Source organism: Cynocephalus volans, chromosome 8, assembly GCF_027409185.1.
Source record: "Cynocephalus volans isolate mCynVol1 chromosome 8, mCynVol1.pri, whole genome shotgun sequence".
Classification (NCBI taxonomy): Eukaryota; Metazoa; Chordata; class Mammalia; order Dermoptera; family Cynocephalidae; genus Cynocephalus; species Cynocephalus volans.
In genome coordinates, this window is record NC_084467.1 from 145,164,597 (window position 1) to 145,236,685 (window position 72,089).

Here is a 72,089-nt window from a genome sequence, read left to right on the forward strand (position 1 = left end):
CAGGTTTGGAAGAATCAGTGGAGGGACAAGAGCTCTGGAAAGTCTGAAGGCACCCTCCTGAGAGGGTTTTCAGTCTTAAATATCTTTTTCTGCAGGTCTGGAATTATATCATTAGAAATTCATACAGGGTTCTTGAAGCCTTTCTTTTGTTGTCAACAATCTCATGATAAGATGAGAACGTACCAGATCATCAGGGTGCTGCGGATTGACGGTGGATCTGGGATGCGAATCCTGTGGAAGGATCCAGGGAAGGGGCAGTGAAAGGAGAGATGGTACAGATCATCAGGTCCTCATCCTCCCAGCTTCGCCCAGGACCAGCCTTGAAGAGCTTCCGATGAGGCTTACGGGCAGAAGGGTGGGGTTCTGTTCTTTCTCGGGGGTCCCTTGTCCCCTGAATGGGAGGCTCTCTGGGCCGGGAGCACAGGGCTCTGGTATTTGCTTCGTTGTTTGATGCTTGCACCTTTGAGACTCTTCCTTTGACCTTTTAGATTCTGCAATATTTTGATCAGAAATTTCTGCTTTAAGTGTCAGGAATGTGGTGCAATTGGGGAAGGAAGTGTGGAGAAGAAACAAAACAAAACACGCTGGCCATAGTTCAGTACAGCAGCACAGCCCCCTGCCCCCTACCAAACAGTTTAACTTCCTTCCTTTTTCTCCTACTATGGACTCTAGTGTGGTATAGTTTGCAACTGTGGTATTTTTATTTGTCATCATTCTGGCTTAAACATGAACATAAAGGAGACCTCAACAACAGTAAAATAAACTGAGTCGCTTGTAAAAATGCTTTTGCATTTGAAGTCAGATTACATTTGCCCTCCAGTGAGATTTCTGCCCCTGACCTCTCTCCCTCATCATTATTCTGCTGGAATCCTTCCCCTAACATTGCAGTCTGTCTCCATACTCTCAGGGTGCTAGAAGTTTCTAGAATTTATTCTTCTTCTTATGAGATTGTTGGAGAATGAAGAAAAGCCTTTAAGACCCTGAAATGAATTTCTAAGGATCTAATTTCTGATCCCTGGGGCAGATACTGTGAGGCAGAGGACCCTCCCAAAGTTTCCAACAGGTTAGTCTCTATAATTGGTGAGAATTCTGCATGCAAATGAAATAGAGGATGCTGAGAGGGCCAAGAACCATGATCGTATTTGGACAAACAGAAACAAAGGCAGTCCCCTAGAAAAATGAGAAATACGCATCACTCTTTATTCTGGGTCAAATAGAATGTTAAATATTACAGGAAAGAAATGACTTAGGCAATTATTTTTAAGCCATTTTATTTAAAAACCTCAATTTTCTTTCAATGACACACATATTTTTCTCTTTCTAGGTGCAGAGGCAAAATAACCGCCTGTCAATGTATGGCCCCTGGATGGGGAGTGGTCACGTGCAAGGGAGTGAAAAATGCCTATCCCAGCCTCAGCGTGTGGGCTCCTGGGTGGGAAAGAAATAGCCATTAACAATGTGGAGTGAAGGAAGACAAATACCTTGACTGAATTTTGTGTCATTCCTTGTGATGTTGCAATTGTTTTAAAATAAATAACCTCAATGCTTTCCCCAAAGAACCTGAAATATATAAATATATATATATAAAATCTGTGTAGGACAATTAAGAACGTGGAACAAACACAAAAATAACACTTTTGAAGAAAATCCTTTTAGAATCTACTACACCATACTCCTTTCAGTCTCTGGCTCAAATGACAAAGATGAACTTTGTCAATGCGTTTATGTGGGCCTATGTATTGGCAGTCACCCTGTTGGAGAGGCTGCCTGAACTGGACACATATAAGAGAATTACAAATAGTGCCCTTACGAGGGAGTACAAAGCCATGTCTATCTTCAGGGGGATTCTGGCCAAGGAATGTCTATTGCATCTTTTTATTTAGATAATTTCCTCTGTAGTACATCTTGGACATTATCATAAAGTAAAAACAGAGTAGGTTTGGGGCCGGCCTGTGGTTCACTCGGGAGAGTGCGGTGCTGATAACACCAAGGCCACGGGTTCGGATCCCATATAGGGATGACCGGTTGGCTCATTGGGTGAGCGTGGTGCTGACAACATCAAGTCAAGGGTTAAGATCCCCTTACCGGTCATCTTTTTTAAAAAAAAAAAAACAGAGTAGGTTATATTTTCTCTAGAGAAACAACATTAGAATTGAACTTTGAAACAAATAAATCATTGATATGGTCACTAATATGGTGTAAAAGCAAATGCAGAGCATCCAAATAAGTAAATGTATTTTCTAAATCTTAATAAAATGTACATAAATATATCATACATATTGATGGTTGAAAAGGGTGTGGATCTAAAGACATACATCTGTTACATCTGACCAAAAATTTATTTGCTAACTAGAATTAATCATTTTATGAAGAACTGAATTTGTCATCCAGAGATTTAGGAACTCCCTTTTGGATGCCTTGGGTCTTTTAAAAAATAACTCTAAGCAATTTTCTGCAGAAAATGACTTTTCCCCCCTGCTTAGTATATTTCCCTGTATCAAGCAAAAGCATTTAAATCATTTCACCGACCTTAGCACTACCCTCCAGTGATGCTCAAAACATGCTAGTTGTTAGGAAGGTTTTATTTTAAAGGTATGTTATAAAATGAGTACGTTTTCATACATACAAACTAAAATATGCAAATAAGCAGAAAGAGGAAAAGTAATTCTTCTAATAATTCTGTATCTCAGAGACAGTCACTTTTTCCTAACATGTATGTTCCCATTTAACCACAGAGCCACACACTTGTTCATTGCATTGAGTATTCACAGCATCATTAAAAAATGGGTGTATGTTATTTCTGTATACCATACTTCATTTAATCAATTCCCATTTCTGGACTTCTCAGTTGCTTCCGTTGTTTTTGCCCTTATGCTTGTAGCAGCCACACCTGTGGCTTCATGGGGAGTTTGCTTGGTTTAGGTACAGGGTTACAGATGGCTCTGCTGCCACCAGTTGGACATGAACTGCTGAGTGCCAGCACAGCCATCTGCCCTCAAGATTAGAGAAGAAGAGAAATCCTTCCAGCACCTTGAGAAGTGCACTGTGTGGTCCATTTTTTCTGGAAGTTGAGAAGGCCTGAGGATTGATGGCAAGGAGGTTTGGGACATCAAGTGGATACTCTTAGAATAGACCCCGGGGTGCGCCCCGCATGTGTGCAGATGAAAGAGAATCTACTGCAGAGAAGACTCTCGGGGAAATGGTGGGAACATCGAACTGCACTGTGGCTGTCACTCAGGCTCCTCTCCAGGCACCCCAGTGCTTTCCCATTGTTTTGTGCAGAGTAGGAGTCAGGACTGGAGGCTATACATGTATTAACAAAATTTCCCCCTGCAAAGGCTGACCTGGTCATTGGCCATGCTGAGTGCCAAATTTGCTAAGCAATGTCCAATCTTGAATATTTCTTATGTTGCCATGTGCCAAGTGAGGGACCCCTTCTGACCCAGACCACACCAACTGTAGAATACTGAACTTCTAGGACCCGTACCACTTGTTGGAAACAACAGGAGGGCTCAGTGAATGAGGGAGCGTAGCTGTCTAGGAGGTGTTATCAGTTGCCCTGATTGATTCTACTCCAGGGGGCCATTCACAAAGCACTAGAGCACTGAAGAATCTATGGTGGGTCCCAACACCGTTCTGCAGGTCTTTTGCACTAAGTCAACTGGAGAAAAACCTTGACTGGTAGAACTAAGAGTATTCACCATCATCTCCAATGGGTCTCTAGTCATTCCTGTCCAGGCCCACCTGTGTAGGGACAACCATGTCTTGGTGTAGACCCTGGGTGACCAATTGTAGTGGTTTCTCAGGCTCTGCATATGTTTGCCTCAAAGAACAGGCTTAGAGGCAGAGACCCAGCTGGTTTCTGCAGAAGTCTGCTATTTTCCAGTCACCCTGCACAATGTTGGCTTCCTTGTACAATATTAACGTGTTAATCCAGGGGGTGGTTACAGATTTTATGACTTGAAATTTTTTTAAAAAATTGCAGTAAAAAATATAGAACATAAAATTTACTATTTTAACCACTTTGGAGTGTACTGTTCTGTGGCATTAAGTCTGTGACTTTTTGCCTCTAAACTTGAGCCCATGTCTGTTCTCTACCATAGCTTCATTCTCTCCAGTGACCATATTTCCTCCATGTGAAGATGCCATTAATTATAATCAAGCCACTATATTAATAGCAACATTTTATTAAAAAGGACATTCTTGGCAAATTTCCTTGGATGTCAGTTATAAGCAACATTTCTATTTCAAAAGTGAAAAATACGCATCATAGATGGAGGAAATAAGTCACTTCTCTGTGTCCTGTGGCAATTGCAGGAGTTTTGAAAATGTTTCTGAGGAGAGAATCACTTTCCTTTTTTTTAATTTTTATTTCCTAATTTTTATTGATTATACACATGTATGGAGCAAGAGCTGACAGCACCGGTGTCCAAGTTGTGGTGAGCAAATCAATGCTATCAGCATGCCCACAACCTCAAGTTGCAATTATTCCCCATGTCCCCCTGTCCCCCACCCAAACTCTCCCCAATGTCCTTCTTACACCCCCACCCCCCTGACACCCCCCATCCTGGCTTCTCTAGGTCTGTTCTCTCCCTCTGCAAGTTCAACACATCACTGTGGTCTTTCTTTCCTTTGAGAGTCACTTTCTGTGTGGTGTCCATGATGACCAAGCTGGAAACCCATGCTACACTGGCCAGTCACAGGAGCACCATGGTACTGCCTGGGCACACAATAAGCCATCTTCTGGTCAAGGTCAAGTGCTCTGCTAACTAATCTTCATGGCCATGGTGGCTTCTCATGTCTTATTCCCATAAGACAAGGACAGATACTGCAGAATGACTAGACAAAGGGTATCAGAATTGAGGCATAGGTGCTAGTGTGCGTGAAATCAATGTCAATATTTTCAAACGAGAAAGACGGGCTTTTCCCATTAGGTGAAATCCATACTGAAAAGAGCAAAGGCAAGCTTGGGACCGAAGGGGAAAAGAAGTTACAACGTCAGCTTGAGGAAGTGGGCAAGAGTGAAGAGCGGGGGGCCAGTTCTGTTACTGGCGTGGTCACGGTGCAAAAGACTCCACATCGGCAGAATACGTAATCACTTTTAGAATACATAAAACCTTGCATGTTTATTTAAACTTTGGCTTATAGAGAACTATTTCCTTCTACTTCCTCAGTGCTTTTCAGCTCTGAGTCTCTGTCCAGCTCTCAGCCTCTGCCCAGCTCTCAGCAGGGAGGGAGTCCCCAAACAAATGGCTGGTATTGTTGATAGATTTGCGTTCATTGTATACATAGTGTCCCGCCCAGTCTCTAGTGATATGGGCAAGAAACTCTAAGACAGATGGCTAGCTTTAACCATATGCTGTGTGACAATGGGAATGAGCAAGGCTCATGAACCAACAGGAGGCCTAAGAGGGGGCCATGGTCTTGTTAACACTCAGTGCTGTCCGATTGGGTCAATGTGGCAGAAGGTAATTAGTGTATCAGAGCAAACACGTGGCAAGACCAGTGCCTTTGAGAATGAAATTAGATTTTTAAAAGAATGAAACATGAAAGAGATATTTTTTTAAGTGGATAGAAGTCAGGACAAACTTTAGGTCCCCTGAACTAGGAGTAGCACTTGGTGGCTTTGCTGTCAGTTTGAGTGCATGGGTAAATTTAAACAGAACTCTCCATGTTTTGTGGAACCTAACAATCACAATGAAAAAATGAACAGAATATTTACAGAGAATTAATGCTTCTGGAGACCTTTGAAATAAAGTACATGTTTGGGTTTGTGGAAAATAACAGTGTGTCATGACAATCTCAGAAAAAAATTTATTGAAGACTAAATAACCACAGAAAGGAAAGATAGTCATATTTATTGAGCAACTACTATCTGCTGAGAAGTTTATATGCATTGCTTACTTTAATCTCAGTGCAAGATTGGGAGGTAGGTCTGATCCACATCTTATAGAGGCCGATAATAAGGCTCAGATTATAATTGCCAGTAATTGCCAAGGTCTAATGCCTGGCGAGTAGTGCAGCTGGGGCTTGATACTTCCCATCACAGCAGTTACCCACTGCACTTTAGCTGTGCTCTGACAAAATAGAAATGAAGGAATGCTCTCTCCTTCTAGACTTGCAACTGTAGCGTAAACCTCCTCCTTTCCTGAACTCCCACAGCAGCGTTGCCTCTAAAATCATATGTTGACTGACTACATACTGCTTTGTAATGGGTTTCTACTTTTTTAACCTGTATTTGAAACTTTATTATTTAATGTTTGACATGTTTATGTTTTTTCTCTTTAGTGGATTATAAGTCCTGAGTGGGCACTCACTTTATTATATCTCCCACAGCATTTGTAACAGTTTGTGCTCAATTACTACCCATTGCTTTGGTTTTAATAAATGGGAAGGAGATAATTTCTGATATAGTGGATCTAAAATAAAAGTCACAGTCAAAAGCATTTTAAGGCATTTAAGGTACGGTTCTTGGGACTTCTGACAATTCTTACACCCACGATGTTAGAGATTCAGGGAGATTGATGAGGGAATAAATTAAATTTTTAATTTTGAGTATGGCTAATCATTGTATTAGTCCATTTCTGTTGTTTATAACAAAATATTTGAAACTTTGTGATTTATAAAGAAAATGAAATTTATTGCTTACAGTTTCTGAGGCTGGGAAGTCCAAAGTCCTGCAGGACCATGTATTTTCTCATTTAATCGTTACAACATCAAAGGAAGTAGTTATTCTCCCCATCTTACGGATGAGAAAACAGTCACAAAGCTACTAAGTGGCAGACCCAGGAAACTAAAAGTGAATTTTCAAAAGCAATGGTTAAGGAGATTTCCTTGTGATAAGGTCTCAAGGGCAGTAATAACAAAATGCTTGGGAAGAATAACAGCATGTTTGCTGATGGGACTGACCCAGTGTATTAGTCTGTTTACATTGCTTACAACAAAGTACTTGGAACTGTGTAATTTATAAAGAAAAATGAAATTCATCGCTTACAGTTTCTGAGGCTGAGAAGTTCAAAGTCCATCTGATGATGGTAACAGCGACCTGGGGGTCTCACATTGCAAGATGGTGGGAGCAGAGAGAGCAGAGGAAGAGAGACAGACTCTCCTCGTCTTTTCAAGCCCTCAGAACCACACCCCTGACCACCATTTTTAATCCATTCACTACTGCACGGTCCTACAATCCAATCACCTCTTCAAGGCTCCACCTTTCAATTACCATAATAGGATTTCCCACCCTCTGAACAGTCACAGTGGGGCCAAGTTTCTAATATGTAAAACTTGGGGGACACAATTCAAGCTTCAATGAGTTTTGGGTGACATAATTAAATCTATTACAATCATTAAGTATTTCAATAAAATATTTTCATTAGTTTAAATCTTTACTGTTAAAGTCACTTTCGATTTCCTTCAGCTTTCTCATTATGTTTATGTTTTACCCTCAATCAGATTGCAGTCCATCTGCACCAGGGAAACTTCCTAACTATGAAGACAATCTTCTTGTTTGTGCCTCTGAGTTTTACCTTTTCAAATATTTCAGACAGTGACAACTAAACAATTTTCATGCAGAAATATCCAGTAAGGTCCAAAGGGGGCAGGAAAACAAAAGCTAATTTCACTTAGAAGATTTTGTTTTCTCTTGGCCTTGGTGGTGGTTTTCTACTTGAGTCACTTCCCCTGAGAGGGTAACACGGGACAGCAGACCCCAGAGCTGGTGAGAATCATGTCAATGAACAACAGACATAAACAAACTTTCTTTCAGTTGGTGGTAGTGCTTATTTTGCATTGGAAAGTATGCGTAACTCACACTACTATAACTCCCATTCTTATGCCAAATGTAATCCTGGAGGAGGCAATTGCTGGCATAAGGTCTGGAGTTTGTACTGCACCAAAGCCAGTAGCTTGTTTTTCCATCTGGGCCAGGCATAGAGTTTGCAAACTTTTTTTCTAAGTAACTCATTCCTTGGTAAGTTCCAGCCTTGGGCTATTGTAGGGCATATGCAAGGCTTTGCCCTGAGAATTGTGAATGTAATATGGCCCTTGTTTAAAAGTGTTGTGCTAGTGGAAGCACAACTGGTTCTACTGAGGTTTGCATTGGCTGCCACAGGCTTGTGGGTTCAGTTCCAAGTTTTGGTTTAGTTCTGCAAGGTTTATGGCTTGGCTACCTAAGGGACTGGCCCTCACCCTGTTTCTTCCTCTCAGCTGGGAAGATCTGCTGGAACACTTGACAAAAGATTTCCAGATATTTCTTTGGAATAGTAATGATGGTGGTTCAAGTGTTCTTGGAGGGTGTTCACATTTGGAACTTCCCTATGTGGTCCGACATGGCTCCCGCTGTTGGCTTTTCTTGATAGGGAATGTGTTCAAGTACAGTTGGTCCTCTGTTATCTGTGAGTTCCGCATCTGTGGGTTCCACATCTGTGGATTCAACCAACCACAGATGGAAAATATTTGAAAAAAAATTGCGTATGTATTAAATATGTACAGACTTTGCCCCTTGTCATTGTTCCCTAATAATGCAGTGTAACATACATAGCATTTACACTGTATTGTATTATAAGTAATCTAGAGATAATTTAAGGTATATGGGAGGATTTGCATAGGTTATATGCTCAGGGGCTTGAGCATCTGTTGATTTTGGTATCTGCAGGAGGTCCTAGAACCAATCCCCCACAGATACTGAGGGATGACTGTACAATGTCTTGTTTGTTGCACCAAATTAATTAATCTTTTCCCCTAAGTTTGGAGCTCATATTTGTTTCCTGTTGCTGCTGCAAAAAATTCCACACACTTAAAACAATGCAAATTAATTTTCTTTTTGTTCTGGAGGTCAGAAGTCCAAAATGAGTCTTAAGAGCCTAAAGTCAAGGTGTCAGCAGAGGTGGTTCTTTCTGGAGGCTACTGGAAAGAATCCATTCCTTGCCTTTTGCACTTCTAAAGGCCATTGCCTGTCCTTGGCTCCTGGCTGCATCATTTCAATCCCTGCTTTCATGGTCACAGTGCCTTCACCTTTACTGTAATCTAATTCCCTCTGCATCTCTCTTGTTAGGACCCTGTGATTCCATTTACAGCTCACCCAGATAATCCAGGATAACTTCCCCATCTCAAGATCCTTAACCTCATCTGCAAAGTCACTTCTGCCATGTAAAGTAACATTCACACGTTTCAGGGATTGGGACAGGGACATCTTGTGGGACCATCTTCAGCCTGCCACAGAGCCTGATGCATCTGAATTTGAAATCTGGCTCTAACAATTTTTTTTATCCTTTCTAAGACTTAGGTTTCACATCTTTAAATGGTGATGATAATGCTTATCTCTCCCTAGGTTGATGTAAGATTCTGATGAATAGAAAATGTAAGCTACTGGGCCGGCCCCGTGGCTCACTTGGGAGAGTGCGGCGCTGGTAGCGGATCCTATATAGGGGTGGCCGGTGCGCTCACTGGCTGAGCGTGGTGCAGACAACACCGTGCAAAGGGTTGCTATCCCCTTACCGGTCAAGAAAAAAAAAAAAGAAAATGTAAGCTACTAACATCAAGGAACTTGTAGGTGTTCAGTTAATGTTAAGTTTTTTTTCCCTCTTCTTTTATAATATCTAAAAAATTAAAGATTTCAGTTTGAAGGCAATGAGCCTTTGAGCTTTATAAATATTGCATCAAAATACAAAATACTAAAAATATTTCTACTGATGCGGTTATCATAGACAAAATACTGGCTAATATCCAGTTAAGGTTCCAAGTCAGTTTGAAACTGTAATATAATGCAACAAAGAATTTATTATTGTTTTTAGAGATGTAGGTATTATAATATCAGTGGAACTAGAAGCTTTCACTGTAAATAAGGCATTGAGGATTTTCTGTTTTCAATATGTTCTCTGATTTGTTGAAACAAATCATACCACTATGTGTTTGGGGAAAAAGGAGTGAAAGAGGGAGGCGTATCATTTTTTAAGAGACTGGTATGGTTTTTATTTGGGTATGGAATACATTGAAGCAATAATAATTTGTTTAGCAAGTATTAATTGAACATCTCTGATATGCCAGACAGTGGCCAAGATGTTGATAACATAATGATGAAAAGCCATGGTTCTTACCCTCAAATGGTTTATAATCTAATGGAGAGACAGAAAATAAATAGAATAATTCTCATAAATTGGAATAAGAACAGTAAAAGTTGTAATAGGAACACAGGAGAAGAAATGCTTAAGTCTGTTGGGAGAATTAGGTAAGACTGTGTGGAAGAGAGGTGGTCATTCTTGAGCTAACTCTTGGGGAGGGGAAGGCATTTTGCAGGTGAATGTGGGGTTGGGGCAATCCAGGTGGAGGAAACTATATCTGAAATGTGTGAAGGACCACACTATTACATGCTTATAGAACCATGAATAACTTAACGTGGTAGGAGCAGACAGGAATAGAAGAAATTTTATCTTGAGGAATGACATTCTTGACATTGAACTCAAGAATGTGTTCAGGTTCATTTTGTACAAGGAAGCCTGGATAATACCATGCCCAGTTCATTTACTCAACAAACATTTCATGGGTAGCTACTGTGTGTGGGAGGCTCTGGGCAGACCAAGCTTGAAGGAGTCAATTCTTGCCCTCAAAGTCCTTAGGTTAAATGCAAGTAGATATTTTTTGTGTGTGTGTGCTGAGCCTTTATGAAAGTTGGGCGTTGTGAAAATTGGGGCAAACAGAACTTAAAGCCCATTTACTTTACTATCCGATGGCACTAGAGATGACTGGCTGTTCACCAAAGATTCGTACTACCCTTCCATAGTGAAGAACAGTTACCAGGCAGTGGCTTTCCAACCAATGACTACATTTCCACATTCCTTTTACACCTAAGTGGGAACATATGACTAGCTCTCACTAATGGAAAACTAGCACACATAACTTGTTGGCTGAGGTGGTTAAATAATGGGTACTTTTTTTAGCCTCTCCTTTTTCTCTCACTTTCTGATTGGGTTTTAAAAAACTCTTCATGCTTTCAGCAAATGGTGGAGCCACAAGAGAGAAGGAACCTAGATCCTTGAATCACCACATTCAGGAAAGCTGCAAGTCAACTAGAAAGACTCATTGGATTGATACAAGAGTGAGACATAGTATTATACTGCTTTAAGCTGCTAAAATTTGGGGACTTTTGTTTGTTTCAGTAGCTTGTGTTATCCAAGTTGTCACATAATGAGGATTCCGTTATGCAACATGCCATCCTTCCTGCTATGAAGAGTTAGATGCATCTGTTCATGGATGATGGTGGGGAGCTGTTGTTTAAAGGAATCAGAGTAGTTGACACGGACCAACAGAATAGAATCTATCCCTCTCTTTATGTCCTCCACGAATTTTATCTTCTCCAACCTAAGCAAATCTTTCTCTTTCTTGTGTTTCTTATTTATAGACATCATAAAGTTCTTCCTATTTCTCCCTGTACTCATTTTAGGCTGTATAGAATTGAATATAGTGCTTCTTATGAGGACAGACTAGTGCAGAGCTCAGTGTGCTGATTATTCTAACATGTGAATGTTATACGTAGGGTAGAGTGTTAGGAAGATGGGCTTTAAAATGAAATAGATTGGGTTTGACTCCTACAAACAGGATGATTTTGGGTAAAGTACTTTTCTGAGCCTTAGTTTCTACATTTATAAAAGAAAAAATAACTCTGTATGATATGACTGTTCCTGGGTAATAAACCATCTTCAAACTTAGTTATTTAAAAGACAACCCATATATTATTTTCGAAGAGACTATGGGAGGGTGGGCTGATCTTGGCTAGCCTCCCTTATGTGTGTGAAGTCAGTAGGTTGACCGGGAGCTGGTCTGGTCTAGAATGACTTCAGTGGTGATGACTTAAGTGGTCTCTCATTTTCCAGTAGGTTACTCTGGGCTTGTTCATACGGAGATTGGCAGGTTCTAAGAGAGGGAGAGTGGAAGCACATGAGGCCTTGTGAGACGTAAGCTCAGAACTGGCACAGCATCACTTCGGTTGCTTCTTTTAGCCAAAGCAAATCCAAGGGGTGAAGAATCCATCTCTTGATGGGGGCAGGGTAGTTAAAAAGTCACATTGCAATGGCCATGGATAGAGGGAAGCCATTGGAGCCAATAATGCAACCAACCTACCACAAATAGCTACCTCCAAGAGTTTAATGAAGAGTAAATAAGATACGTATAAATTACCTGGCACCCGGGAGACAATCAATAAATCTAGTTTTTTTCCCTTCTGTTCCTCTCCCTTATTTATGAAGTCTATAAGTTTATTAATTTTCTTAGTTACAACATTATTATTCTTGGACCTGAAATAAATTAAAAAAAAATTTTTTTTTTGGTATGAATCTGTCTCTGTTGTTCTGTATTTAAATGACATGTTATAGTTTCTGCTCAAAGATTAGAGTTAAAAATTTACCTTGTAAAACTTACTAAATGTATATAATGGTTCATATGTTTTGTAAGATGTGCATGGTAGTGTGGTGGTTCCAGGGAGGGACACCCACTCTGGAAACAGACTGCCCTGGCTTGCATCTTGGCTGTGCCATTCATTCGCTCTCTGACCTTGGGCAAATTACTTAACCTATCCTTTGTGAAAGGGAGTAATAATAGGAGTTTATCTCCTATAATTGTTATGAGAATCAAGTAACTTAACATTTCTGAAGCCCTTAGAACAGTGCTTGGCATGTGAGAAACTCTATGTGAGTAGTTAAATGCACCAGTGAATAAATAAATACGTGCCTTCGTTTACCCTTCTCTCAGTTGTCCCTGTGACCACAACTCCACAACTCCAGATGTCCCTGAATGATTTCAGTGCTCCTTTCCCCAAGCACATAGGAAAACTGTATTAATACTTACTAAAAAAAATGAGTTGAGTGAATAAGTAAATTACTGCCTGCAAGGTATCACAGTGATACAACCTGTTGTATGGATGTAATCAACAGATATTGTTAAATAACTTCAACAGTCTTTTTCCTGAGCCCTGTGTGCCTTCAGAATTCTTCTTAACATAGTATTCCAACAGCTTTTATAAATCATTACAAGCAGATACCTAAGAAGCCAACTATTTTTCTTACCCAGTTTCCTGGGTTGGTTCTGACCCTGCAATCCAACTTGTCAAAATACTTTCTTTTTTTTTTTTTTTTTAAAAGATGACCAGTAAGGGGATCTCAACCCTTGACTTGGTGTTGTCAGCACCACGCTCACCCAAGTGAGCCACGGGTCGGCCCCCTTGTCAAAATACTTTCTAAAAAAATTTTTAAAATTATTATTAGCATATTCATTTTTACAAATCATGATATTTCTTTATGCCCTTTGCCCAGCCGATCACTTCCCAAACCCCCTCCCTCCCTCCTCCCATCTCTGGTTTCCTTAGGTTTGTTCTCTCCTTCTGAAACCTCAACGTAGTGTTGTGGTCTTTTCTTTCTTTTGTCAAGGTACTTTTGAGTCTTGATTCTTTTGTTTTTTTCTGTTATCTCCCAGTTGATATCATCTAAAAATCTGAAAGCTGTGTCATCATCTTATTCTTGAGTAAAAATATTGAAAGACAGACCACTAACAAAACTCTGATACACTCCACGGGGGGCGTCTTCTGTGTCGGCACAGCTGGGTCTTAAGTCTCTTGAGTGTTTGGTTTGTTCAGCAGATTCGTGATGCACTCTGGCTTACTTTTACCGTCTTATCCACAAGGATATTGTGAGAAACTCCAAATGCTTTGCAGAAATCTACTTACGTAGTGTCTACAGCATTTTCTTGATCACCAACTTAGCAGTTATATCAATAAAAGCAATGAAGTTAGTTTGAAATCACTTTATCCACAGCAACATATTTGCTATTAATATTATAATATTTTTATTATTATCTAATTATTATTGCATAATGTCCAATTTTTCATCAGATATGTTTAAGAACTTTTCTGTGCACATTTGTTAGAGAATAGTCTATATTTTACAGATTCCGACCTTTTCCCTTCAGTTGTTATTTTTCTCCATGATTTTTTAATTGATTGGGATATCTGAATAATTTATTTTTCCTTTAAAAATAACTTCAAAATTATCATAGTTATATAGAGACATTATAAGAAATACAGATAACTTTAAAAAGCGAAACAAAATTTTAAAAAGTCACTCAAATTTCTACCATACAGAGTAAACCACTATTAAATTAATACAGTTTACTCTGTATAGTAGAAATTTATATTTATATTTTAGCGTTAATTTAAATTTATATTTATATTTTAGTGTTAATGACACATTGTCCCTTCCTTTCTTCCTTCCCTTCCTTTGTGGAACAAAGCTTTGCATACTGTTTTATAGCTTGTTTTCACTTAACAACCAATTATCAACATTTTTCTGTTATTTCACAACATCATTTTGATGGCCGCGTACAGCTTTGTTGTATGGATGAAACAATTTAATTAGCAACCCTCTATTTTGGGGCACTTGTTTTCAGTTTTTTAAATTTTTAATTATTATAAATATTACATTTTGAACATTTTTATCAATATAATTTTATGCATAATTTTGATTCTTTTATTAGAATATATTATTTGTTGAATCTTAAGTATGCAGCATTTTAAATTTTTTAAAAACTTGCCAAACTCTGTTCTCCCAGAAATATTATTTTATACCCTTACCCTTGTCTATTCTGTTAATATTTTAAAAAAATTTAACAAATTTAATTGCTTTAATTTGCCTTTGTTTCAGTAGTATTGAAGTTTAACTCTTAAAAAGTACATATTAGCTCTTTTCTCTTTTTTGTAAAATTTCTGTGTATTTTCTTTGCCTACTTTTCTATTGCTGTGTTCATGTTCTCTTATTTATTTATGAGAGTGCTTTATATTTTATTGTTAATGACACATTGCCTATCATATATGTTATACTTTTTTCCTTTGTCTTTAATTTTGATTGTTTTGATATACATACAAGTTAAAACTGTGTGAAACCAAATCTAGCTATGACTCAAAAAAATAAAATTGTCTTTGGTGTCAGGCCAGCCACAAAATTATGAGAATATTTGCCTCAATTTTCTTCCAGTAGTTTTGCATTATTCAATATTTGAACAGCCTAGAATTTATTTTTGTGCATTATCTAAGCCAGGTCCTCACGTTACTGATGTCTATCCTGATCCTTTCACATTCACATCAATGAGAGCAGACATGCTAGTGTCTGCTCGGGGCAGAGCCCTGGGTCGGAAATATCACTGTTTTGACTAGGGAAGCCAGAGGAACACTGTGACAGAACTTGTGTTTGTTCTGCTTTCAGTATTTTCTTCTGATTCTCATGGTCATTTTCGTTTCAGTTGAGGTGACCACTTCCTTCCCTTTGTCCTGGAGCATCTGCTTTGGTGAACTCAGCAAGTGTCACAAACCTAAATCTAACTTTAAAAATCTAGCCAGGCCCCCAGGCATTACTTTGTGCTAGAAAAACTTACCTATTTTTATTCTTTTAGCTCAAAATCAATGGGTAAGCTGTGAGTTTTACCCATGAAATGGGTCGTTAGGTGGATTTCGCCTTACCATTGAGCTCCAAAGCCCTGGAAATCTTTTTTGTCTGTGAAGAGGCAACATCTAGACAAATACTCTAGTGAATGCCTGATTGATTCAGTAAGCAGCTGTGATATGATGGAATCTACCACTGATTCCTGGAGTAAAATTGTTCAAGGGAAGGGAACTAACATTTATTAGAAACCAGGCACTATACCCATGAGGAAACCATCTGCTTTGTGTCTGAAGCCTGGTGGCAGGTGGAGCAGCAGCTGCATGGTGGCCTAGCTGGTGAGAGCTGGCTGAGGTCTGTGCAGGATGTGGAGAGGAACCCAATCCCCAGCTGCAGGACTTCGTGCCTATCGACCTGCAAGGGTGGTGGTGCAGCAGTTCCTGGCTAGAACCACAACTATTCGTAGCAGCTGCCTGGGAAGGAACACTGCCACCCTGGACCCTGTGCCAGAAGAGGACCATGGTGCCCTGACTGCCCGCTGTGGCCTGGACTGCATCTGGCCACACCTGAAGTGGCAGCATTTAGGGTTTTGCACCTGCTATTCCCTTGGCCCAGCTGTCTCAAGCTGCTAGGGGCCAAGGGCCAAACCTGTCTGTTCTCATTCCTGCTCACTGTGCCTAGGGACAAGCCCCTGGCACTTGCAGGGAGGAACTCCAGGCCAATAAAGAAACTACCAAAGAAAAAAAAAAAAAGAGAAGGAAAAGAAATCAAGTACTGTACATATATTTACATCACTAAATCCAAACTACAGGTCTGCCGAGCTTATATATTAACATGCTGATTTTCACAAGAAGAAATTAGAGCTGAGAGACTAATCAATTTGCCTAAAGTCACACAGCTGGCCCAAGGTGGAGCTGAGACTGAAATATAGGTTTGCCTGGCTCCAAAATATTTAGGCCACCTACGATCATTCCTGCCCTTATAATAGCTCACTAACCAATTGAACTATTGGCTCAACAATATACCCTAAACATGAAGATCAAGTAACAAATGGATATAGTATTGGATAATAAACATCTACCTCTCCTGAGCTCCTAAGGTACCCAAATTGGAACATGGCTTTTTTGTGGTCCCTTTCTATGTACATAGGTTAATGATAGTCAGCAAGGCTCAGGAATTTGGCTGCTCCAATACTTCTTCCTTAAGTAGTCTCTGAAGTTATAATAAACATGAATTGATATCTACTAGCCGTAGATTTATAATCCTAGAAACATTGAACAGATCATCTATTAATATCACTCTCATTTTTTTTTTTTTTTTTGGTAACGTAGTTGATTGTATGTATTTGTGTGGTACAGAGTTGAATATCAATACCTGTGTGCAATATGTGGTGCTCCAATCAGGATAATTTCACTCCCAGTTTTTAATATATATACCACCCTAACAGAAAAAAAAAAAAAAAAAAGATCTCACCAGAATGCATTGCAGGACATACTTCTTGGATGAGACAGTAATGAGGCAATGTCTGGTTCTTATTAAAGACCATGAATAAATGATTCATAACCCAAACAAAAGTATAGGTTTTGCCATGAATGTCATTACTACCCAATGCATTAATTGCCAGTGGAACAAGCTTTGAGAAACATGAAATGAGACTTTTCTTCTTCCCTTAGTTTAGTTTAGATGTCTCTTGAATCCTTCCTGAGATCTTAGAATCCAACCTATTTTAAAATGTCTGGAGTAGGAAATACATTACTCAAATTTAGAAAATATTGCAAAAGAAATTCACCCAAAGTTCAATAAGGAAGAAACCATCATGTTGTTTGTTTTGTTTATAGTTATATAGTTTTGTCTCCATTGAATGTTTAATTTTATGCTCAGTATTAAAAATCATGAAATGCCAGCAAACATCAGTATCTTAGGGAAAGCTATGCAAGACTTCAAGTCGAAACCTTGCAGACATTGTTTGACTTAATATGTTTTTCCTTCCTATGGAAACTGGCTTTTGTTTTGAAATATGACATAGTAATGATTGCTGCAAAGGAAAACAAGAGAAAAGAAATATGATTTTTTGTGTTCTTTATATGCACAATTATAAAGTACTTATTATTATTAAACCAAGCTTTTTGTTTTACCTCTTCAGAAAAACAAACTTCTCTGTGCCACAATGCATTCCCTGTTAATATTTTATGGGGCCACATGTAATTTTATAGGTCAATTACTTTTTTTGGAGGGGGTGGAGAATAAAACTCTCATGTAAAAGACATGGTAGCACAAAATGAAAGTTACCATATAAGTAAGGGTCCGGCATAGTGTAAACAGTCTTGTATGCAGAGTCAGGAGGTCTGTGTAAACGAGCGGTGGTTTTGGGAATTTTGCTTTGAAAGGAGGTCACTCATTTTGTGATAGGAAGCAGACTTGAGAGGAAGAAGGAGGGACTTCAAGAGCTTTGCAGTGGGACTGTGAAGGTTAAACAGAAAGGGTGGCTCTGGAAAAGTCTGTGTGATGCCCTCTCCTGGGGAAAGACCACTGCGTAGGGAGCCATGAGTGTGTAGATGAACCCCAAGATGTGGTCTCAGGCACCCTGTCCAGTTTTGATGGGGGGCATGCCTGGTTGAATGCAGCCTAATGTCTGCCTGGAATCATCCTCATTTGTCCCTTTAAGGACTTTGAGGCTTAGTTAGGGCTCTGCTACTCTGCTGGTGGAAGTGACTGGCACCAGAGACTCAGGTGAGGTCACCTGGGAAATAAATGTATGTAGAGAAAGAAAAAAATTCAAGGCTGCTCCAAATTTCAGAGGTTGGGTAGAAAAAAGGAGTTTAAGAGTGAAATGAGGTAGGAGAAAAATTAGGAGAGGCGGCAACACACTCTTGGGGAGAGAAAAGTGTTTCAGAAAGTAGGGGGTGGTCAATAATACCAGATGTTGCTACGAGGTTCAGTACGATGAAGGCACATGTGTGTGCATTGGATTTGGCATCATGGAGGCGTTGCAGAACCAGGAGAGGTCCGTCCTCTGCTGCCTAAATGACTAAGAAGTCTCTCATGCCAAAGTTTGCAGTGTTAAAGAACAGCATTTACTTGGATGGCCAAAGGAGCACGACGGCGGCCAAAAGGGCTTAAAGACCTTGTGCTCCTCGACTGCTTAAAATCACAAGCATGTACAGAGCAAAATCATGAGTGGCTTCCAGGAGTCGTGTAGGAATCTGACTGCTTAGTAGTGAGGTCAGCGTAGTTATTTCTGGCATCCTGACTAAGGTTCTCCTTGGCTCCTTTGAGTCTGGAGGTGTAGACTTCAAAGCAGGCTCGTAGTTGTTTGTCATCTGCAAAGACAACTCAAGGACAAGGGTTACAGATGTTATTTTAATCATAAGACATACATTTAAGCAACAAGCATCCTGACCTTCAGATCAAGTCTTAGCCTAAGGAATTAGATGTTTAATCAGCTCTACTCTTATCTTATTATTAACTGAATTTGTTAGTCCTAGGAATCCGGCCAGTCCTGCTGGGTCAAGCAGATTTTCTTTTGCTATTTCCCCATGTTCCCAGCTGAGGCCTGTTTTGGCTGAGGTTAGGGGAGTAGCCAGGGGAAATCAGGGTCTGTGCCCCAGTTTCAGAGGTTGTTGGTGACCTTGAGAAGAACATGGAGGAGTCAGAAGATTGATTAGAGTGGTTGAAAGAGATTAGGAGGTAAGAAAGTGGAGACAGGAAATACAGTTACTCTTTTTGAAGGGTTTCCCTACATTATCACATGTGACCATTCCTTACAATAAACATCCGCGTGTATGTACGTATGTATCATCTACCTTTATCTCCTATTGGTTCTGTTTCTCTGGAGACCCCTGACTAATACTCTCCTTTGACAGGTGAGCATAAGTAGGAGGCTTGATCTTACAGTAAGCCACAAAGAAGTCTCTTCAGCACCTCGTGAGATTTCCCAGTGCTCCAAGCTCCTCCATGACCCCCAGTAATGGTCTATTGACCCTCATTCTGTTTCTCTTCTGTCACCCATGCATGAGATGTTACTCCCCTCACTAGAAGCAGTGGGAGGGGAAAGTTTGTGTGTGTGTATTTTTAAACTAGTTTGTTTATTTAACCTTCCCAAGACTTGTATAGTAGTTTAAGTAGCATTGCCAAATAGAGCTTTCTGCAGTGTTGGAAATGTTCTATAATTGGTGCTGTCTGATATGGTTGTCACTAGCCACATGTGGCTAATGAACACTTGAAATGTAGCCAGTGCAACTGAGAAATGGAATTTTTAACTTTATTTAATTTTAATTTAAAATTTAAATTAAACCACGGGTAGCTAGTGGTTGCTGTATTGAACAACACAAGGCTGAAAGCATGGTTTCTGGAATCTGATTCCTGTCAGCAGTTTGATCTTGGGTAAGTCCTGTCATTGCTTTAGGCCTAATTTTCCTCATTTGTTGGATGTGGATAGTTTGTTGGATGCGGATAGTTACGTACCTACTCATAGGCTTGATTTGAGGATTAAGTGATATAATATATGTAGAACACAAAGCTTGCTTTATGAAACATGCTTAATGACTCTTAGCTGCCATGAGTAGTCATTGTATAAATTATAGTGGTCTCAATCCATGTTATTAGCAGGAGTGTCTCATTTTTTTCTGGAAATTACCTGCTCTAAGTATTTCTAGGTTCTCTTTGATGCATGCTGTAGCCAGGAATTAATGCTCTTTGATGCTTCCTTGCCACCACCTTGCTGATGGAGCTGGAGGCAGGAAGTTAGAGAATGTTTTTCCGTGAGCTGGCTCACCTGTAGGTCTGAGGCTTTGTTTGCTTCCACAGTTCCATCTGACTCTGGTGTAGACTTTGCCCATGTGTCTGAGGTGAGAAAAATGCCATGACACCCCTCGATGTTATGCTCAATAAGAAGATACCCCAAACAACAGTATTAGGACTCTAAATGAGTGCTTTAATAGAAAAGCTCTTTCACTTTCTTCAAGGCACCCATACACAGGTGACTTTCGACAAGTTCTGGCATGGGCCACACACTGGGCCCATGCTAGTACTGCCCACTGATTGTGAAACTTGCTTGTCCAGACCTTGACCATCACAATGAATTTCTAGTTGGAACACCCTGTGTTCTGTCTTCTCTTTGATGTCTGGGCATCACTATGGGTAAGCCCCGTGACTGTCAATGAAGAGAATCTGGGTCCCAGGCTTTTTAATCCCAGGAGACTTTTCATTCCTAAAAAATTTAGAGCAAACTGGGTGAGCGGGAGGACTACCTAACTTCACGTGGCAGCATCTGAAGCCCACATGCACTGGCTCTATTGGGAAAGATAAAGAGCCTCAGATCCTTCACGCCCCCCAACATCTGACCTTTCTTAACGTAGTCTGAAAATCCTAGCCCCATTTTTTTTGTGATTCCTTCCATAAGCAAAAATCACCAAAATATATGACCTCACAGCAAATTCTTCTTTTCTTAATTTACAGTTTTACGGATATCTGAAGAGATTTCAAGGCAGCCCTAGGGGTCATGTTTGTTTTGCAGGACAATTGTGAACTGTTAAATATGAACTCCTTGTTCTAGTAGATGAAATTCTATCTATTCAGAAGAAAGAAGTGTACATGTTTCAAGCAATATCTTAGAGAGTAGTGGTGTGTGTGCTTCCGACTACTGTTTTTTGAGACTTTTCCTGCCAAATGCTTATTGAACAAAGAAATAATCAGCTCTTATTTTGTATAGAAGGACAGAAATTCAATCCCTGTGGTATGCCAAAGAGAGAAGCATTCTGAAACTGCGTATTATTTTTTAACGTGATGAATATATGATAAGAATGAGTCACTGACTCATTAAGCCTATGGGTTATGTGTCCATAACACATACACTGCTTCAAACTCTACTTCAACAATACCATAAGAAATTCAAGAAAATCCTGCTTGTAAAAGAGCCATAGTAATACAAAAATGAAGCATTGAAGGAACTACGGTATAAAACATTCTTCCGTAACTTGTTTGCTTTTGTTAATGATGCCATAATTTTTGGCTTGATGTCTTTTGAAATTCCTTTATGTATTTTGATGTTTTAATTTCATGTGTAGTATTTTCAATTCTTGGGTACATGGCAAAGCAGGAAGATTTTATGAATAAAAGTTAATCTTACTGTTTGAAGGGAAAAGAACCATTATTAAAATTTAAAAATATTGTTTAACCAAGAAGTGCCTTTAATTGTAGAGGAATATATGGTCAAAGCCAGAGTGTGGGTAGTAGAATATTTCATACTATAAACCTACTGAAAACTGGAGATTAATTAGTTGTGATTAATTGACATAACATTCAGAAAATCTTAGCCCCTTCTGTGGAACAACACTGTGTTCACTGTATTTCAAAGACACTGTTTGGTCTTCACTGTTATAATTATCAAGCAGTCTCAAAAGCAAAGTTGGCAATATCAATTTTGCCCATGATTTTCATAGGATATAGGGCTCCACATGAGTAAATTTTCTAGATGAGTCAACACTAATATTTCAAACACTAATATTTTCAATAGGATGGTAAGCTCCTTGAGGACAGGGACCAAGAGTTATTTATTTAAAGTATATCTCTCAGTGCAATTACTACAGTATTAGGCACGGGTACTTAAAATAGACCTTTTGACTCTGTGACATACTTTTACATTATCTTTCCCCGTCTCATTAAAAGTGGTAGGGTGGGGTGGAAATAATCCTAGATGCACACTCTGATATAATTACTTGTTTCTATGTTTTCATCCTCTCCTAGATGGTAAGCTTTTGGTTTAGTTCATTTGTGTCCTCGGCAACCATCACAGGGACAGCTCAGTGGCCCTCAGTGTTGAATGTCTTGACCTGAACTGCTTTGAAGTTGGGTTCTCTGGGTGTGTGTCATCATTTTGCCAGTTATTAGGTGAATGACTTTCTGTCAGTTATTTTACTTGGGTCTAAGTTTCCTCATCTGTAAAGCGGAGAAACTAACACAAAATTATTATGAGAATCACATGAAGTGATTCATACGTGTGCACCCAGCCCTGTGTCTGGTTTAGACAAGGCACCCAATAAATGTCCTTTCCCTTTCCTTCCCCTGTTCCTCTGCAGGGCAGATATTCTTTTCCCTCATTTTCTGGATGATGAAATCAAGATATAGAAAAGGTACGTGACTTACCAAAGTTCACGTTTACATTTAGAAAAATCACCATAGTTAGACTCTATCTCCTGACCTCTTACCCAGGCTTTCTGTATTAGATCATGTTATCCTGTGTTTGTCTAACAAAGTCTGTAGTTAATTATTGGATTTGAAAGCTCAAACCCAAATGAAGAAATAGGTAAGAGAACAAATTTCAGACAAAAAGACAATGAAAATCTTATTAATTCAGGCAACAAGTGTTTTTTTTGTTGTAGACTCAGTAAAAAGCACTAGGTTTGGTCCTATGTAAGGTTCAAAGTTGAATGTAGCAAAGTCACTGCCTTAATCTACAAGTGGTAGGAATAAAAAGACACAGATGCAAAGGGTTATAATCCAGTGCAGTGCACAATAAGAGCCTCATGATGGGCATAGTTAAAGTGCTAAAGGAATTTAAGAAGTGGGAGGGGTTACTTCTAGAAGGCAGCATGTTTGGGCAGGAGTAATGAGCCCCTCTTCCATCATAGTGTTATAGAGTCTCAGGGCCTTTGACTACTGCTCATTCTCAAGTTCTTCTATTACGGCTACTTATTCCTTGTTTTACGTACTGTTATTATAGGAAAACACCTGGATGTAGATTCAAAGACAAAGCTCTTTATAAAAGCAGTTGTGCAATGATTTCTGCCACTTTGTTCCTTTCTATAACAGCTGTCCTGGAAAGTATTGCATTTGTTTCCGACATTTAATTAGTCACTAATGACCAACACAAGCTATAAATGTGTTCATTGCTTTATTGTTGATGATTCAGGTCAACGGAGGATGCTGAATCCTCCAACAAGCATGAGTTATGGGAAGATGGATGCATCCAGTTCAACAGAACGGCCAAGAGCAAACAGTTTGGGGGTGGCCAGGTTCCTAAGCGTGGGGATACTCCACTGCCAGACACCTCACCATGAAGTTCAGCCTTCCTCTTGCAGCAGGCCTTCCTTTCTGTTCTCTTCTTACTTATTCTCCCTCCCCCTGCCCCACCTTTTATTCCTTTTTATTTCTTGTGTTCCTACCCAAGGAAAATACACAAAAGAAACAGAAATGGTGATTTCTCCCCAGGTTGAACTGACGATAAACTTAGAAAGATAAAACCTGAAACATGGAATAATATGTGACTACAGATAAGGGCAGGGTGAGGTGGCCCAGCCTTTATACTTAAGGGTGGAGAGAATTCACAGAAAGTGAGGGATCCATTTGGGGTGGGGTTTGCCAGGAAAGTATCTGGAAGCCAGTTTGCTTGCTTTCTTTCCTGCCTGCTGCAGTGCAAGCTACTTCAGGTTCTAGTCATTCGATTCCATATGCACTTCATTCTTTATCCACTTCGGCATATCTACATATTTTGGGGGCTTGCTTTTTTATCATTCAATCCAAGTTGACTGATGCCTGGTTTTCTGATCTCACTTCCCAATATTTATCCAGAGTTCAAACCAGAGGTCAATTTGTGATAAACATGACCATTTTATCCTCCATGTCTCCTTATGTTGGTGTGATGTATAGTATGTGCAGCTGATGGTGATATTAAAAGGATTTGTTTTGACCACAGTTTAATTCCATACTCCAAATTAAAACTTCCTATTGGCCAAATATTGCCAGGGGAATCCTCAGGAGTGCAAGGGGATGGAAGCAATATTCCCTGAGCACATACTGGGGACTGTGCTATGCGTTTTAGACAAATCCACGCAGTGCTGCCCACAGTTGTTCCGCTTACAGATGGAGGAACTGGGATTCACAGAGATAAGTCAATTGCTTAAGATCATACAATTAATACCTGATGGAGCTAGGATTCAAACCTCCATGTCCCTTGCCCTCAAATCTATACCTTTCCTATTACACTGAAAACCTTCCATAAAATAAGGCTTGTGAAGGATTCCCAGCCTTGTGGGAAGAACTGGAGTCAAGGGGTCCTGGGTGTTCTGGAACGCTGCGGAAATGGAGTGATATGTGTGAGGAGAGAGGCCAGGGGAAAGGGGACGGAAAGTGTGTACAAGTTGTTTTTCTATCATGAGTTTTAGAAGCTCTGTAGTAATGGTGGTCTCCCAGCCTGCCCACTTATTCACAGCTCCTTCAGAGAGGGTACTAGTGTGGTATCTATGAAGTCTATGTGGTGCCATCCACCCTGTGAACCCAGAACCAATGCCCCCCCTGAACATCACAGGGCAGAGACCAGCCATCTGGTTCAGTCTCATCCACTACTACGGTGTCTTTTCCCCTCAAGAATGTCATTGCATTTTTTTGTTTATTTATTTGTTATTATTGTTGTTGTGGAGCAGGATGGTGGGGGGAGAGAGTCAGGGCTGGCCCATGGCTGGCTCCTTTGCTCACCCCCTACCCCTGGGTCATTGCTGGGCTGGATGTGGATGTTGGCAGGAGTTGCGGGGTGGGACATGGCTGAGGCCTGAGGCCCCTCACCCCAGCTCAGGAGCCTGGGGGGTTTCTGGCAGTGGCTGGGTCATTGCTAGTCTGGATCTCACTGCATTTTTTTGACATCCTGCCTTGGACAATGCCTATTCCTTCTATGATATTGCTTTCATAACTTTGTCTATACAAGGAAATACATAGTAATCTTGGTTCTTTTCCCTTATAAGGCTTTGGGCTCCTCATGTAAGTTGTAGACCCCATTTCCAGAAACATCCACACTCACTTCTCAATGGTACGAGAGAGGGGTGGCTTGCCTCCGTTTGCTAAATCTTGGAGATTGGTCTCCAAGTCTCTAAAAATGTGATCTGTGTTTAATCTCAGAACCAGATGTAACCCAAAACATGTCCTTTTCTGAACAAGATCACAGTACTCTCTAGGGCCAGCGTGTCTCTCAAGCCCAGCTCCAATCTTGTATCTCCTAACTTGCTCCTCCTGTGGTCACCCATGAATCAAAGCTGATCGGAGGACAAAGAAAGTGAACAGTAACAATAACCATTTAGAGCAAGATACAGACATATAGGAGGAGAAGAGGGGGATGTGTGAATAGGGCAAGAAAGTGAGAGAGTGACCTCTCATTACAGAAGAGTTTTGATTTCGAGGCAGCTTTTTCCTTGTGGCAGGGACAGATATACCAGATTGAAGCTAATGAATCTTAATCTTCAGGCCTATCACTTGCATGGAACTATTCCAAAGCCCCGAGAGAGGCTCTAGAAATTTTAATTTATAATTTTTCACTTTTTTCCTTAAAAGGGGATTCCGTTCCTTCAAACTGTGTACTTCAGGCTCCACAAGACCTGTATCCACTCCTGCTTTGACCAGTCTTTTTAGAATGGTTCTTGTTAACACAGATACCAATCCTAGCTTAGCCAGTTAAGAAATAAGACTGAATTGGCTTGGAAACCCAAGGCTGAAGGGGCTATCTAGTGGAAAACGGCAAGCAGTAGCTTCTGGAAGCCCACTTTGTTTGGGCCAGAGATACTAAATAAGTTCTATCTCATGTGACCGCCCCAATCAAGTGGTAGTGGCTGTGTTGAGAAGGATTCTGAAGTCAACACCAGGCACAGGAGAGTCATCAACAGTTAGTGACGGCCACCATGGACACCGGTCTCAGACAAGCCCTTATTTGGATTTGGACTCCATATCTCTGACCCAAGAGGGAAGCTGCAGTATTACAATTGTGTCTGGAAAAAATTAAGCTCAAAGGAACGTCCTTTTCTGTGGTAAGTGTCTTTCAGAAAACACAAAGCAATTATTTTTATCTGGCTTCATAAATTATGCAGTGTTGAGACACCTGGTGAAGAAAGATTCTTCATAGGACACATACTGAAGCAGATTAATGACCCTTCCCTCAACGCAGAGCTGGACACTGAGCTGAACCCGAAGGGGGCTAGATTCCCATGCCTCTGAACACTTTCTGTCTCTGCCATGGGTTTGGTGGGTCACACAAAGACTTAGTGACCACTCTCCACACGTAGAGTGAGTATGTCGAATGCTGTATTCTGAGTTTAGCACATTCTTGGTGTTCAAAGAACCAAAAATCACGTTTCATTCAACAGTTAATAGGTGACAGCGGATTTATACCATATACTTTTTCTAACTGTTGTGCATTGTGGGCTGAATTGTGTCCCCTCCCAAAATTTATATGTTGAAGTCCTAATTGCCAGTACCTCAGAATGTGACTGTATTTAGAGACAGAGGATTTAAAGAGGTAGTTAAGTTAAAATGAGATCATTAGGGTGGTCTCTAATCCAATATGACTGGTGTCATTGTAAAGAGGGAAAATTTAGAGACAGATACACACACACAGAGTACTCCATGTGAAGAGACACAGGGAGAAGACGGCCATCGATAAGCCAAGGAGAAAAGAGGAAATTTGAACACAGACACATGTAGAGGGAGAATATTATGTGAACATGAGCCTGGCCATCTACAAGCCAAAGAGAGAGGCCTCAAAAGAAACCAGTCTTGCTGACACCTTGATCTCAGATTTCCAGCCTGCAGAACTGTGAGAAAATAAACTTCTGTTGTTTAAGTCACCCATGGCAGTCCTAGAAAATGAATACACTATGTTTGCAACGTTTCTTTGGAAATTTGTTCTTATGCATATACTGTGAACTTTTGCATATTTTCTGTTTTGTCTCATGTTTATTAAAAAGTTCTTGCCTCATTTTTCCAGGTTTTTTTTTTTTTTTCTTTCCTTCTTTCTTTTAGCCTTCAAGTTCTGGTCAGAACACTTAACAGTGGTGATTTTTGCTATAATCCAGCCTGATTTGATGATATTTGTATTTAAATTGCCAGCAAGATTTATTGAGAAGCCAGTGAAAAGGGAGGACAAGTTAAATTAACTTCGCTGAAATGCACAGGAGGATGTAAATAACGCTTGGTGTGAAAATCTGGTTAACAGTCTTGTCAGTCCAGAAAAATGTTGCTGGAGAGAGAACAGCCCGGAAGGCCTTAAAAGTACAGATTTATCATGGAGGAGAGTGTTTTAGCTTGGTTGAGTTTAGAAATATGTTTATTTCAGAAACACGGTGATTTATTTCAATAATTATTTGGTGTTTGTCACAATCAGCTGTAGAGTCAGCAAATGATGTGTACTTTGGTCCTCAAAGGCTGAGATCACAGGGAAAAAAACCATGTCCTGATTAGTCATAATTTCATTAGCCTGAGTTCATTTGTAATCTACTTTTAGGAGAAGAAATTATAATAATAGCAAAAACCCACAAAGTATTTTTTAAAAAATCATACCTCTAGAGTATGTTCTGTGATTCCGTCTACATTCAGCTCATCTCATGTATTACATCTTTGTCCAAACATCTATTTCATAGGAACTACTGGTTAGAATTAGGATTCTGTGGTAATGCAAATCTTCAATCATCAAAAATTGAGTTAATTTAATTTTTCTTACTCTTAACATTTATGAAGGCAGAAAGTGAGCTGATTTTGTATAAGAGTTTCTATAGCAAGAGTTTCTATAAACAAAAATTCTTATTTAATTGTCACCTAAGCAGAAACTCCAATGAATAAACCTCAGCCCTTAAAAAGAGCAATAAACCTTTAGTACCACTCTCCCACATGTAAATTTTGACTTTTCGGTTCTTAAAATTTCATAAAATTCCTTTATTAAAAACAACGAATATTTAAACAAAGACTTTTCCAAGAAAATATGACTCTCAACCCCATGAACTACGGGGTGCGAAGTCATCTGCAGGCGGTCTCTTCACCATGGACGCTGCAACCCTCTGGTCTGAGCCTCCAGCCTCTCTTGCCTGGACCACTGTAATAGCTTCCTACAGAGTCTCGGGCTTTTCCCCTTGATTCTCTGTTGTCTGTGCTCAACATTATAGCCAAGGGATAATTTAAGATGTATGTCTCATTTCATGGTTCTCCTTAGTTCAAACCCCCATGTCTTTCCATCTGTTTCAGAGTAAAAGCCAAAGTCCTGCTGATGTCCTGCAGGGCCCTCCATGTCTGCCCCTTACCTTGCTGGCTCAACGCATCCCCCACCCAGATGGCTCTACTCCAGCCACACTGACCTCCTTGCTGTTCCTCAGTCCTGCCAGGCCTTCTCCCTCTGTCTGGAATGTTCTTTCTATGGTTATTTATATGGCTCCCTCCCACACAACTTTTGGATTTTTGCTCAAATGTCATCCTCGCGTCGATACCTTTTACCCTCTTTACAACTGCCACTACTTCTCTAGCCCTGTTTTCAATTTTTCTTCCTTGATTGTCTTCTCTGTCACTCTCCTCACCATGTGATTTACTCTCTACTTATTTGTTTTATTGTCCTTTCTCCACTAGGATGTAAACTCCATGAAGGCAGAGATTTTAGTTTATTTTTTTCACCAACTAGAATCCTGTTTGGCCCACAGTAAGATCGATAAATATTGGTTTAATGAATGAATGACTGATGAGGACTTTCCCCCATAACTTATTTACCTATTAACGAAGTAGCCAGCAAGAGAACTCAGAAAGAAGCTAAACAAAATTCTGATGATGGGTTAGATCTCTTAATGAAACAGATAGAAAAGAAGGAAATAGCAAGCCATTCTAATCCCATTTTGAATTTTGTGGATTTGACAATAATGTACAAGGGTCAAAAGAGTTACACTGATACTTCTGTAGTCATGTTTCTTTCCCTATATTGACACCATAAAAGAAACAAGTAGGTTATACAACATTGTCTTTCAAAGTAATGATGTTTCTTTCTCCTTTTTAGTTTGTTTGCTAATCATAAATGTTATAAAAATTAATGACAGTACACTTGGAGATAGGCCATTTTCCAGAGATTGGAAAGTAAAAACCCACTGATGCCTTTGTTGTTGTTATTGCTGTTGAATGGATTTTTAAATGAGGAAGAAGTTTAATGACTTGAGTTTTGTTATCTTAGTCATCTGCTGATTACAGCTGTTCCTAGGAAGCAGATTAGAATATAATTTTTTCCTTTCTTCTGAAATCAAAACCCTATATAAAAATAGCCATTGCTAACTTGCAGATGATGATTTCAGCATTTCACCATTTGGGCTTCCAATTATTTATAGTCTTACAGAAGAGCACGTGCTTATCTGCTCATTGAAAAAGGTAAGTAAAACATGTAACCAGTGGAAAATGACGGGGTAAAAATTTACATATTCTCTCAAAAATTAGGTAACCTACTTTTTCGGTGATGACAACTTTTATAATAGTTGTTGGGTACCAAAATGTATGATTCCTCCCTCAGTTAACCATAGAGAATACCCGAGTTTCCTTGCAATGTATATTCTTGATCCCTCTGCTCCCAAACTGATGTGCATGCATCAAAAGCCCGTCTGGGAGAAGTAATATTGAAAGACATCTGAGGCCCACAAGTATGTTTAATCAATTATTAAAAAAAAAAAAAAAAAAAAAAAGAAATCTGAGGAAAGGACAGGGGAAAGCAGTGAGTATTTGTGCATTAATAATATTTTGTCCTTAACACAAAGTACAATTTCTTGCAAATCGTGTTTCCCCTTTTGCTATGGCCATTAGGAAGCCTAAATCATGTTTATTAATAATTATAGAACTAAATTAGCACTTAAGGCTAGCATATTTGGTTCCTCTGGAGGGTCATAGATTTGCTTTTCCATTTACGTTTTAATTGCATCATTGTGTATGTGAATGATGAGCATCTGCACATCCTTTGTAAAAGACACGGATTATAAAAAAATAGACTCTTATTTCTGCCCCAATGGCTCCCAATGGCTTCTTTGCACCTTTTTCATTTTCTTCATATCCCAATTCCAGCAGCCTGATAAAAAATTTCAGATAACAAAAAAGGGAAAATTTGCTGTGTTTGGAGTGCATTAGGGTCTAGGCCTGTGTAACTAATAGAGGTCTTTTATTAACTGAGTTATTATATTATATTAAATTACTGAATTGGAAAGATGATTGAAATGACCAAATTGAAATTCTTGTAGTCTAGAGGAGATTATTAAAACATACAAATGAAAGAATAATAGAAAATTGCAGTGTGGCTGTAATTGTGTGTTCTCATATCTGTGAACAAAAGGATGGAATGCTAGAATATGAGCTCAAGGGGGTCATATGTTTTGGTCACTTTGTCCCCAGTGTCTAGAATATAGTACAGACTGAATGAACATTTGTTGAATGACTAGTGAATGAATATAATTTACAATATAGGATGTGTATATAAATTGTGCATATGGCATCTCAGTTGTATTTGTAAGTGGGATTGGGGCTAAAGGATCAGTGAGGGAAGAAATAATGCTGAGGCTCCTCTGCAGAAAGCACCTAGTTACCATTTTTGGTGCCCTTCGTTCCTTTGGTCGAGATTTCCACTTGACATCATTTTTCTTCTGCCTGCAAAATTTCCCTTAATATTTCTTATAGAGAAAGTATGCTGCTGATAAATTATTTCAGCATTTGTTAGGTCTGAAAAAGTCTTTATTTCCACTTTATTTTTGAAAAATATTTTTACCAAGTATAGAATTATAAATTGATAGTTTTTTTAAAGTACTGTAAGGATGTTGCTCCATTGTCTCTTGTTTTTTTTTTTTTTTTTTTTTTCCTTTTTTTTGTTTAGGACAAGAAGTCTGCTGTCATTCTTATCCTTGTTTCATGTGTCTTTTTTCACTGGCTTCTTTTTAAGGATTTCTGTTTATCACTGGTTTTAAGAAATTTGATAATAATGTGACGTTGTAGTTTTATTCACATTTCTTGCACTAGAAGTTTGTTGAGCTTCTTGGCTCTGTAGTTTCAGTTTTTTATCAAATTTGGAAAATGTGAGCAACTATTTCTTCCTCCTTTGGCACTCTATTTGTTTAGGTTTTAGGCTGCTTAAAGTTGTCCTGCTGTTCACCAGTGCACTGATAATTTTTTCCCCAGTATTTTTTCTCTGAGGTTTATCTTGGATAATTTATTGCTAGGTTTTCGAACTTACTAATTATTACTTCTGCAGTGTATAATGAGCTATAAATCCTTTCCGGTATATTTTTCATCTCATGCATTATCTTTTTTATCTCCAAAAGTTTCATTTCAGTCCTTTTATATCTCCCAAGTTACTACTTAACATTAATCATACAATTTTCTCTAACTTCTTGAACATGTGCAATATGGTTTTAACCGCTGTTCTAATGTCTTTGTCTAATAATTCTATCATCTATATCATTCCTGGGTTGCAATGGATTCATTTTTCTCAAAATGGGTCATATTTTCCTGTTTATTTGCATTCCTGGTGTTATGGGTTGAATTGTGTCCCCTCCCACCCAAAATCATATGAACAGAATATGACCTTTTTTGATTTCCAGATTCACGAGGCTCAGAGATCACCAAATTCAATCCAAAAAGGTCCTCTCTGAGACACGTTGTAGTCAAACTGTCAAAAGACAAAGACAAAGAGAGAATCCTAAAAACAGCAAGAGAAAAGCATCAAGTCACCTATTAGGGAGTCCCCATTAGACTAACAGCAGATTTCTCAGCAGAAACCTTACAGGCCAGAAGAGAATGGGATAATATATTAAAAATACTAAAAGAAGAAAAAAACCCCTGCCAGCCAAGAATACTCTACACAACAAGATTATCCTTCATAAATGAAGGGGAAATAGTGTATTTCCTAGATAAACAAAAGCTGCAGGAGTTCCCCACTACATGACCAGTTCCACAAGAAATCCTTAAAGGAATCCTGTACCTGGAAGCCAAAAAACTATTATCAACACCATGAATACATGAGAAAGAACAAACACCACTAGTAGAGCAGATATGCAAATGAAAAAGAGAAAGTAACTATACCATACCGCCTCAAAAAACCAATGAACATGGAAGACAAACAATAAAAGGGAAAGGAAGGAACAAAAGATAATTAAGTCAACCATATGAAAAGCAATTAAATGTCGGGAATAAGACAACACATTTCAATAACAACCCTAAAAAAAATGTAAATGGATTAAATTCCCCACTCAAAATACACAGTCTGACTGATTGCATTAAAAAGCTAGACCCAACTATATGCTATCTAGAAGAGTCACCTCACCTGTAAAGACACACTCAGACTAATAGTGAAGGATGGAAAAAGATATACCATGCAAATGGAAGCCCCAAGCAAGCAGGAATAGTTATTTTCATATCAGATAAAATAAACTTTAAACCAAAAATCATAAAAGAGACAAAGAAGGCCATTATATAATGATAAAGGGATCTATCCAGCAAGAAGACATAACAATCATAAATACAAACGCAGCCAACACTGGAGCATCCATATATATAAAGTAAATGCTATTAGACCTAAACAAAGAGATAGACCCCAATACAATAATAGTTGGAGACCTGATCATGCCTCTCTCAACACTGGGAAGATCATCCAGGCAACAAATCAACAGAGAAACCCAGGATTTGTACTGCACTGTAGACCAATTTGACTTGGCAGGTATTTATGGATCATTTCATCCAACAACTACATAATGCACATTCTTCTCATCAGCACATGGAACATTCTCCGGGATAGACCACATGTTAGATCACAAATCAAGTCTCAACAAATTTTTAAAAATTAAAATCGTTTCAAGCACCTATCAGACCACAATGGATTAAAACTAGAAATCAATTATAAGAGAAACTCTGGAAACTATACAGACACATGGAAATTAAACAATATGCTCCTGAATGACCTATGGGTCCAAGAAGAAATTAAACAGGAAATCAAGACATTTCTTGAAACTAATGAAAATAGACACATTATACCAAAACCTGTGAGATACAGCAAAAGGGGAACTTTATTGCAATAAATGTTTACATCAAAAGAACAGAAGGATTAAAAATAAATCACCTAATGCTAAACCTCAAAAAACTATAACAAGAACAATCCAATTCCCCAAATTAATAGACAGAAAGAAATAATTAATATCAGAGCAGATTAAATAATATAGAGACCCCCAAAATGATACAATAGATCAAAGAAACAAAAAGTTGTTTTTTAAGATAAACAAAACAGACAAGCCATTAGCTAGGCTAACCAAAAAAAAGAAGACCCAGATTAAAAAAAAAAAATCAGGGCCGACCCCGTGGCTCACTTGGGAGAGTGCGGCGCTGGGAGTGCAGCGGTGCTCCCGCCGCGGGTTCGGATCCTATATAGGGATGGCCGGTGCGCTCACTGGCTGTGCGCGGTCACAGAAAAGGACGAAAAAAAAAATCAGAAATGAAGGAGGAGACATTACAACAAATACCACAGAAATACAGAGAATCATTAGAGATTATTATAAACAACTTTATACCAACAAATTTGAAAACCTGGAGGAAACTGATACATTTCTGGACATGTACAAACTACCAAGACTGAACCAAGATGACATAGAAAACCTGAACAGACCAATAATAAGCAATGAGATTGAAGCAGTAATGAGCAGTCTTCCAACAAAGAAAATCCCAGGACTGGATGGCTTTACTGATTTTTCTACCAAACCTTAAAAAAGGAATTAATACCAATTCTTTTCAAACTATTCCAAAATGGAAATGGAGGCCATTCTCCCAAACTCAGTCTATGAGGCCAGCATCACCCTAATATCAAAATGAGACAAAGATACAACAAAAAAAGAAAACTACAGGCCAATATTTTTGATGTACATAGACACAAAAATCCTCAACAAAATATTAGTAAATAGAATACAGCAACACATCAAAAAAATTATACACCATGATCAAAAGGGATTCATCCTAAGGATGCAAGTATTGTTCAACATACGTAAGTCAATAAATGTGATACATCACATCAACAAAATCAAGGACAAAACCTATATGATTATCTCAATAGACACAGAAAAAGCATCTGACAAAATTCAATATCCCTTCATGATAAAGACGCTCAGTAAATTAGGTTTATAAGGAAAATATCTCAACACAATAAAAGCCATATACAACAAACCCACTGCCAATATCATCTGGAATGGGGAAAAGCTCAAAGCTTTTCTGGTAAGAACAGGAGCAAGACAAGGATGCCCACTCTCACCACTCTTATTTTACATAGTATTGGAAGTACTAGCCAGAGCAATCAAGAGAGAGAAAGAAATAAATGGCATTCAAATTGGAAAAGACAGGGTCAAACTGTTCCTGTTTGCAGATGACGTGATCTTATATATAGAAAAACCTAAAGACTCTACCAAAAAACTCTCAGAGCTGATAAATGATTCCAGTAAAGTTGCAGGATACAAAATCAAGATACAAAACCGGTAGCATTTTTATTCTCCAACAACGAACTACCAAAAAAATAAATCAAGAAAGTGAGGCCATTTAAAATAGTCACCAAAAAAGATAAAAACAAAAACAAAAACCATAGGAATAAACTTAACCAAGGAGTGAAAGATCTCTTTAATGAGAATATAAATCACTGCTGAAAGAAATTAAAGAGGACCCAAAAAGACAGGAAGACATTCTATGCTCTTGGATTGGGAGATTTAACAAGTGAAAATGTCCATATTACCCATGGTGATCTACAGATTCAATGCAATCCCCATCAAAATACCAATAATGTTCTTCACAGAAATAGGAAAACAAAACAAAACGAAACCAAAAAACCCCTTGCATTCATATGGAGCAACAAAAGACTCTGAGTAGCCAAAGCAATCCTGGTCAAAACTGATCAGCCATCTGATTTTTGACAAAGGCACCAAGAACATACATTGGGGAAAAGACTATCTCTTCAATAAATGGTGCTGGGAAAACTGGACATCCATACATAGAAGAATGAGACTAGACCTGTATCCCTTGCCACACCGAAATCAACTCAAAATGGATTAAAGACTTAAATATAAGACTTGAAACTATAAAACTCCTAGAAGAAAACAGGGGAAACACTTCAAGAATAGGACTGAGCAAAGACTTTATGAATAAGACCCCAGAACACAGGCAACAAAAGAAAAAACAAACAAATGGGATTGTATTAAACTAAAAAGCTTCTGTACAGCAAAAGAAACAATTAGCAAAGCGAAAAGACAACCTACAAATGGGATAGCATATTTGCAAACTATGCATCCAACAAGGGATTGATATCCAGAACACACAAGGAACTCAAACAACTCCACTGTAAAAAACCAAGTAACCCCATTAAAGAATGGGTAAAGGAGCTGAATAGGCACTTCTCAAAGGAAGATATACAAATGGCCCACAGATGCATGAAAAAGTGCTCAACATCATTAAGCATCAGGGAAATGCAAATCAAAACCACACTGTGATATTATCTCACCTGAGTTAGAGTGGCTATTATAAAAAAGACAGAGAATAACAGCAAGGATGTGGGGAAATGGGAGCCCTCCTACACTGTTGGTGGGGCTGTACTTTAGTGCAGACATTATGGAAAACAGTACGGAGCTCCCTCAAACAACTGTAGATAGAGCTGATGTACAATCCAGCAATCCCTCTGCTGGGTATATACCCAAAGGAATGGAAATCATCATGTTGAAGGGATGCCTGTGCTCCCATGTTTCTCACAACTCTACTTACAATAGCTAAGAGTCGGAACCAACCTAAATATCCATTGACAGACAACTGGATAAGGAAAATGTGGGATATCTACTCAATGGAATACTACTCTGCCATAAAAAAGAATGAAATTCCACCATTTGCAGCAACATGGATGAACTTGAGAAAACTGTGTTAACTGAAATAAGCCAGGCACAGAAAGAGAAATACTGCATTTCCTCACTCATAAGTGAGAACCGAAAAAAATAAACAAATGAAAGAAAGAAAGAAAGAAAGAAAGATATAACAATTACAATAATATGTTGAACTTTTAAGAGGAGAGAACAGAACTGAGGTTACCAGAGGTGGAAAAGGAGAGAGAAGAGAGGTTAGCGAGAAATTGGTAAAGAGCCACAAAAAATGATTACACTGTGTAATGCTGAATATACTAATTATCCTGATTTGAGCACACAGATAGTGATATTGAATGCGGCATTCCACAGATATGTGCAATCAATTATGTTTCTATAAAAAAAGAAAAAAAGAAAAAATTCAATTCCATATGGCTCATTAATGGCAAAGCTGGAATTCAAATCCAGGTCTAATTTGAGTGCCTATATTTTTTTCAGTACAAGAATACTTGGTCTCCTTCCAGTTTGCTGTCATAGATATGAATCAAGCAATTATTTCCTGAGAAATCCAATAAACATTAATTAAGTACTATTACAAAAAAAAAAAAGTCACCTTATTTGGAGATAGGGTTTTTACAGAGTTAACCAAGTTAAAATGAGGTCATTAGAGTGGGCCCTAATCCAATATGACTAGTGTCCTTACAAATAAGGGAATTTTAGAGACATACATACATACATACATAGCGTACTTCATGTGAAGAGACACAGGGAGAAGAAAGCCAAGGAAAGAACGCTGGAGCAGGTCGTCTTTCATTCCCCCCATCTCTCAAAAGGGGCCAACACTTTGATTTCAAACTTCTAGCCTCCAGAACTGTGAGACAACAAATTTCTGTTGCTTGAGTCACCTGGTTTGTGGTCATTTGTTATAGCAGCCCTAGCAAACTAATATACTCTGGTTAAGTTTTGACCGGATGCAAAAATGATAAATTTTACCTTGTTGGGAAGTGGATATTTTTGTATTTTCTATGGATATTCTTGAGATTTGTTCTGGAACCCAGTTAAGTTACTTGGAAATAGTTTGGCCCTTTCAGTCTTGCTTTGAACTTTTGCTAGGTGGGAGCAGAGCGGCATATTGTCTAGGACTGATTTTGATCCATTACACAGAGCAACCATTTCTGACCACTATATCTGACGCCTCATGAATTGCAAGGTTTTCTACTTTATCTAGTGGGAAGAGAAACTGTTTCTGGCTCTGTGTGAACTCTGGGGGTTGTTCTTTATAATCCTGTTGGGTGGTTGTTTCCTGGACCACAGATAATTTTCTCACACAGTGTGTGATCACTACTTAGCTGAAGATGAGAGGGGGATACTCTGCAGATATTCCAAGTTCTTTCTTCTCTGGTATATTTTTCTTGCAAATTCTAGCTGCTTTCACCTTCCTGGACTCCCAGTTTCATCTCCTTGACACTCAGAGCCTGCTGGCACCAGCTGGAAAGGCTTGGCTTTTTTCTGTGTGTCTCTCTCTCACTTCCACCCATCAGGCTAACCTGGGCATGTTCTCATGATGACAGCAAAGCAGCTGGAGAGAGAGGAAGCAATGCACATGGCTGAATCGAGAGCCGAGTGACGGAAAAATGAAGGATTAAGACTATTGTAATTAATCTGCACAATCAGTTTTATGATCCTTGTTACATATTGTCAAATTATTCTTCAGAAAAAAAATACAAGTACAATGTTCCCAGCGATATACATATATATACACACATATATATACACACACATATATATGTATATATATACACACACACATATATATGTATATACACATGTATATATACATACACATATATGTATATATACACACGTATATATGTATATATATACGTGTGTATATATACATATATATGTATATATATGTGTGTGTGTGTGTATATATATATATATATATACTTATTTTTTACATTGTCTATCCAGCTTTGGATTTTACATTTTTATTTGTATTTTTAGTGTTTACTTTTTTTTTTTCTTCTTGAGTAACCTGGTTCTGAGTCATTTATATTACTGTTTTCTGACTCTCTCTCTGTGTGTGTGTGTGTGTGTGTGTGTGTGTATAAAATATAAAGTATAATTGATCATTTTCGCAAATAATTATCTACACTTCTGAAATATTGTTGTAAGCTTTTTTCTCTCTATCAGCGGTACTTTATTAATGCTTTAGGAGATATAACTGGTACTGACTTTTATTTTAATTGGAAATTTCCGTATGACAAACTCAGTTTACTTAGAAACAAGTATGGTGGAGAAACAATAAGAAAGTTAGAATTGGACTTAGAAACCAAGGTATTTAGAAATGTAAAAGACCTGACTGATTATCTGGTACAATGACCTCTTTGTAGAGATACGGACACATAAGAAAACTGGGGAATAAAGCAATTTAGTGACTTGCCCAAAGAGAAAACACCTAGAAGTGGTGCAGGGCCTGGTGCATAATAGGTGTGTAATGAGCGTTGGATGAGTGAATAAATAAATCCAGGACTGGAATTTATGTCCTTTGACTATGTTTGGCACTCTTAAATTTCTGTCATCATAGGAGTATAATGTTTCTAGGATTGAACACCAGCCTAAATTACAGGACAGAAAGAAGTAGATTGGATCAAGTTGGGGAAGCACAGACTTTCAGGATATCTTAAAAAAACTGTTCGCTGACAAGCGCTGATGGCCTCCTGTAAACACACAAGCTGAAGAGATCTTACCATTCCCCAGAGGTGTGCGGATCCACAAGTGAACATGTGAACGAGAGATTATCACGCCCTGATGTTATCAAGGGTGATAGCGATGAAGCAGCTCCCAAAGCCTAGGGAAAGTGGAGATTTAGTCTGGGTAAGGAAAAAACCGTCTAAGACAGTGGTGAATTTCAGACCCAGTGAGTTCATCTGTGTGAATAATGAATGGATTTAAGGCAAAGAAAGTATATCCATTCTCAAGGTGAGGATGTAGTTATCACTGATATGGAATATGGTGTTTTCCTAACCTTATAATGCTTTTTGAGCCTAGGGTGTAGGCTTATCAGGAATGTCTAGCAAAGTTTTCCTTTTTGCAAATTATCTTTTTATCAGGTTAAGTTTTAGACTTTTATGAAATGACTTATCTGGCACCAGGTTCAAGCCCAAGACTCTTAGGAGTATTTCGACATATGGCGATGTGAAAGGCAATCGTCAGTTGTTAACTGTGGGCTTCCCACGGATTAAGAAATGGTAATTCTCAACAAATCTATCAGGTCCTTGGGGACAAGGTGAGATAGGGTGAGGGGCTGGGCAAGGTGGTGTTTATGCAGGAATGAATGTCCCAACACCCCAAGAAGTGTGCTAAATATCCCATAGCCTGACTTAGTAAGAATTTTATGGCTGACCAGCTTGCAAAATCTGTTTTCCATGGTGTATTGTGTTAATCATCAACAGGTATTGCCGAGTGACTGCAGCTTGCCCTGATAGGAGTGCTCTAGAAAGATCCAACACATGATAGTCCTGCAAATTTGGCAACTACATTTGTAAGAGGGACGGAAACTCATCTTATAGATGTGATTTGCATTCTTTAGTCCATGAAGATTAAGGTTGACAGGATTTATGTATAAAGTTTATAAAGTTACAAAGAAGCATACACAAAGGCAAGCACTCAAGGACAAGGTTCCTTGGTTTTGCTGCTACCTAAAGACTTTGCATTCACTGTTTCCTCTATCTGAAATGTGCATCCTTGCTTCTCAGTAGTTAGGTCTCAGATAAATGTCACTCCTCAGAAAGACCTTCATTGATGACCTAATCTAATCTAATTTCCCCTACACCCACTTCACTCTCTCTGTTACACACACATCGTCCTGTCTGATTTTCTTCACAGCACTTGTCATTACCTGCAATTAAATACTTACTTGTTTATTGTCTACTTGTTTGTTGAGTAATTGAATAAAGCAAACATGGCTTATTCCATGAGTCATAAAATCATGTCAGAAGTAAAGGGTACACCTTGACACCGAAAGTTAGTTTTCATGTTCATTAGAGAAAGTAAACTCTATAGAAGTTTCTACCTTGATAATATTAATTGGTCTACAAAGGTATGAAATATTAATGAATGATAGATCCACAAAGTTTATTAAAAGGCAATAAGGATTGTGGCATGCAACCATAGATGTCTTTTACAAAATGGTTTTTGTTGTTTCCTATGAGAAAGAAGAGTACTGTACAGAGTTGTTTATGCTCTGATCCAGAACAATGCTTTTTAAAAATCTTCTGTATAACATCTTAGTTATTAGTGGCGTTGCAGAGAGAACCACATCTCTTAGCTGAAGAAGTAAGATGGGGGAGACTTTGGGGTGCAAGGAGAATTTCTCTTCTCTCTGTGGTGACACCTCTTGGGCTCTGATCAACATTTATTTGACATTAGACAATGTAAAGAGGAAAAAAATAAGCATGATTTCACAAGGGTGTATTTCTCCTGAAAACACACTGTATACAAAACCAAAAATATACACTATAAGTGGCCTGAAGTTTCAGTTTGAACAAGGAATCTAGGAAATTTAGGAAATGAAGGCTGCTGGAAACATACAGCTCAAGTTTGAATCCTGACTCTACCTCTTATAACTTTTCTAAGCCTCAGTATTCTCACCTGTAAAATGGGGATAGCAATAGTAGCTACCTCCTAATTTTGTTGTGAAATTTAAACGAGTTAATGTGCGTGAAATGCTTAGAATGGCATGGGGTCTGGCAAAAATGTTATTATTATTATTTTTTTAAATAGAAGTAGCCAAGAGCATAGGAACTGGAGGTTGAGAAGTCAAGTGTTCAAAACCACAAATGAGGGTATTAGGAAAGACAGTTAAGGGGAAAGCAGAATAGATTAGAGTTCTTGGCCATGAAGTCTGAAGAAGGTGATAAAAGAGGCTGAAAAATGGTCAATTTTCAGATTGTGGAAGTACAGCCTTTGGCAGTTGGAGGTTAAGAAGCCTTTGGGCATGAGGTTATCATTGACAAAGAAAATAGCATCACTCTGGTTGTGGCCGAAGACAGAGCTGAAAAGCCAGCTCAGCTTGATTTCAGGCTCGTCTTAGCTAGAAACATTTTGAACTTTTGCTGAACATTTGTACTCAGCCACCTTACTTTTGCATTAAGCTGATCACAGCTGTCAAGCTTTGGTCAGTCACAGGCTGCCAACTGATCACATCATACCAAAATAAGGCAAATGCCGAGCCATAATCAATCAGGTCTTTTCTGTATGTCATGTCCTTTCCTCTGGCTGTAAATATGTACATGTGGTAGAGTTAGAGCAATCTGGACCATTTTGGTCTAGGCTACTGTCTAGGCTACTACCCAGTTCTAGAATCGTTTACCAAACTCTCAAACTTTCTTTGTTTTATATCTCAACCAGGTGGTTAATTACTTTGGTTGACATTTAAAGGACATGGTTGTCAGGATCCAGGGTGACTGTCTTCAGCATCCAGGTGCTTTTCTGTACTCAGTGCAAAGTAACAGCTTGGACCCATTGCACCTTCCTGCATCTGTGAACATGTAGGGTTGTTGGAGTAAGCTCTTCTGCATTCAAACCTTCCTCTCCTTGGTTGAGGGCCTGATTCTTTATTTGAGACTCTTAAAATGCACTTTATCCTTGCTCATAAAGGAAGGATTCTGCCTCTGCCATTAGGCAGGAGGTTTGAGTAAAGGTCTATTCTCTATATAAAGTGAAGATTCTGCCTCTGCTGTTAGGTAGGAGGTTTAGGTTTGTCTATTCCTCGGGTTCTGCCTTTGCCACGAAGCCGGAGTTTCAAGTAAAGGTTTTGTCTAATAGGTAATTACCATGGGGACATCTGCTAGTAATATCTCCAAAAGAGATGGACCCCTGTCTAGTACTCCAGCTGGTTTTGTGATTTGTCTCCATGCACAGTTAATCAAAAACTAACTGAGACTGTCTTGAAACTTAAGAGGTCCTCAGAGGAACCAGAATTTTTTGCTTACTCATTCCCACTTCCATCTTGTTCCCTCTCCTTCATCCTCCTCCTTCCTCTCTAACCCCTCTTGCAGCACCATCATGTCTTAATTGATACCTGGAGGCATGTAGAAAGACCAAATTATTCCAAATTGCCTCCTTGAAAGATTCTCTGCAAAAAGCAAATAAAAAGTCTAAGCAACAGACTAAGGACATGACGAAAGAGGACTGTACTTTGAGTTAACCCTGACTTTTTCTGTCTCTACCTCTGTTCTCTGACTCTATTCACCTTTTTGCCACAAAGAGCCAGGAGGCATTGCTGAAAATTTTTAAAATTTAGCCCTAATTCTTAAGGTTTTTCTGCAAAAATTGATTGGTTCATTATGTGATCTTGCAGGCAAAAGAAGGATGAGCCAGTTTCAGAATGCAGAGCTTATTTAGAAACATTGTAGAACAAACTGAGCTAAAAATGCATCAGAGTATTTCCTGCAGCGACTGAAACAGTATCCACTTATAACCTAGTAGCTAGGACATAACTTAATTTTTTAAAAACAGTAGCAACAGTGGCCAAATGAGTAGAAGTTGGTTTTGGGGGTATAAACTTTTCTTGCAGGCTCCGCATGCTGTGGAGGGTCTGTTGAGTTCCAGTAGGGCATCAGTCATCAGGCTAACATCTTATGAAATTCTTTTGTTTCTTTCTAATCTCCATCCAAAACACCACAATTTACTTGACTCTGCTACTCTACCACCTCTACCAAATGAAAGTGAAGGCCACAATTGTGTGAGTGTATTATCAGATTCAGTGACCCCTCATGTTGATTTATGATACTTCATTGGGTAAGTGAGTTAACATTTTCCCTTGATGTGTCTTGTGCCAAAAACTAAAAAGAGGATGGATGGAAGGAAGGAAGGAAGGAAGGAAGGAAGGAAGGAAGGGAGGAAGGAAGGAAGAAAAAATATCAGGCAGGGTATGCTATTTACAATCCAAACTGCATAGTAAGTCTTACCTTCGTTTCGGGTGTTTTTCCTGGTCATCCTGTCTTAACAGGGCCCCTAACTGCACCCTACTTTCTTAGTTTAGGCAAGTGTCGTATTTGAGCCTGAAGTCTCAGCTCTATGCCTTAGACATGTTTATTTTCTACCTTGTTTTCTCTGGGACCTGATAACAATTCTTTTAAAAAGCAGGTTAAGGAGATGATTCATCAGCAAAAGAGAGAGAAAAACAGGTATCTGAAAATTGGGCCAATAACTTTTTAAAAAAAGTTTTCCCCCTCCATCAGTCTTAGGAAAAAGCTTGAGCCATTTGGGCAAGGAATCTTGTTCCATTGATCAGGAAAACAAAGTGGATCTAGATATTCTTTAATAAATTAGTGAGCTTGTATTATTATACCTGGCACATTAATAAAATTTGGAAATAAAAGCTGTAAGATTTGTTTCTGTATATATGTATATATATATTTATACTTATGTCTGTCTGTATGTTATATATGTTTGTGATAATTTTTTGCGTCTCTTATTGGCATTGGCAAATTAAATCAAAAAAGCTCTATTAAGGATGAACATAAATGTTTTTGAAGATCATTTGACTTGGGTAATCTTTAGTAAATAAGAATATTTTGTGTTTGATTAAAATAGGCAGGTCTTCAGAATTTTCACCATTATATCTAAAACAGATGCATGAATTTTCTTACCTAGGCTTAATAAAATAAGCTTATGTTATTTCTATAGTACAAAATTTTGTTAGTGGGAAGAATGACCTAGGACGATGCTGTTTAATGTCTCATCTTTACAAGTGAGACAAAGAACAAGTGAGTTAAATAGATACAAAGAAAGTTGTACATATAAGAATGAACTTTTGTAAAGAAAGTTGAAAAGAGAAAAAATAATATTTTTTTTGCATGAGAGAGAATCTTGTGTGGTCAAAATGATAAGGGAAAAAAGAAAGTAAATTTTTGTCTTAAAGTGGAATGACTGGATTATTCCAAAATGGGAATAAGAGCAGTATAGGACAAAACTGAAAGGTGAGAGAAAATCATAGAAGGTCTGAGGAAGTTGTAGAAGGCTCACAGAAGACGTGTCTTATGAAAGAAACTTTATGTGTGAACTAACTGCTTAAGGTTAGAGAAAAATTATTTATGTGTTTTCCTAGGAAACTGAGTATTAATATCAAAAGTATATTGGTGATAATTCCCAGAACTCTAATAAAAATAACTGATTGGTTCCATAAAATTGCTAATACAACGTCAAGAGCAAGAGTTAGTAGAATACCAAGGAAATACTTTGACAGGTGTTTATGCTAAGCCAACCAGTACTGAAATTAAATATGCAATTTGAATGAACTTCATAAGACTGGTCCAAGCCCTGTGATGATTTATTTAATAAACTGTGCAATGCAGTGTTTTCCTTTATTTTAGAGAAATAAAATTGGTGTTTAAGAGAATGCAAATCCAATGTAAGCATGGACTCTTGGAGAGACTGGATGGCCACCTGATTCTCCCTGAGTCTTTGAAGCTCTGTTATTAAAAGCCTTGTATTCCACAACTCATAATGGACTAGGCAAGAGGATCCAAATTATAAGAAAAAAAAATTAAGTAGAGTTCTGGTCAAGATGGTGGAATAGACGGTCCCAGTGTCACTCTCTCCCACAAATCAACCAATTTACAGCTATAAAAATGTAACATTAGCCAAGCTGGGGCCACTGGAGCTCAGGGGAAGAGGAGGAGAGACCTATGGAGTTCATGAAGGCGGGAGAAACTACAATGAGAGAAAGAAAAAACTGCTCAGAGTGTTTAGGGCCTTGGCCACTTTAAGTCTAGAGCTGCTGAGTGCATGGAGCAGGAGCCAGCAGAAACTGCAGCTGTGCCCTTCAGATGGAGTTGCTTGGAGGCAGCAGGGGAGAAGAGGGCCTTGGTGGCCCCCAGGACAGCAAGACCACTAATAGGGTTCCCGTGGACCCATGCAGGGGTGAGGAGCCAGAACAGCAGAAAAAGAGAGCCATTCAGAGGCCAGTGAGTCATCGCAAGGTACCTGTGTAGGACCTGTCCCATGGGAAGTGTTTGGAGCACAGGCGGTGGGGAGATGGGCCCACCGGGAGAACACTGGGGCACAGCAAGGACAGCTGATCTGCCCCCCAATCAGCACAGGACCACTCAGAAGAGACTGGTCAGGAATACAGAATTGCATGGGGTGCAGTTTGATGAAAAAACTCAGGCCCAGATCAGAGATTCTACAGAACACAGATTCACCGGGTCTCTGGAGAGCTGGAAGTACCTATAAGGTCAACCATTAAACCCTGAGCTGCACAAAAAGCCTTCCCTAGGGAAACAGCAGCAAAGCAGCAATTTAGCTCAACCACAGAGCTCAAGTACTTGTTCCCACCAGAAGTTCCCCTGTGTTATAAGTAAGCAAAGGACAAAAAATTAGTTCTGGCCCAGGCATAGCACCAGCACCTTGGGGCCTGCCTGGGAACCGGAGGGTTGGAGCCAGGGGCAAGACCCCCCTCCCACAACCAGACACACCATGCCAGCACCTTGGGGCCTGTCCGGGGACCCAAGTCATGGAGAAGAGGACTGGACCTCCCCTCCCACAACCAGGTAAACTGCTCCAGCGCCTCAGGGCCCTCCCAAAATGGAAAGGTATCCTTGCTTTTTAAACCATCACTACTTTTGCTTTCCTGTGCTTGCTAGAAGTAGTACTCTCACCTTTCCAATTGATAGCCTAATTGCTACCAGATGTAGAAAATCTGTTCAGGTGATGCCTGCACAGGTTTAAAATCCTCTCAGGCAACATGTTTGAGACCTAGGAATTGTCTAATAGATGAGGATGAACCGGTTTCTCCCGTGGGGTTCCTGAGGGCTCACGCTCAGTGGTAGTGGAGTACCAGTCATATGAACTTTAAGGCAAATCCACAGACTGTGAAAGGTCCTAAATTTTGTAGCCAGCCAGACCTCTCAGGGATTCAGATGAGTAGAGAATACCCAACAGCAATTGTATGGTAACGCTCCAATCCTGTAAAAGCACTTAACAGAATATCATGCAGCTCTTGATCTCTTTTTGCCCAAGTTTGGGGCTTGTTATGGTACTGACCAAAACCAAAGGCTGCACTTATCTTTCCCTTGACTTTAGTACTAGAAAGAGCTTAATTAAAAGGATGGTTGATACTGCCATTTGCAGGCATTCTGAATGGTGGATGGCAAGCTTGGATGTTCCAGAGTTTCCTAATCTTTACATTTCTTTTAGGGAGTCTCCAGATCATTACGACTTATGTCACCAGGCTAACTTCAACATTAAATACCTCTTTAGATCAGGCCACTTTGCAGGGTGCTATGGTTTTCAATGACCATCGTACCCCAGACAAGGACTGTGATCAGTGGAACTCAGACATAATTGAACTATCTTTAATGCCTGAACTTTTCATTGTTTAATTTTGATTGGTTTAGTTTATGAAAGCTCTCTTTAAAAAGCATATTTCAGTTTCTTGGCATTGTGTTGTACTCACCTAAAAGATCTTAAATACCCATATACAGCTGTCTACTCTACACAAAATATCATTATGGCTGAAATAACAAAAAGGTAAAACATAAGAGTCATCTAACTAATCTGACATTGTGAAATTATAAATTCTACTCTGAAATCAGGCAGATTCATTATATTGGCTGCAAAAGATGGTGTCACTTCTCATGCCCACGATTTTGGTGAATCTCTTGAGTGAGAGGTTGACCCACAGGGGCATGAGGAATCTAACCTTGTACTGTTAATAGAATTGTTAGAGCTACTGCATGAGCCATTAGAGCCCAACAGTGATCTTTGGCCATGTTCTTGACAACTGCATAGCCTTAGATTACCTTCTTACTGCCCCAAAGGAGTGTGCTCTGTTCATACCTCCTGCTGCACCTGGATTAATGCCTCTGCCCAGGCAGAATTAGAAACTTCTAAAGCTATCAAACTGACAAAATCTGTTAAGGGACATTCCACCTTCACCCCTGGATGGTTTAATTTTAAGTTCTTTGATGTATTCAGTTGGTTACCATCAGGAATAGGTGCCCTTTTGAGATCTGTATTCCAAATAATTCTTATGTAGATCATTATTATTTGCTCTGTTTTATTACCTTGTTTAAATTACTAATGCTGTGGTTATGTTGATGCTTCAAGACTGTCCAACATTTCAGAATTATGATCTCTTAGCATCTTGTGACCCTTCACCAGATGTTTCCTTCGACACTTGAAATGGACTCAGACATTCTCATTGACCTGACTGATGCCTAAATATATGAGTGACTTCCTGGTCACTCAAATGTGGCCTATAGCCTTACAATCATCTGCCAACACCCATCTTTCCTCTGGTCGAGGGACCTGACTTCCTAGAATAGATCCATCCCAACGCCAAGAGACAAAACCAATGTCATTTGGTTGATCATCAGTGTGTTCCAGAGGAAAGATTTTGATCAAAAGAAGGAAATGAGGGCCGGTCCCATGGCTCACTGGGGAGAGTGCAGTGCTGGTAGTGCCGAGGCCATGGGTTCAGATCCTATATAGGGATGGCCGGTGCACTCACTGGCTGAGCGTGGTGCGGACCACACCGTGCTGAGGGTTGCGATCCCCTTACCGGTCAAAAACCTAAAAAAAAAAAAAAAAAAAGAAGGAAATGACAAAGAAAATGTCACTGGTCTGGTTGAGGCACCTAAAATGGAGCCTAGAGAGCATCTCAGCTTGAACTTCAGGCACATCTTAACTGGAAACACCTTGAACTTTTGCTGAACTTGCCCAAATAAGGCAAATGCCGAGCTGTAACCAGTTAGGTTGTTTCTGTATGTGACCTCCTTTCCTCCGGCTATAAATATTATTTTTTTTCCTTTTTTTTCTCCTCTACATATGACCTGCACATGTGGTGGGATAGAGCATACTGAACTATTTTGGTTTGGACTTCTACCTAATTCTAGAATTGTTTACTGGCTTCTCAAAATTTCTTTGTCTTATATCTCAACTAGGTGGTTAATTTACTTTGGTTAACATAATGGACCCCAAAAAGCCACATTGTCTTGGGAAGTGGAATTGCAAAATGTCTCCTTAGCAATACACGGTGGTTTATTGGAGCCTATTTAAAGCTTTTTCCCTCTCATGCCCCTATGTGCTTTCTTGTTTTGGAAACCATGTTGAAACTTGAAATACAGGAGTCCACAGCTTGAGCCATAAAATCAGATAGCCATCGAACCCTGGGATATAGAAAAACTGCACCTTCTGGTGGTATGTGGATTATTTGCCTCAAAGCTAAAAGAGTTTACAAGCAGCTTTATAAAATTACAGGACAGGGAACTCTTTAGAAGTTTTCTTTCTTTTTTTTGCTTGTTTTTTGTTTTTTTCTTTCTTTTGTTTCTTTTCTTTCTTTAGAAGTTTTCTAAAGAGTAGGAAGTGGCAAATGGAAAACAATACTGCAGTCGGCACACTTGCTAATTTAAGAGACCTAAATATCATTGGTATTGTTTTTATTTAGCAAGTTGGGTTATGGTTTTATTTTACTGAATTTAAGACAGTTCAGGCATAACAATGGCCTCAACTCCTCAATCCTGTTTTCTCCATGAAGTTTCTCAACTGCAGATTTTCTTCTCATAGAGGTGTTCGGAGACTGAGGAAGTGCTGTTATGTGACAGTAGAGATGGATCCTAAGTAAGGGTAAGTCGAGAGGTTTCTCAGCAGAGCAGGGATTTAAGTTGGGTCCTAAGAAAAGGAAAGAAATTAGCATTTACTGCACACTGACTAGGTGCCTGACACCAAAGCATACCAGGAACTTCAGACATATCCCAGTTTTTTCTCACAATAATACCATATATTAGGGGGCATTGTTCTCATTTTACAGATGGAGAAACTGGGAATCACATACATTAAGTGACTTAATAATGTAATATTGACAAGGTTTGAATCAAAGATGTCTAATTGCAAAATCCTTGTTCTTCTTACCACACCATCTCCCTTCAAATATTACTTAACAAATGGATCTAATGGGGGGTCATGGGCAGGAATTTGTGGTGGGAGAGGAAGGAAAGGGAGACATGGACAGAGCATCTGACATAGAGAGAAAAGCCTGATAAAATGAGCAGAAGTAGAAAGGCACCCACAACTTAGTGAACTAATGAAGTAAATAAACGCACAAATTCTTCTGAAGCTTCCTCTATAAAAATAATGTTTCTCAAAGTTAAATCTTACTTTTTTTTTTGTCATTTACTGTACAAATGACAAATAAGTGAGCTCTTATTACATACAACATGATGTATATAAAAGTTATGTGATTAGGAATTTAGAGCCTATTTGGGGAATTTGGCTTCATGGCTAGAGGGCAGCTGATGAGAGGATAGGAGACTGTTTAGGTAAGTGTAGCCCACGAAAGTAGGTTAAAAGGTAAATTTCAGGGTTCTTGGGAGTGCAGAGAACTCCAGCTGGTTCCAGGTTTTGGAATCGACGTGGTCTTTTGCTTTTCTGATTAAAGATGACCAGAGATCACATGGGCTTCTCTGGAGTATTTTGGGTGAGCTTGACCCTCTGAGTCAAACTGGGGTTGACCTACACTTTGAATTGTAGGTGGGAGGGTTACCTAGAGATGGTGGAGTTTGTGCTTCTCTTTATTTTTTAATCTTTTCAGGTCTTATGACCGATCAAGGAATTAAGTAATCACTAAGTACAGTTCCTGATAGAAAATTAAGTGGTTTTAAAACATGCTTTCAAGAAAACAATTAGAGAATGGCTTGTGACCTCTGTTACTCTGTTGTTAGCACTGTAACTGTTAGGTGATGTCCCTGCTAGCCGTCCAGCATTTGCCAGGTTGATGAATATTCTTCTTTGCTTCTCTTGAGCGCACTGTATTCTCCTTGTACTTCTAGTGTAGCACTTATCACAGTTTAGCAGAGTTATCTATTTTACACATTTGTCTCTACTACTAGATTGTTAGTTTCTGGATGGCAAGGCCAGAGTTTAATCACCTCTGCCCCAGCTCAGTGCCTGGAACATAGTATGCTTAATAAATATTTGCTGAATTAATAAAAATATTACAAACCTCTTAGAGACCATTAATCAAAAATAGAGAATAGTGCAGGGGAGCCTAAGCTATGCACCTGATTTTATCAAGCAAATGCCTGTTATAACCTGCAGCAGCCTGATCCTGCTAGGAGTTCTAAGTGTGGAAATGCATTTGAGGCCTATCAGTTAGTCAGTATTGCAATGCTGGTATGATAAGATCACTTTTACTTTTGGTGGAATTTTCCATTTAACGAAAGGGCACCTGTGAGCATGAAATGGGTGTTTTGCCATTGGGCACCTCACACTGAAAATTGGAACTTGATTTGAACTACACATATCCACAACTTAGGAAACCAGTGAACTGGATAAATGCACAAAGTCCTCTGATGCTGCCTCTAGAGAAACAGTCTTTCTCAAAGTTCAGTCTTTTTTTTCTCAAACATCTTATCTAATGGAGTCTATTAGTCCATTTTGTGTTGCTATAACAGAATATCAGAGACTGGGTAATTTATAAAGAACAGGTTTATTTGGCTCCCAATTCTGGGACAAATTGTGATTCAGCTGCATCTAGCATGGGCCTCAGGCTGCTTCTACTCATAGTGGAAAGCGGCAGGCACAGTGGGTACAAGCAGATCGCATGGCAAGAGGAAGCAAGAGAGAGAGATGGGAGAGGGGCCAGGGTCCTATAAACAACCTGCTCTCATGGGAACTAATAGAGCGAGAACTCACTCACTACCCCCACCTCAGGGAGAGCATTAATCCATTTATGAGGGATCCAGCCCCATGACTCAAACAGTTTCCAACACTGCCACATTGGGGATCAGATTTCCACATGAGTTTTGGGGGGACAACACATCCAAACTCTATTAGAGAGTTAGCCACATGTATCCTTTAAATAAAAGGACCAGAAATTTTGCTTGCAATTTCTGGGCATGAATTTTTTGAGAAGTATATGCCACGTGCCCCAAGTATGTCTTTCTTTTCAACTAGTAATTCAAGGGACTCCTCTTTCCATCCAGAAAATTCAAGGGTGCTGAAGATTTAGGTGTCAGTGGCCTCTCAGTAAGAGGGATAAATATTTGACCCCAAGCCTGAATTATTCTTGAAGTAGAAATGGTTTTAGTGTTGTGCTGACCCAACTATTTGAATCCTTAGTCGAAATTTATGTTTATGGAGCAGGACCACCTAGGTATTTTTCTCATCACAATAGATGCCAACATAGATCTATTGTAAGTGACACTGAGAAAAATTTAGTTTTTTCCATTTCTCCCTTGAGAATAGTCAAGAACCTTGACAAATAGATAGTTTTGGTGGTAATTTTATTCTTTTTTGCTTACCTAAACCATGTTAGTAAACAATAAACAGCAAGCATTTGCTCTAGCAAAGTACTGTGCCAGGAACAAAGACACAGACAATCTGTGTCAGTCAGATTGTGTTAAGACAATTGTGTTCTTAAGGAATTACTTACAATCTAGTTGAGGAGAAGGGATATTGAAACAGTATAGATATCACAAGCATTGATAAAGCACATATGTGAAAACAGTTTGAAAACTGAAAAGAGCTATATAAATGTAAGATTTTAAGACAGGACATGATCAATTGTCAATTTGTGCCTTAAAGGAAGGGTAGGACAGAGGACAAGATGGGAAAGATACTCCCATGTGGCCACTGGTGCGGAGGCAGCAAAGTGCAATGTGATTGTGCTTAGAAAAGTGGTCAGTTTGCTTTGTTTTATATGAAACAAGGGTCTTATCTAGATAGATACCCTCAGAGTATTAATCCATCAGCTCTGGACCATTACTTTTGAACTGTCCCAGCACCTTTCCCCTACATTTCCATCTGGCTAATGCTTTCTCACCTTCAGATTTCATCTTAGACTTTACCTTCTGTCGAGCTAGGCTAATGTCGGAATCCTGCCGACGTCACCAATTGTCAAGCTAGGGCTGGGTCTGGAGCTCACAGACCCTTCAAGCCTGTTGTCTAGACTGGGTCATGAACCCCTCACATGCCAGGCTGGGTCACCAGACCCCTCACATGCCAGGCTGGGTCACCAGACCCCTTATACTCAGGTCTATGAGCTAGGTAATCAGCAAACAGGTCCTTGGAAGCTGTAGGTTGGAAAGCATGGCTGCGAGGAGCTTATGCCTGAGGCAGATGCCAGCCAAACTCTGGTGCAGTGTGCATTAATTCCACCCACACACAACTTATTTACAAAGAATGTGTGCACCACCCCCAACCAGGCCGAGGTGAGAGGGCCTGATTAAATTGTTTTATTTTCCCAACACCTTCTTTTACCAGTATTTATCCAACCACATCCATCAGGTGGTTGTCTTGAACTGTTAATTTGAGCTGTTCACCAATGCTAACTTCCTTTAAACTTCACACGTATTTTCTCTTCAACTAAATTGTAAGTTCTGTTAGGCAATGTGTTCTCAGATTTCCAGCTACTTGGATATGTCTCTATTTGTATTACAATTGATTGTTCACTTATCTATATTCCCTCAAAGATTCTAAGCAGCCTGAGGGTAGGAGTAAGGGTTTCTCTTTGATTGTTTTTGGTCCTGGCCCAAGCACAGTGCTTGGCTCAGTAACTTGCCGTTGAATAAACCAATCAATGAATAAATAATTGGACAGACTCAGCCAACTTAAGGTGTGAGTATTGTTAGCAAAAAGGGAATAAAAAGCCTTTACCTCTTTGGAAATTTTGAAAAAAAAAATTTTAGGGCCTGAGGTGAGGGAAATGTGGGGCTGAGGAATGGGGAAGAGAAATGACAGGTAAGAGCATGAGGATAAAAAAGGAGGGAGAATATTGTGTTACAGTCTGGTTTCTAGCCACCTGCTTTCTTAATAGTTTCATTGAGGTGATAGCTCATTTTATGTCAGGCATCTCTCAGCAGTTTTTGGATACTAGAATTGATTTAAATTATATTTAATGTCTGATACACAAAGCATATTTATATGCTGCTAATTCTTATAGCTGAATTTCCTTCCTTTCCTTTCATCCATTGATTCTTATTTACTGATTAATTCATTTAACAAATATTTGAGGACCTACTCTATGCAAGGCTCATAAAAACTTTAGTAACTGGATAGATCTTCTTAAATTCAGAAATCTGAATTTATATGCTTACATTTCTCTCTTTGCAATGTAAGTCCAAGCAATTGATTTCATCCCTTAGGTATACTTAGCCCTTAGGTATACTTAGCAGGGCATAAAGATTTAGATGGAGACCCTGGATACTGTGAATATTTTAGTAGTAATGGTAATTTCAGGAAGGCCCTTCAAAGTTTTTTTTTTTTTCAAAGTTTTTAATATTAGGTTATGGGGTGATTTTTTAAAATTCTTGATCAAATTCTTACCCATCCCTACCTTCTTGAGCTACTACCAGGGAGTAAATGGCTGAGAATTCAAAGAACAAAAGATTGCTTTCACACTGCACTAATCCCTAACAAGTTTTGAACAGGAAGAATAAAAGCAAGGCTGAAAAAGGAGCTTTTCCTTACCCTTGTCATTTTTGGTTCTGTATTAGATAGAGAGAAGCAAAGATGTTTACTCTTAAATCTAAGCCATTTCAGATGTTTCCCTTGGCATTAAATGACATCCAGTGTGTATTAGGGGGCTGCCACAAACCTGTGGTGTCTGAGTTGGTGATACGTGCATGGCTGAACATCTGCACCCGAATAAATGACTGGGCTGATGTCAGAGTTTTCTCTCCTCTGTGTTCACTGGTAAGCTTCAGAAAATGATGCTAAATGTTATAATAGTAATGGGCTTTGCTGTGGAAACTGGGGTATTATCTGGGACCTAGGCAGCCACTGGCAAAATCCAGTCAGTGACTTTGGTCAGTGTTTCAGATTACCAGACAAATCAATTAGCATAATTAAAAATAGTGGGTTACCCATTAAGTAGATGATAGAAAGAAACCTCAAGAGAGGTGCTTCAGATGACTAAGACGTGCTTAGCATACTTCCCATGGTACTTCCTGATCTAACCCTGGAGCCCTCCCTTGTATTCTCTTCTGGCTAATTCTGCTGTCCTTAGTTCTCAGCTTATGAACAACTTCTGCTGACTGTCTTATGTGCTCTTTATGCTTCTATCTCTTGTAATACTACCAATGGCCTTGCCTTGCTCCTCCAGCCTGCCTGCCTGCATTCTCTTCCCTCTCTTCCCTTTCTTCCTCCTCCTTTTCTTCTCTTTTATAGAATCTTTCATCATTGTTGGGAATAGATTAGCCTGGTTGTGGTTAAGGGAATTCTGATGAGAGCAGTCATGCCAATTAATTTTGTCTACTCCTTCTAGAGGTTAACTCAGGTTCCACTGGTTTTCTTTGCCGTGATAGCTGGACTACATTAATACATGGCTCTCTGGCCACTTAAGTAATGTTAAACAAAATAGTTTTATGAATATGTACAGATTTCATAGTCAATAAAGCACAGATACTTCTCTCTAAATATGAGGGTACTTCAAAAAGCTCATGGAAAAATAGAATTATTAGATGATACAAATCTTTCCACGAACTTTTGGAAGTACCTTCATGTAACAGTGAATGTATGTTAATCTACTTTTCTTCTTTTCACTCCTTTTGGAACGGGTCGACCATCTAATTGTCAAGTAAAAATTGCCTCTTTTTATGTTCATTCTATTTGACCACTCGGTGGTGGTCCCCTGGTCTCAGCTTGACTTTCTTATCCAATGTTTTCCTGGTTCCCTCATTGCCTTTGACAGCACTCGATTATTGTTTGTTTCCTTGATGACCTCTCTTCTTCTCTCCACCCTTTGAATGGGTATATTAGGACTGTGTGTGGCTCTCCCTAACAGAAAACCTTACATCAGTGCTTAAATGGACTAGAATTGATTTGTTATAAGTGATCAGAAGTCCTGGGGCAGTTTTTTTCCACCATCAAGTGTAGGAATACTTTGTGGAAAGGGGTGGGTGGGCAGTTGTAGAAAAAAGTTCTATTTTGTCTATGTCAAGTTCGAGAGGCTTATTATATATTTCAAGGAAGCGTTCAGGTATATGAAGTTGGAGCTGGAAGGAGTATCCTTTATAGATTGTGAGCATCTCTATATCCTGGGTCCTATCACAGAGCCTGGTACACGGTAGGCACCCAATACTTATTTGATAAATGTGAGAAATACCCTCACCCATCCAATGCCAAAGGATGGACACAGAGACACAAAGATACCGTGAAGTGAGACTTTAATTATGGCCTTATAAGGTTCAGGTGTCTGAAGGACAGGTACACGGAAAAGGGCTGTAGCAAGCAGTTTATTCCCTAGTGCTCAAGTCCCTCCCCCACTTTCTCATTGGCTGAGTACTACAGGGTGCACAATCTTCCTGATGGCTAAAATCTATTACCCCTTGCAATGCAAGGAATTCCTTTGTCTGGGGGCTCAGGACAAGCCCACAAAAAAGTCCCACTTAAGCCCTGTGAAGGGAGAAACACCAGATAATGAAGAAAAGAACAGGGGCTAGTAACTAATTACCATCTCAGTAAAACACCCTCAGATAAGTCATTTCTGAAAATGAATCACTTAGGTTATTTTCTTACAGTAAATTAATTTATTCAACAAATATTTATGGAGCTCCTATCCTGTGCCAGGCATGGTTCTAGGAGTTGGGGATACAGGGGTACAACAGTCAACAACAGAACTAAAATTTCTGGAACTGAAAATGAATGAATGAATGAAATGTACATCCAGAACTGGATATTTAATGAAGTGTTTTTTAAATTTTTCTCCCTGTCTTAAAAAATCTTTGAAAATATTAATTAAAAATGGAATCCCCCAGCAGAATTAATTCTAATAATATATAAAGAGAGAGACTTCGTTATACTAATCCATTTTGCTACCTCTTTCCCCTTTCAACTTTATTTTCAGTATCTTTATGTGCTTGAGGGCTGTGTGTCAGTTGGTGGCACAGTAATTGTGGTAGATGGGTGCTATTTACAGTTGCTTTAGAATTGATTTCTCATTTTCCCTTCAAAGATGTTATTTACAGTGACACTGCTTTCTCTAGCAGGTGTGAAATGGCTTTCTGCCACATGGGGAAGGAGAAAAGTGTCACTTCTGAGGTTCATCATAAAATTTTCTGATAGATTCTTCAGGTGGAGTGAAAGGCCATTCTCACTGCTGTAGAGAATGTGTGTCAAGGCTGAGAAGCCAAAGGGAAATTCATGTGCTTTCGTGGGGGGCGCCTGTGGTCTCACTACCATACTAGATCTAGTTCTTGCTCTGTTAATGGAATTAGCATCATCTCAGTTTTCAGGGAGTTTGTGACTTAGAACAACAGGTAGTGATTTTTTTACCCATTGATACCTATCAACGAATACAAATAAGTTTCAATGGATCATTTTTATATATTAAATATCAACGCTAATTCTCAGAACAGGTTATTCAGTTTCTACACTAAGTCCTACTTGACATGATGCTAAGTAATGTTGGTTGTATTAGTCCATTTCTGTTGCTTACAACAGAATACCTGAAACTGGGTAATTTGTAAAGAAACAAAATTTATTTCTTATAGTTTTAGAGGCTAGTAAGTCCATGGTCCAGGGAACACAACTGGTAAGGGACTTCTTGGTTGGAACTCTAGAGTCCCAAGGTGACAAGGGTATCACATGGTGAGAACGGCATGAGCAAGTGAGTTAACCTTCTCAGTCACTCTCCTAAAAGCCATCAGAACCACGCCCATGACAAGCCATTAAACCATCAACCCATCACTCCATGAATTAATCCATTCATGAGGGCACAGTCCATGAGATCCAATCACATTCAAACCACAGCATTGGTTTTTTGTTTTTGTTTTTGTTTTCAGACCCAGATTTCCATTGAAAACAAAGAAGTTCAATAGCAGGTCGGTCATCTTGTAGCTCATCAACAAGGTGGATATTTCTTAGAAAGCTTATGAAAGTTCATTTTCAATCAGAATTTTCCTTTTTGACTGCCTTAATCGGGGAAAAGACAGCCTTTCTCAATGAGATACTCCCTAGCCTCACCTGAATTAAGAAAAGCAAATACTTAAATTTTAAAAGCCCTGAACTTAAGAGAGTTAAAATGTTTACATGTTAAAAGTACGTGTTCCCTAATGTATAGTAAGTGCTTGCAAGAGATTTTGTCGATACCGACTTGGGAAAGCTTGAGGTGAACTTTCTCTAATGTGCGTTTTATGGTTTAATACATGCTCTCTGCTTTTTTTTTTTTCTGCCCAGTCAATCTCATTTGAATCTTTTGAGCTCCTGTACCAAGTCTTCTCTAAATGAGGACTAGGAAAACAGTTCAGAGACATCATAATCTGTGATGAATTTTGCTGATGCCGTGAGCATTACTTTCTGTCTTCCAGAACAGCACATGTCACTTAGCCCCAGAGACGAGAAAAGATAAGCTTTCAATACACGGTTGCTTTGTAAAGGCATTGCAATCCATGCGAAAGATTTTGACTTGTTTCTTGTAGGTGATGGAAAATATTTGGACGATTTTAGCAGCAGCAGAAGAGACTCAGCTCTTTTAGAAATATGACTGGAAGTTGTGGGGAGGACGATGTGGACAGCAGGAATGTGGGACCAGTTAGGAAGCTCTTGCTGAAGGTGGTATTTTCCACTCCCATCTCAGCTGTGTGTTTAGTGTTCTCTGGGCATATGCTCCAGTCTCTGTTTCTCGCAAATAGTTTGGAGTACAAAGAAGTTGCAATAGTTGACAGAAATAAAGCTAATTCTTCATCTTCGTTCTTTCCTGAAGCCCTTGTCCCATTTCTGTTCAAGGTTTGCAGGAAGAAAATCTTCACTGGTACTATCTCTGTATTCTTTCCAGATTATTTCAGATTATTTACCTTCTACATCACAAAGTGTAATGCTTTTTTTTTTTTAAGGATAATCAACAGAATTGGGAAATCTCACTTTGGGATATGGCCTGGCCCTTCCTCATAACCTTTCCCCCCAGGGACTTGATTTGCTTGTTAAAATAGGCATGGAGAAGTTCTTCTGTGACACCTCTTTTTTCATCCATGGTGCACTACAGACTCCATGTTTCTTAAACTTGGCTGCACCCCCCTCAGCAGTTGAATCCCCCCCCCAAGCCACATAGCTGTGAGTGCTCTCGCAGGGGAGGAAACTGAGTCCCGGGAAGGGAAGGACTTGCCCTCAAGTTACACTGCTCACAAGTTGTGAAGACAGAGTTTGAACCCAGGTCTATCTGACCACAGAGTATTCCAGGACATGCTCCTTTTTTTTTTTTTTTTTTTTTTTTAATTTTTTTTATTTTTTATTTTTTATTTTTATTTTTTATTTTTTTTTTTATTTTTTATTTTTTATTTTTTTAATTTTATTTTGTTGATATACATTGTAGCTGATTAATGCTCCCCATCACCAAAACCTCCCTCCCTTCTCCCTCCCCCCCTCCCCCCCAACAATGTCCTTTCTGTTTGCTTGTTGTATCAACTTCAAATAATTGTGGTTGTTATATCTTCTTCCCCCCCCCCCCCCGGTTTGTGTGTGTATGTGCGTATGTGTGTGTGTGAATTTATATATTAATTTTTAGCTCCCACCAATAAGTGAGAACATGTGGTATTTCTCTTTCTGTGCCTGACTTGTTTCACTTAATATAATTCTCTCGAGGTCCATCCATGTTGTTGCAAATGGCAGTATTTCATTCGTTTTTATAGCTGAGTAGTATTCCATTGTGTAGATGTACCACATTTTCCGTATCCACTCATCTGATGATGGGCATTTGGGCTGGTTCCAACTCTTGGCTATTGTAAAGAGTGCTGCGATGAACATTGGGGAACAGGTATACCTTCGACTTGATGATTTCCATTCCTCTGGGTATATTCCCAACAGTGGGATGGCTGGGTCGTATGGTAGATCTATTTGCAATTGTTTAAGGAACCTCCATACCATTTTCCATAGAGGCTGCACCATTTTGCAGTCCCACCAACAACAGGACATGCTCCTTTTACTATGTCATCCTGTCTCCCTCAAAGGTAATCCCAAGCCTTCCTGCCTTTAAGCACTCCATGCCCTTAATGAGTCCAATCAGTGACTTTTTTTTGATAGTCTTCTTCCTTTTTTTTTTTTTTTTAACTTTCTGATTTAGTTTTTCTTTTAAACTGCTTTACATCATAACCATAAATATTGGAGTGTCTACATAGGTAGAACTAGCTAAATGGATTAAGGATGCTGATAGAAATATTTGACCTTATCATTCCAAGGGGCTTTAAATGTGATGTGAGTGTCATTAAACTTTGTTCATATCAATAAACTGGGTATTATAGTATTGTAAGATGTTAAGACACAGTCTCTGCCCTTGAGGTGGTCACCTTGGATGGGAGGAGTGTGTGTGTGTGTGTGTGTTTGTGTGTGTGTGTGTGTGTGTGTGTAGGTAGGTACCTTTTCTCATGAAGTTCTCCATGGAGCATGACTATCAGGGCCCTCTCTAGGTCAACTCAAAGCAGCTACCCTGTTGAGCTGCTTTGCCTGCAGTTCCGGATTATTCTGTGATTATGTTTTAAGGGTTTGTACCAGACAATTAAGATGGTCTTTAGGCTTGAATTTCTTTGAATGGCTGGTCAGTTTAATTGAAATGCAGTTATTGTATTCATGTTCATGTGGTTGGTGACGGGATGTTACTGGAGAACTCTGGATTGCCTACCTTTAAGCCATGTAAACTCACTGTTGGGTTCCCAGATCTTGCTGGTTGGCAATGGTCAGCTTCCCAGAAACTGATGAATTACAGTCATTACTTTTATGTTAATGTGCTCTAAAGGTGACTTTTTAAAAGCTTTTTGATTACTATGTGGAAAAAAAGAGAAAAAACAGTGTTGAGACAAACTGCTGTGTAACGAATTACAGTACCACAAATTTCTTGGCTTAAAAAAACATACATTTATTCTCTCATAGTTCTGTAGTGCAGAAATCTGAGCAGGCTCGACTGGATTCTCTGCTCAGGATCTCACCAGGCCAAAATCAAAATGTTATTAGAAATTGTCCATGAGAAATATTTTCTCCTCTCTTAGCTATAGATTATATGGCTGTTTTAAGGATAATCTATACCACATGACTTGATACTCACACCTGACCATTCAGCTATTGAGATTTGAGAGGATGAACATTTCGGCATTCCACCTAATTTTATGCAAATGAGTCTCAGTACATTTTCAAGTGATATAATTTCTTCTCTTAATCAACCAGTGGACCATCTTTTCCCTGACATGTAATATGGATATGTTTTAGTTTGGCTTAAAGTACTATAGTGGGAGTCATCATGTCCAAACTGGGTTTTCAGCTCTTCTACTTGAGCGAATGATTTTTCTTTGCCTCCATTTTTCCCTCTAAAGATGATATTGATACTACTTTTTACACTTTAAGTGTATCTCATTTTGCAAAAGCATGCTCAGCAGAGGCCTAGCAAGTGTGTCTAGCTTCCTGATCACATTATCTTTCTTCCTAAGCCAGTGGCCGTGCATGCCCTATCCTTTCCTTCCATCAGTCCCTTAGTTACATTGTACAAAACAGCATGTAACATTTCTATTGCATTTTGCAGTTCGTAAAGAGAACATGACTCATTCAAATATCTTATATCTTTCCAAAATTCTGTGAGGTGGACACTATTATTTCTATTTTACACATGGGATGGGTAAGATTCATGAAATTAAGAGACTTGTTCAAGATCACATAAGAAAAAGAGCCAGGACTGGAACTCAAGTCTTGTGACTTCCATCTGGTGTTATTTCTGCCTCACCTCACTAAACAATAAGAGGACAATAAGACCCACGTAGAGAGCCAGAAGCAAGTAAAGTAAATTTCAGATGTGGAAATGACTGCAGTTTTTGGTCATTCTTTTCTCTTGAACTGTTTCAACTCTAATTTTTGAGCCTTTTGATTTTTATTCTTGATTTTTCCTAGAATCTAAATTAGCAGATTGGCGTTGTCCTGCATGACTGTCAATATCCACCCTGGGCACGGCCATGCTCACCGTGGAGGAAAGTGACCGAGGGCAGGGACTGTCTATAATGTTGCCTCAGAGTCAGAAGGAGGCCTCGATGTTTGCAATTCCATGTTTTAGTGTTGTTGCTCACTAACAGCTGAAGTCCGAAAAGGACAGGAATTTTATTGCAGGAAATTCTCAGGAATATGCAGTTCTCTAAGACCTATGTCTTTGAGATTCTGTAAACTCCCTTCACAGGGCAATTAGCATCAGAACTTATGCACAACATTTTTCATACAAATCAAGAAATTTACTCATCCTTAGCATTGCCTCCTAGACCCATACTTACTGCAATTATTCACGTATTGATTACTTCCAGAAACAGTTAATTGAATATGTAATGTAGAATAGTGTATAAGAGAGAAGGCTCTGAAGCCAGGTTGCCTGAGTAGAAATCCAGGCCCTGCCATAGACTAGTGGGAAGACCTTGGCAAATAACTTAATCTCTCTGTACTTCATCTATAAAATGAAGAAGATAATAGAACCTACCTCAGTGTCATGAGGATTGATGAATTATGAAATGTAAAACACTTGGAACAACGTCTGCTGCTATGGTAGGCAGGATTCCCCAAATGGTAACCAAAGATGTCCTGCCCAATCTCCAGAACCCATGAATATGATGAAACATCACTCCCATGATTATTTTATGTAGGCTCAGTTGACCTTAAAATAGGGAGATTATCCAAGTGGGCCTAAACTAATCACACAAGCCCCTTTAACAGCAAAGGACTTTCTTCAGCTGCTGGCAGAAGGGAAATCAGAGAGTTTCCAGACATGAGGGCTAGAAGTGCCATTGCTAGCAGTGAGGACGGAAGCGGCCAAGTGAGAAGGAACGTGGATTGCCCTAAAGAGCTAATAGAGACCCTGGGCTGACAGCCAGCTGGAAAATGGGACCTCAGTCCCACACCTGCAAGGAAATAAATTCAGCCGACAATATCAACGAGCTTACAAGCTGATTCTTCCCAGAGCCTCCAAATAAGAGCCCAGCTGGCTGACACCTTCTCTTCAGCCTTGCAGTACCCTGAGCAGGGAACCCAGTCTAGTCTGACTGGGCTTCTGAACTACAGAACTGTGAGATCATAACTGGGTATTGTTTTAAGCCGCTAGGCTTGTTGTAATAGGTTACTCAGCCAAAGAAAACTAATATAGGCACAAAGAAGTACTTAATAAATATTAGCTTTCATTATTAAATTTTTTATTAAACAGGACTGGGGACACAGTGTTGAACAAGTCATGGTGCCAGCCTGTGAGGAGTTTATGGTCAAGAGGATAAATCATTTTATTTTTTTCTGACATCCAGGATCTAGGAAGATCAACTACTGTTAAATCCTGTACACACTTGTTCTTTCCTTCTTTGCTTTGGTTCACTTTTTCTATTATAAATACTCACTTTTAGTTTTTTTTTTTCATTTTTAGCCACCAGCAGCAACCCTCTGCCGTGAGAGAGTTGGGAATAAGATTTATTGATTGTCTCCTGTGCATGAGCGTTAGGCTCTCTGTGAAGCTCCTAACATTTGTGCTCAGATATTGTACGTCATACAATGGAGATGTCTGTTTCTAACAGAGGATCTGTGCAATCCTTTATCTGTAGAATCCGCCACCTGGTGTTCTCAGCAGCCGTGAGCACAGAACAATTCCCAGCTTAATCCAACTGGGCTACAAAGGGAGCAATTGGAGGCCGCAGTGTACGATTTCCTTGAAGTTGTTCCAAGGGAAAAGGACCTTTTGTTACAGAGACAGCTCATTTTAGAGTTCAGTGGCCTGGGACGCTTCCCCAGCTGGCAGGGCAGCAGGGACCTTCTGGTATTTTCCTATACTTGAAAGCCATTTTGGGGGCAAAGAGCAGTGAAACTGTCATTAAGGGCTACTTGGTAAAAGGGTGGTGGGGGAAGCAGGAGAAGAGCAATGAACAGTGGTATTAATGAATATGCCTGCAGCTATTTATGATTTTTATTCAAATAAAAGCTAGCTGTCTTCATTTTTTGAGTTTTTGTTTTGGGATAAGGTTGGTGGGTATTTGTATATCTTTACTGGAGGTGGTAGTGATAATGTCATTGGGCTTTTTTTTTTTTTTTTTTTTAACATTCATTTTAAAGGCCTTTGGATTAGAGCTGGGGTGGGAAGGGGAAAACTGTCTATTGCCCATAACCACTTCGAAGCCTCTAATCCTTTTCCTGAACTGGAAACTGGTTCCTCCCGACTGAGGTTTTTCAGAGGAGAGACATGAAGAATTGCAAAAGCCATTCCAATTGAAAAATAAGTTTTATAACAATCTAGAATCATAGAGCTGGGAAGTATTTCAGAGTCATCTGGTCTACCCCAGCCAAACCGTTGTCATGGGCAGCAGTCTCTGTGACTATATCCCCAGGGGAGATCGACCAGCATTTGAACAGGAGGCATTCTACAGAGCAGGAGCTTGGGGGCGGACAGAGTCGTATGGAAATTATCGTTCTACTGCTTCCTGGCTGTATGACCTTGAGCAAATTATTTGGCTTCCCTAAGGCTCAGTTTCTTTACTTAATAGAGGGGATAATAGTACCTAACCGTGGGCTAAGTTGTAAGGATTAAAAGGAATAACCAATGTACAATGACTACTAGTAATTTTCATCCAGCAATAGTTTTAAGCTTTTTTTGTGGTATAAGTTACAGCAAGAAATAACTTGGGCAGATCTAGGTCTAGTCTGAGCAAGCTGATGAGTAGGAAAAAAGGCAGGGTTTTAGACTAAGTCCCTGAACTCTAGACCATCTCTCTAACTATCTATTCAAAATCTCCTCTCAGGTGTCTAATAGGCATTTCAGACTTACCATATTCAAAACTTGCTCCTAATCTTTCTCTTCCCTCCAAATTTGCTCCAAATTTGCTTCTCTCCAACTCAATTAATGGCAATTCTATCCAACCTTTCAGTTGTAATGGCCAAAAACTTTGATGTCATCCTTCACTTTTCTCTTTCTCTTACCCATTCAACCTGTCAGGAAATTCTATTGACTTTAGCTTCAAAATATGTGTAGAATCTAACCACTTCACACCATCTCCACTGTGTTTGACTTTGGTCCAAGTCACCAGCATTTTTTAACACCGGAGTGAGTGATTCTGTTAAAATATGTCAGATCAAATCATTCTTTGGCTCAAAACTCTCCAAGGGACTTCCTATCCCACTAAATAAAGGGACTGACAACAGAGCTACTTAAGTATGGTATATGGACCTGTGTCTGTCTGCAAACTGTTACTAGTCTGTGAGGAGATTACGAGCTTGTATCAGGATTTAAATCAATTATGCCACTAAACACACTGTTTAATTTGCCTGACGTTTTGTTTATATAAGACTTTCTTGATGAAGGAAGCAGTGCATTGATTGACATTCTGGTGCAGACTTTTATCTCCTTGAAGACTGACACTTAAGCAAATCAAAGGCTTGAACAACGGGCAGTATTGACACTGAAATTTATGAATACCATTTTTTTCTAGGTGTTCCTCATTATTTGGTGTTATTATTACTGCCATGTTTTCTAATTAGGTGAAAATGATACTACCTTATTGTTTTGTCTTGCTTTTCTTTAATTAAAAATAAGGATGAGTATTAGTTCCATATTTTTGGCTCTTTTTTGTTTTGTTTTATGGAGTATCTATTCATTTTTCTTTTATTGAATGGTTGTTTTTAAAATATTTTAACAATTTTGAACTTTTAGGAGAGAGCAGAACTGTTGTTACAAGAGGTGGGAAAGTGGGAGGATTAGGGAGAAATTGTTTAATGGACACGAAGAATAATTGTTTTGCAATGAAAAATATGCTAATTACCTGATCATCACATATTGTACACAAATACTGATAGTCAACTCTGTACCCCACAAATATGTACAATTGATTAGTTTCAATAAAAAGTACAAAAAATTTTGACAATTTGTTAACTTACGTATATAATTTTTCTATCTGTAAAGATATTAAATAGCCCCTAAGCTTCTGCATTTGCTGTACATATTTTTCTGTCTGATAACTGTACCTATTTTTTTATCTTTAAGATTTATATATTCGAAGTTTTGAAATTTTCTTTAGTTGAATATCATGGCCTTTTACATTTTAAATATATTCTGTCATTTGTGGGTTTAGAATTTAAGCCTCCTTCAGATGTTTAATTTCCATTTTTTGACTTTTTAATTCGAAATGATTTTTGATTTATATAAACATTGCAAATATATAGAAAGAGTTCCTATATACTCTTAACCCAGCTTCTCCAACTGTTAACATCTTGTACAACCATGGTACAATTTTCAAAACTAAAAAATTAACATTAGTGCAATGCTGCTTTCTAAAACTACTGACTCTATTTAGATTTCATCAGTTTTCTACTAGTGTTCTGTTCCTGTTCCACAACCCAATTCAGGATTCCACATCTCATTTAGTTATGTCTCCTTAGTCCCCTCTGATAAGTTAGTTAGTCTTTCCTTGTCTTTCATGACCTTGGCACTTTTGAAGAGTATGGGTTAGTTATTTTGTGGAATGTCCCCTATTTGGTTTGTCTGATGTTTTTCATGAGTAGATTGAAGACATGTATTTTTGGCAAAAATACAATGGATGTATTATCAGTGCATTTTATTGGTGCATCTAACATGGGGTTTGTGATGTTAACCGTGATCTCTTGGTTAAGAAAATATCTGTTGGGTTTCTTTTCTGTAAAATTACTATTTTCCCTTTGTGATTTATAAATATCTTTGGGGAGATATTTTGAGACTTTGCAAATATCCTGTTTCTCCTCAAACTTCTGTGCATTAATTTTAGCATCTATCTGTGGATCTTGCCTGTAGTAATTATTATTATGGTGTTCTAATGGTGGTTTTCTACTTCTCTGTTTCTTCTACTTTTATTAATTGGAATTCTACTCTAAGGAAGAGCTGCCTATTCTCCCTAATATATTTATTTATTCATTTATTTGTGTTAGTATGGTACTCACAGGTATTTATTTGATTGTGTGGGTTATAAGCTAATAATATTATTTTTGTTGCTCAAACTGTACCAACTTAGGGCTATTGCCTCATGTATCCTTTCAAAATGCCCCTATGTTTTTTTCTTTTTAATTTTTTTTAAAATTTGAGTTATTTTTCCTCCTCTCATTTTACTCTAAAAGTATGTCTGTCCCTACTGGGTAGGTGGGGAGAGATGAATGTAGGGTTGGTAAGATTTCCTGGAGACTGAGTATCCTGTTGGGTCTTGTGGTCTTCCAAGACTTTCTTGGAGCAGAAGGAGCCTTGGCCACAGGGAAGCCGAGCATTCTGATTCATATGGTTGTTGCTGTTTAAATCATTTGCTGTGCGCAGGGCCCAAGGCAAGAGTTGAGGCAACAACAGGCCTAACACATGTCATTTCAGTATTCTGAAATTAACACCTTTCTGCTGCTTATAACAAAATACACAGAACATGGTAATTTATAAAGAAAACGAAATTTACTGCTTACAACTTCTAAGGCTGGGAAGTCCAAAGTCCATGGGACTTATCCAGTGAAGATCTTCTTGGTGGTGGCTTTACAGCAATGCAGGGGTCTCACATGGCAGAAAATGGCAGAGTAGAGAGAAAGAGAGAGAGAGAAAGAGAGACTCTTCATGTGCTCTCCTTTTAAAGAGCATGCCCTCTGAACCATGCCCCTGACCACCATTATTAATCCATTCACTACAGCATGGTCCTGCAATCTAATCACCTCTTGAAGGTCTCAATTTTCAATTACTATAATAGTACTTCCCACCCTCTTAACACTGTCACAGTGGGGATCAAGCCTCCAACACATTAAACTTTTTGGGGGACACAATTCAATTCATAATACACCCGACAGAAGAGATAGGAATTTCAGCTTCTCATTTCCAGTCCAGTACTATTTCTGTGTTCTTGAGAAAGCTTAAGGCTGACTGTGACCCTTCTGAAGATGTACCATCTGGTTGTCTGTCAACCCTGTGTACTTTGAAACACAAGGAAAGAAAGAGTTGTAGCTCTCTTGGCCTGTGTAAACTTCATTAAAGTAGTATTTTTCATTCCTACCGTCATTGGGGAGGGGACGGCCACTGCCAGATAATGAGTGCTCGATGCCTCGGATGAGATGGGTGTTTATGTGCGGTGTCCTGGTGTTGGGTTGCCTTCTTAGCATCCCTGCTCTCAGCTGCTCTCTTCCAGTTGTCACCTGATACATCTGGCTGGATAGCTTCTAATCCCCGTGCTCTTATTGGTGACAGACCAGTGCTTCTCTTGCTGGATTAGTCTTCAGGCATCACAGGACAGCTTGGCTTCTTCCTTCCTCAAGTAATGTACTATTAATGCCAACCACGGGAACTTGGTGTAATGCGATACAGATACTTGGAATTGCTGAGTCACTTCATGGCGATGTTCGTGCCCATGAATGTGAGGGAGCAGGCCCTGGCCAACCAGTGTGGAAGTAACATAGTCTTTAAGGACATTGCTAGACTTTTTAGACACCCTAGTGTTTCCCACATTTGTGTTAAATATTTTGCGATGTAATGAGTTCAGGTTAAATCAAGAAGAATTTTCTGATAGTAAGGATTGAGATAAGTAAATGAGATATTACCCCATGACATCATATTTGTGAAAGTGGTTTAGATCAAATGAATAGCCCTTTAATCCTCTCTTGTTATGTAGATTCTTTTTTTCTTATTATTTTCTGCTTCAGCAGTCTATCCACAATTTGAAAGATAAATCTAGTTGTTGAGTACTGTTAGATGGATATGCTATCAATTTCAGCCAGTGACAAACTGTCCCAGCCTGACATCTTAGCCCCTATCTCCTAACCAAATCTACAAGGCTGAGAGAAGCTCTGATGCCCACGGCAGGCAGAGAGCTTGGAGTGGTAGAGAGGGGAGCTGCTAACCCCTTTTAGCTACAGTTGTTAATCTTTCGTTCCTCTTTTCTAAAAAGAAGAATCCTACCTTTAAATCCCAATTGTCCAGAAAAATTTATTCTTTCAAAATATATTTACTTATTCAGTTCCTATGTGCAGGGCACTGTGCTAATGTGGCTGGGAATACAGTCATGAACAAAACGGCCTTGACCTCATGAAACCGCACTGTCCAATAGAAATATAAAGTGAGCACATGTTGTAAGTTGAAACTTTCTAGTAGCTACATTTAAAAAAAGTAAAAAGAAGCAGGTAAAATTAATTTTAATAATACATTTTATTTAAATCAATATAGCCAAAAGATGTGAGTGCATAATCAATATGAAAGTTAATGAGACATTTTACATTCTTTTTATTGCACTAAATCTTCGAAATATAGTATGTACTTTATACTTGCAACATGTGTCAATTTGGATCAGATACATGTTAAGTGTTCAACAGTCACATGTGACTGGTGGCTACTGCATTGGGAGATGTAGGTTTACTGACACCCTATACATAATTACAGAAGTAAATCTTTAGATTACAATGGTAATAAGTGCTTTAAGGGGAGTGGGAGCTTAGTTTAGTCAGCAATTGGGAAGGGATTTGGGAACGCTAATGGTGAAACTTGAGGGAGCAGTAGGAGTTAGCCAGGTGTAAAGGCAGGTAAGAACATTCCAGGCAAAGGAACAGCTTGAGTGAGGTCCTTGAGGGGAAAATGGGGTAGAAAGGCTAGTGTGCTGAACTTTGTGAGGGAGCAGCAGGATGATGGTACTAAAGACAGAACAAGAGGAATCGTTCAGAAGAAATCTGGCTTTAGAGGAAAGATAATTTTGACTTTAAGATGGTTTTCAGGCATGGAGATATGGGATAGAAAAAGGGGAGAGAGGAAGGACTGGAGATTTAGCCGTCAGAGTTGATGCAGCCAGCAAGTTACATCTTTTCAAGGGCCACTCATTAAGTGGGCTGGAGACCTCAGTGGGGATGGGGTAGGGTAAACTGGAAAGAGATAGAGGCTGAACAGAAACTGTATCCTAGAGAAGGCCATAGGTCGTGAGAGGGAGATTAAACTCGGTGGTGAAACCTTGAGGCCAACAGCAATGGAAGTTTAAGACAAAGGAGTAGAAGACTGGGAGAGGTGGGATGGAGCTGGGGAGGAGAAATAAGCAGAGGGTCAAAGTCAGCAGGGGAAAGTGACTGGTGGACAGTAGCTTTCTTCAGCTGGCTGCCAGCAGCGGCAGCATGGTGGCTGGGGGTGGGGGGTGGTGAGCCAGGTTTAACGTAAAGGTGAAGGGTCCAGTGAACACTTTAAACAGTTATCATCTTACCACTACTTCTGCATACTGGTGGTTTCAGAGGAAATAAGCTAGAGGCTGAAAAGAGGCCCTGGAAAATGAGCTGATCCCTCAAAGGGCCACAGTAAGCTTCTAAGCCTGGAGAGAAAGCTTGCTTGTTGGGGTGAGTGGGAGGCCTGCTCCGACTATTACCTCCCACGCTCCCATAATCTGGCAAGCAAGGTGTCTGCTGCTCTCAGCAAGCCTAAAGAGATGGGGGTCATGATAGCTGACATTCATCTTCCAGGTGGTGAAGTCTCTCGTCTAGGAGAGGAGACCACCAGGAGAAGGCTGACCGTTCCCAGATCACTAGTTCTCTGGGCCACAGCCACACATTTTAAAGCTTGAGCTCTATCACGATGTGTTTAAAGCTTGCCGTGTTCGTGTTGAGAACATGTGAAGAAGCTTGATTCATAAGCGCCCGGAGTTTGTGTTTTCCACGCTCTCATCTGGAATGCTGAAACAGCAAAGTGTTCTCTTGGTGGCCGTGAGAGGGACGCAGCCCTTGGTATGATGGGCAGTGAGCCTGTTTGAAGACCCAGTCGCAGGCTGGGAACTGACTGCAAACGTTGCACTTCAAAACAAAACAAAACGAAACAAAACAAAACAAAACATGGGTGATTCTGGTTTTCAAAGACAGTCAGTTTGCATAGTGATATGTATTTGGGAAATGTCTACTGTGTAGGTTTTAGCTCTGACAATCCCCTTTCCTTGTAATCACCGGAAGTTAGGAATGATAGGTGCATGAGTAATAATGGGTAGCAATGTATGTGACAGAGTAATCATAAACCAAGGCTGGAAGAGTAACTTTTAATCTAGTTTTGTCAAAATGACTGTGTCTCCATTTATTGATTATGGTGATTAAGCAATGATTAAGAGCTGTGTTAAATCTTTTTGGAACAATGCAGACTTTCTAAAAAAAAAAATGAGTTTATATCAAACTAAAAAGCTTCTGCACAGAAAAAGAAACAACTAACAAAGTTAAAAGACAACCAACAGAGTGGGAGAAAATATTTGCAAAATATACATGTGACAAAGGATTAATATCCAGAATATACAAGGAACTGAAACAACTTTACAACAAAAAAACAAGCAACCCAATTAAAAAATGGGCAAAAGAGCTAAATAGGTATTTCTCAAAGAAAGATATACGAATGGCCAACAGACACATGAAAAAATGCTCAATATCACTCAGCATTCGGGAAATGCAAATGAAAACCACACTGAGATACCATCTAACCCCAGTTAGGATGGCTAATAACCAAAAGACTGTGAATGATAAATGCTGGCGAGGTTATGGAGAAAAAGGAACTCTCATATATTGTTGGTGGGACTGCAAAATGGTGCAGCCTCTATGGAAAATGGTATGGACGTTCCTCAAACAATTGCAGATAGATCTACCATATGACCCAGCTATCCCACTGCTGGGAATATACCCAGAAGAATGGAAATCATCAAGTCGAAGGTATACCTGTTCCCCAATGTTCATTGCAGCACTCTTTACAGTAGCCAAGAGTTGGAACCAGCCCAAAGTCCATCATCGGATGAGTGGATACGGAAAATGTGGTATCTCTACATAATGGAATACTGCTCTGCTATAAAAAAGAATGAAATACTGGCATTTGCAATACCATGGACGGATCTTGAGAGAATTATATTAAGTGAAACGAGTCAGGCACAGAAAGAGAAATACCACATATTCTCACTTATTTGTGGGAGCTAAAAATAAATAAATAAATACACAAAAAACTGGGGGAGGGGAGGGAAGAAGACACAACAATTGCAGTTCCTTGAAGTTGATACAAGTGAACAAAAAGGACATTGTTGGGAGGGAGGGGGGAAGGAGGTTTTGGTAATGGGCCACAATAATCAACCACATTGTATATTGACAAAATAAAATAAAATTTAAAAAAATTAGTAAATTAAGAGAAAATATGGTTAGGTTTTTTGTTGTAAGCCATCCTTCTGGATGTCAATGCATTCAGGCCTTCTTTGGAAGGGGAGGGAGAGAGAAGGGAGATGGTAGAGGAAGTTGGAAGCTGGATAAGACCAGATCGGTCAAGGCTTTGGAGGTCACGGCAAGGAGTTTGGATTTTATTGTAGGAGTGATAAGAAGCTGGGGAAATCTTTTATGCAGGGACTGGTTATAAGACCTGATTTGTGTTTTTATAAGCTTCCTTTGGCCTTGGAGTATAGCCATACTGGGTCTAGAGCTAGAGTGAATTTCCCATTCTAATTCTGGGCACGTTGTGGTTCAAGGCTTGATTCCCAAGTGACAGTGCAAGAAACAGAAACCACTCAGAGACATGAAATAAGCAGGTCAGTACTGTACAAGGGGCTTTCTTGCTGGCTTGCCAATGCAGGCAGAATGAAAGGAAATAGACAATATAAAAGGCTCCATTGTAGGTCAGTTTAAAGAGAAACCATACTTAGGATCAGGCTTGAAAAATTTGAAAATGAGATGATAAGTCAAGCTTGCCATGTTTAGATGACTGGCACATATCAGGTGTGGGCTGAATAGAATCCCCAGAGCAGAAGTTCCACCCAAACAGAGGTTTTCCCTTGCAGGTTTCCCAACATTATTTCTTCAGGGTAACTCCCACCCTCAAGAGTCACTGAAGGGTATTTGAAAGAAAGACCACTGGGATTTGAAGTCCACCCCTTTCACTTCTTATTGAGACAGATGTCCTCTTCCTCCAGGACACTCTCTCTTCCTGCAGAGGATCAGCATCTACCTTCCTCTTTGCTAGGGCCTCTGCAAGGCGTGGCTGCGCTGTGCCCTCATGCAGTACTGTGCAGATGGAAGCCAAACAGCTCGTTTTTATCAGCTGATTTTAGTGCAAAATTCCTTTACTACTGAGAGGAAATTTCAGCGTACAGATTATTTACAA